A 72,089-nucleotide genomic window follows, 5' to 3' on the forward strand; every position below is an offset into this window, starting at 1 on the left:
TGGAGCAGAAGACTGAGAGGCAGATCAGTGCAGCCTCTGCAATACAGCAGATGCTGGACGGGACCATTTTGATGAAGAGTGATCTGAGCCAGAAGTCAAAGAATTAGATTTACTAATTGCTCTACGTTCTGACCCTCACCTATGGTCATGAGCTTTGGATAGTGCCTAAAAGAATGAGATTGTGGATATAAGTGTCTGACATGAGTTTCCTCCTCAGGTTGGCTCTCAGTCTTCGAGATGGAGTGAGGAGCTCTGACGTCTGAGGGAACTCGGAGATGCTCTTTTGCATAAAAAGGAGCAAGCTGAGGCGGAGGTTGTTTGCGCATCTGGGGAGCACGCAGAGCACATTAGAGGGATCATCCAACCTGGGAACGCCTTGGTATCCCCAAGTATGAGCTGAAAAATGCTGCTGGGGAAGATGATCGCACATCGGGGCTGACTTGTTAAACCTGCTGCCACCCGATCCTGTATGAGCGACACAAAATGGATTGATTGACAGATGGATGTTTTTCATTAGTTTTGTTTCTGATATTAGACTTAATTTTCATCACGGTGGACACACCAAAGCCTGGTGTTCCTAGACCCAAATTCACTGTGTCAATATATGTGTCGGGGTAGGCTTCATAGGGAATCGTTCGCAGTCGTTCCATCCTACTGGGCGTAGTCCTCCGGTTCGTTAATTTTAACCAATGAGCATGCGTCGAAATGGACCGATACTCTGCCACCGCTGCCACCTAGGGGCCCTAGGCCGTGTGCACCAAAGCGTTTTTCCCTGCGCACAACGGATTTTCTAAATTGTTTTTCATTGGAGCGCTGAACATTTATTTTGCACTGCTGAACTTTCAGCATTTATTTCTGGTCACCGAGAATTGGAAAATATTTAACCTTGGGTAAAATGCTGCGCTTGTCACTTTTTACCCAGCCATCCAATCACAGTGAAGGAGGGGCGGGACAAACACACTTAACCACCGACACTGGTCGATGATTAGTCCGCACTTTGAGTGGCTGAGTGTAGAGCAGCATATCTTCAGAGGAAAACAGAAACTGCACACACACACACACACACACACACACACACACACACACACACACACACACACACACACACACACACACACACACACACACACACACACACACACACACACACACACCCCTCCAACTCCCATTACACAACTGGACTATTTCATTTCTAAACCAGTTCATGCATATGTATTTGTGGTCATAATTTGCCTGAACTCTCTTTAGTCCAGAAAAGGTCAAGTACCTAATGGTAGCACCTATCCCTGCAGCCAACCATTCAGCGCTACAGTGGCAATAAAAAAGTTTGTCTATAGTTACTATCAGTGCTTCTGATGTAACCGAGGTGACACGCAACAATTAACCATCACAGGAACCCAAAGAAGTCAAATCAGAATCAGATTTATTGCAGAGTTTTTACATATAAGGAATATCATGTGGTTTCATACTGATTAAAAAGATGCAGTATGAGGTAAGAGAAAACATATACAAACTCAGAGAAAAATAAATAGAAATTAGATTACATTACATCACATTACATTCGATTAAATTTTATTTGATTTATCACACAGTGGGGAAATTCGGTCGTCACAGCAGCAAAGAAAACCAAAAAGTGCGCACAATCTGAAAATATTTGCAAATATAAGATAGATAAAAAAGTTATTATTTTAGAATAAAAACAGACACAGACTATACACAAAAAAAAACATAAATGGGATAAATGGAAAAAAGTGTCCGGTGCTTTGAAAAGAAATGAGATGAACAGTGCAACGATATTATAGGGTGGTGTTGAAAAGTCTGACAGCCGTCGGAACAAACGACCTGCGGTAGTGCTCTTTCCTACACTGATAACTCCTCTGATGGCTGTTTCCACTGTCAGTGGAAAATACCTCGTACTCACAATCACCCAATAACCAGGCAGATCACTGAGGTTTTCATAGATGTCTTCTCAATAATGTAAAACAAACCCTTTGCAGAAAATCTTCATGTGTGGTTACTCCCCATTACAGGTCTCACTTTCTGTACAGCCTGCGAGTTAATAGGAATAAAATGAAAGCCCTGACATGATGGTTTATCATTGTTCACTGTGGGATGTTATAACATGCAGCATAATTTGCTCTCTAATAATGTTAAATAATGAAACTGATGAGGACAATTGTATCAGGCAAGTGTCCCTGCTGCTCACATTAGTGATTATTTAAGGCTTCAATGGCAAAACTTTTTAAAGTCCATCAGTGATGGTGTCATCATTATAACATTTTAAAACCACCACTGATGGCTCTATTTTTCATAAATGTTCTCCCATAATGCCCCCTATGTCCAAATGACAAACTGCCTTTACTTTAACAGATACATAATGCCAGCAATGCTACATCACCCTACCACACAAAAATAATTTTGTTCCATATTGGGTGAACAGGGTGAACACAATTAGTCTCTTTTAATGATTGCATGTTTGTCTGTGACTCAGCATATATTTATCTTATGCTATGAAATGTTTATATCATTGTTTAAGAAGTGTAAAAATGCCACAGATTTGCCTTATATTTGTATTTCCCTGTTGTATTTCCTGTTTTATTTTGAAGACATTTTCTGTGGAAATGTTTCCATATGTAATTTACTTCCTCCATTTGTGTTCATTTCCCACCTGTTTTCCTACTCACTTGTGCATTACTGGCCAGTCGGCCCGTCTTGTACTAATAGCCCAGCCTTCCTCTTCTCCAGTTAGCCCGTAACCTGCAGAATAAAGTGAGGAAAGTTCGCCTTTTTACTTAAACTTCTGCCGCTGATGTTGGACAATTGAGTTCTGTTTAATATGAAAACATAGAGGATTACAGTCTCTCGAGATCAAAAGAGGTCGGAAAAAAAGTAAAACTATACAAGTACAAAGCACAGTGACCACCGAGTCCCTGTGACAGAGTGCAAAGTGTGGCAAAGTCTGTGTAGGGAAGAGGTCAAACAGGACATTAACCCAGGAGACCAGTGTTTGAGTCTGTGAGAAAGCAAAAGTCAACATGGAAGTAACAAAAGTAAAACCATTTTGAAATGTATTTAACTTGTACGCAAAATAACTTATCTGACATACATATTACTCACGAAAAAGTGGGCCTCTTTCTTTCATCCGAACCCTGATCTTAATTAACAAACTAACAAAGTCGTTGTGGCGCCTAAAACTACGATTCTATCAGCTTTTGACAAAACAGCAGTATTAGACGTCACGGGACGAGAACAGCTTGGTTCAGAGGTGGTTTGGATGCAAGTTATATCTGATAATACTAAATCTTATAACTTTTGACAAAGTCAGAGCAGTTTTATGTGACCCCCACCCCCACCCCCACTAAATTGCAGGAAACTGCAAAAATTGGAAATCTAAGGAAGATTGTGTATGTGTGGTTTCTTTCTGTATTTTATCTTTAATGCAAGGAAATTGCAAAAATTTTGCAAAATTACAAGCTCACACAAGTGTTACAGAGATGGTGGAATTTGCATCAGTTTCTGTGATCACGCCCGCAGATTCCTGGAGAAAGTGTAATTTTAAGTTTTCTTTTCTTTTAATATAATTTTGTATGTTATTTGATTCACTATGTTTAATTTTATACATAATACAAAAAAAACCTGACAGACTGTTCAGTGCTTCTTCAGTTTAATGAGATTTTTAGGGCAGCAAAAAGACTCATTTTCACAGTGTAATGAAGAGAGATGCTCATGATTTTAGACATGCAACTAAACCAATGACAGAAATGCATGGCTTTCTTATTAAATGTCAGAAACATGCAGATTGTAAGAAGAAAACCTCTTTATTGATTGTATTGATAATAATTACTTCATTTGGGAGTTTTCTCAATTTGTTTGTGGTGCTGGCAGCTGTGATTGAAAGTGTGCATTAGATTATAGAGACATGGCGTGCATCTTTGGTTATACCATTAATTATTCATGACAGTTTGGCAGAGCTGCAAAGCTATAACTACATTGTGAAGCAAGTCGAGTCTCCTCAGCTTTTTGCTTTATAGTCAAGTCTTCAGGCATTCAAATCTCAAGCAAGATGAGTCACAAAGCAGACAAGTTCAAGTCAAACTGCAAGTCCTCATTTTTGTGACACAAGTCTGAATCTACAGCTCAGAAACATTTTCAATAATGCATTCTGGTTTCAGCAAATATTCATTCTTTTGAAACTCATTTAATTAATTATTGTGTTTACATCTTAGACGTGGTGGTCAAAAGACTTTTGTAATGTATGTAACATCCTATTTATATATAGAGTATATGACTACTTTTATTTGATTGATAACTTTGTTGGGAAATCTGCCCAAATAAATGTGGTGAATCAAAGCACATATACAAATAACTGAATCAATTAAGTAATTTGGGTTAAACAGCATCAAGATTGGCACATAAAGAGGAGACACTGGACCAGGCATGATATCATAATGTAAAGTATCCTATAGGACAGGATATATATTATTAAACCCATTAGTAAAGTCTTCAGGCTCCAACACTTTGACATTAAAGGGAAAGGCAGGTGAGAGCAGGTATGTCTGCATCCATACAAGAAAACTCAGTCTATAACAATGTTCACTGTGACTAAGAACCCCTGTTAGACTGTTTGGGTTATCAAGACAGCCACTGTTATCACAGAGACAGCACCAAGGTTAGCTCTCCTCTCACTGTCACCCCAGGGAATTCATAACTGGCTTCAAAATCCAGAACACAGTGACAATATCCTTCATACGTGGACTGTCTCTTTTATCTGTGGTGGGACTGCGCTGCCAGGTGTGAAGGGGGCCATAATCGCACATGATTGTGTAGTTAACTTAAAAAAAAGAAAAACAGATGGTTAAGGAAATGAGGTTAAGAGAAGGTGCATCTCTGGCATAATCAAGTAGGCAGCTTCCCACAGACGCAGCACCAGAGGCAAGATTATAAAAACCTCTGCTTCCATCCCCTCTCCTCTGGGGCACTTTCCCCTCTTTCAAAGCCACGCGTTGCACAGAGAAAAATAGAGAAAAACAAAATGAGCTGAGGGATGGATAGATGGTACACAGGGTGAGGTTATTAATTCAAAGCTTTGTTGAAGCCGGCTCCCTCAGGACCACCCGGCTGCTTTTCAGAATGTCACAAAAACGTGCTACAGTCGTGCAGATATATTAAGTCGTTGAAGGACTAATGCAAAACAGCTCTGAGGATATAGGCCCCCAGAAGTGTACTTATTCACAAATCTGATACGGGATTAAAAGGTCGAGCGCCGCTGGGCCGGTTGGGGTTGTCAAATGGGCAACCTCCATTATACAGATAGCATCAGGGGCTGGTCATCAATCCAGCACTGTGTTGGAAAAGTTCCCCATGGGCGTACATGTGTTCCTCTTGCAAGATACTATTCAGCTTCCGCCCCAAGTGTGTGTGTGTGTGTGTGTGTGTGTGTGTGTGTGTGTGTGTGTGTGTGTGTGTGTGTGTGTGTGTGTGTGTGTGTGTGTGTGTGTGTGTGTGTGTGTGTGTGTGTGTGTGTGTGAGTGTGTGTGTGTGTCATTAGTCCTGTGTTTAGAAACGAGGAATGAACGATCTTTACCTGTTAATTAAAATGACCTCACTGCTTACAAGCATGGCCTTGTGTGACTGTTAGAACAGGAAATGAACAAGTATAATAGGGTGTGCATATTTGAATGTCCAGTGTACTTATGTTAAACCTGCAACACCATGTATTTTTTTGTATGTTTTTTGTCCGATTGGGACCAGCAGAAACAAGCTGTTTTGTCTTGACATTAAATTGATATGCTGAACCTGTAAGTTGTGTACAGGAGGTTTATAGAGCCTTTTCTCAGAAAACAGCTACCCTCTGAAACAATGAGAGCTTCAACCACAACAGTTGTGCAGCAGACAACAGATGGATCATGTAACCATGCCAGGCCTACTGTGTGTCATTTCTCTCTATTTTAATATAAATCATTTCATTTTTTTCAAATATCAATCTAGCCTCATGGTTGGGACTCAGTGGATTTCAAAATTCTTCCAAAAGTCTCTGATCCATTGAGCCCATGGTTCTTCATTTAGTTCTTACAGTTGTGGAGCTGTTGCAGACATTAAAGAGTTACATTGTTTCCACCACAGTTTTTCAGTCGAATTGATAGGTCAATCAAATTAGATCTCACTTTATTTATTGAATTATATAATTTTTATTTGCAGAATTAAGGTAAATTAGTTGAAGCAAGTTCAGCCCAGACTGTTGCAACGCAGAAGATAAAAGTACAATTCATAAATATGCAAGCACATACTGAATGAGGGTACAACTTTTCAAACATGTATTTTTGATGAACAGAGAAGTTTTTAGGGGTTTAATCAATTAAGAATGTTCTATCTCAAACTCTACCTGAATATATGCATTAAAAAAGTACATAAAGATGATTAAAATATGAGTATTGACAAAGTATTAGATATGTCATGCATTAAAACAAAAATCAAGTAATGAGGTCGATAATGCCTCTGGTTAAAAGCTTCTTTTTTTTTTTATTGAAAAATGCACCTGTTACCGAATACACAGTTTACCCATGTGGGCTTAAGTATAAATAATTTGAAATGTTTCAAATGAACGAGCGAGGTTAGACCTAATTAAAATTTTAAACTAGAAGAATGCACTCATGAAGATTATGCTTTATCTTTGTGGTATTCCATTGTGGGTATAAATAAAGCTTTTTTCCATTCCTCACGAAGAAAGGCCTCCACTTCCTCCTCTTATATAAGAGTGGGTGTTGGGGCTGTCTGCTTGACCATGAATGGGCCTTTTTGTTCACCAGTCACTCTGTGGCATTGATTTAACACATGCCTGCGGCTGCAAAAGTGACTGAGAACGAATCAATGATATTTTCTTAAATGGGATTTATTGAATGGATGAGCTGACAGCCATAACATGCGGCACTGTTCAAATCATTATTTCCCTTTAAGGTTATTTCTCCCTGCAACAAAAGGGCTGTCCTTTTTTCTCCCTCGCTTCATAGCTAATCCAAGGGCACTTGGTTTTCATTTAGCATAATTATTTTGAACACAGTTGCACGGGTGGGGGAAAGGAGAAAAAAAAAGTCATTGTTTTGGTCTTCCACCGGAGAGTCCCAAACCCCTTCCCATCTGGCTCTCACAGTAATTGAAGCATTTTCAGTTTGACCCCGAGCTTGTTAAGCACCAATCTGATAACCTTCAGGAGGAAGCTGGGCCGGCTCTATGTGACTGTTCACAGGGCTAAACAGATTTTCATCTCTAAAATGGATACTTCAGGACTGAAGCTGTTGATATTTTCTGTTGATAACATTCTTGCAAAATGAGCATTTTATATGGATTTTTTTCATTTTATTTAAGAATACATTTCAGGTTTTCGCATAATAGTTTCCTGCGTGTACAGTGAGCCGCATGCAGTTCATTCAGTATACACAGCTTTTTAACCACCTACATGATGTATTTAAAAAAAAAATCTCAAAATAACATGTCTGAACAATAAATGAAGAAATAGACGGATATTCATAAAAACTGTTTGAATTCAAAACGCCACTGACTTTTCCAATAAAAAAAATGTTGTCCTAGACAATAGAAATTTTCTCAACAAAATGTTGTGAACATCATTGCATATGTCTGGATATAAATGGTTAATTTATTGCATTTTTATACATTCATTTGTCCCGCAAAGCCCAAGATCTTTGGAAGTCAAACGACTCCATCTGAGCCCCTGAAACCTTCATGGATGAGACACTTGGGATCATTTTGAAATGCAAAAATTGTACTTGTGCTCATCACCAGTCCAGAGTGACATTTGCGGCTGCTGAGAGCAAACAGCGACTGCCGGTGTCTTTGCTCAAATTGCCCTCCGATGCCAACTTAAACAAAATCAGTCTGCTGCGATGAATTTCAGTGTGGCAGCTTCTGTTGGATGCTGTCGCTGACGGCAATCTAGAGAGCCACGAGTGCGTTTCTATGCATGAAAGTGTATTCCTCACTTGGACAGAGATTTGCTGGACACCTTTTTTTAGCATAGCGTTAATAAGCTGAAAAGACAACTGAAACCCCGCAGGGCTGAGAAGGCGGACGACCACGGGGGGAGTATTTCTGTCGCCTAACGCTATGTGTTAGCGAACACAGTGGGTGGTGACTCACAGCAACGCTGAACACGTGGTTTTCTCAACAAAGTGTGTTGTTTGTTGGCTGTTAATGTAACTGTATCAAACTAGTAGTTCCATGTTGTTAAACCTGCTTTCCCGTCTTTGCCCTCTGCAAACAATATCCTCTGGCTGCTTATCAGCTTTTTTGTTTTTGTTTTTGAGCCGGTGCGACAAGGGGAGAGACTTGGTAAAAAGGAACTGAAGGATTTGGGAGTCAGGCATCACAGGCTCACATGCAATGCATCCTGGAACTTGCAGCAAAGCCGGCATGGCACCACGAGCAAGAAGAATAAAAAAAACCTCCTCTTTCTCAGTCGATATAGCACACACTGAGGTATTTATTGCTCGGGTTGACTGTGTTTACCATCAACACTGAGTGGACATACGCAAGCTATGAAAACGATGATGTTGACAAACGTGAAAACAAAACCTGCAGCTTAAATCTGTTGAGTCACTTGTGGGCTAACCCTCAAGAACAGCACTGGGCTGTGCAGTGATTGTATTCACAGTACATGTTTGGTTGATTTCAGCAAATACAACTGCTGCTGCCTTAATGCTGCTAGACGGCGAGTTGGTTTGCGAGCCAGTTACTTGACGAGCTTTCTTGCATATATGACACTTACCTTGGGAAAAATTCTCAAAACTCAATAATGTTGGGCTGTGTGTACCCGGTGAAGCCTTTTGTATTTGTATCAGCCACTGAAAGAACGTCCATTCTATTCAGAGGATCAATAGTGGGTGGTTTGCCCGTGGGATGGGACAACATGGTTTAGTACCTGCACCTCAGGCACCGTGTGCGTATGCATGCAACGATATCAGTATTTGACAAAACGTCAATATTTGATGCCCTGGGCATTATACAAAATGACTTCATTCATACTGCAGACGTCCATGTTCATTTATCCTTAGGTTTATGCAAATATTTGTGAAATAATGATTTCTGTCTCTACTGTGGACATAAAAGTGGAGGAGTTTAAGACCAAAAAACCACAGAGCGCAGCAGACAACGCGTAGCACGCTGATGTCTATTACACCTTTGAGTTCCTCAGCGGAGCACCTTGAAGTGCATGTCACGTTCCTTCCTGTCCGTTAAGTTCCCTGTGTTCATTTGTTTTCTTAGTTCATTTCACTTCCTGGTACATTTTGTATACTCACCTCTCCTCTCGTTTCAGGTGTCTTCACTTCCGCTCTGTGATTGGCTGCCCCGCCCTGATTGTTTCCACCTGCGTCCAATTGTATTTGTGCCCTCTTGTGTATGTAACATGTCTTTCCTCCTCCTGTTAGCCAGTTCGTCGTGTCCCTTTGCCTGTTTGGACTGATTGCATGTTTTTGTATTTTCGGACTGATTACCCGACACTGACTGTGGAACTCCTTTTTGTACCACTTCCTTACGGGCCTCTGTAAAGACTGTCTTGATCTGATCTCGTGTCTCTGAGTCGTGCTTACAGAGTCCAGTCTCCGTGACAGAACAGGGTTTTTTGTGCACGTGTGTGTTGGCAAACGTGACAACTGACACACGTAACTCAAGCATTTCCCCAATTCTTCATTTCACAGCAGGACGACGTCCTCCTGCTGGTGGAGACAAATAAAACTCAAAACAACTTGGTAATGCTCACATATGCTGTACTGTAATGAAGACCAAAAAATGCACACAACGTTTAGGGATCGGAACAAGTAAGCTGTTTTGCTCTTAACCTGTATAATGGTGTTTGATTTGTTGAGCTGAAATGATGAGTCATGCTTACATTTTCAAGGACAAATGAAACGTGGACACAAGCAGAGATCCAGACCGGTGAGCTCCGCTGTATGGACACTTTTTAAACCCAGAGACGACATGTCACGCAGCACGAGGATTCAAGGTAAATATAGCTCTGTTTGTGCCCTTTTGTTTCATTCATTAACAGCATATCGAGTTAAGTGAAGATTGAGAAATAAATCCCCACCACTGGCAGTCACTCATCCTGACAGACGGATGACCTTTTTTTTCTTATGAAGGATGGATTTGGCAGAAGACAGTAGGTTTCATATAGAGTCCAGGATGTGCCCTTTCAGTTCAGTCATCCAAACACGTTGTGCTCTCCACATTAACTGTGAATTAGAGCTTCCCCAATGCTGCAAGACCCAGTGCATTTTTTTTTATCTTTATAATTTTCATTTAGCATATCAAAACAGGCAGATTCAGAGGCAGGAAGAGAGGAGCGGTGGCTAGCTTCCTTGCACCATATTAAACCCTGGTAGACCTCTTGTACTTCATTCAATAACACATACTGCGTGCACCCACAGAAACTGAGAAATCACTTGCTGGTCCATGCCCTCGGGATACTGACAGGATGTTGGTACACTTTATTTTTTCTTCCTTTAACAACACTGAATAAGACCAAAAAAAAGACTGTTCTTCCTGTACACTCTGTACAGAAATGACCATTTCTATCATCATTATATTAATCACTCTAAAAGTAGTCAACCCGCACTAACTCAATTATTTCCGGATCGTTATTATTTACTGTCCTCGCAAACAAGAGACAGAAAAAGCAGTTACAGCGAGTTTCAGAATCATTGTTCGACTCAAGTGTTTTCCCAGTGTTTGCATTCACTCTGTGAATGTTTGCGACACACACACTTTTTTTCTTGGATTTTCAGTCCATGAGTTATGACTCATGTATGAGGCACTCTTTCTGTTCAGCCATGTTGGTTTTCATAACTTTTCTTTAACCAGAATACCCCAGTTTGTAAAAGCATTTTTTTTTAGAGGAAAATGTTATTTTCATAGTAAAAATTAAAAAAAAAAAAAACGTATGTTTGCAAAAACACAAAAGTACCTTTATAGTATTAGTAGCTGGTTAATGAATGGAGAATTCTAGCTGTTATAGTAATATGTGATAGCTGGCACTCTAGGCTCAATGCTTTTTTGTCAGGTGTTTTTTGTTAAGAATAATTTTCTCGTAGTAGAGCTGCGCAGGTAATTCATGCCATCTTTGGTTGGCTGCAGTACTGAAGAGAAAATGAATATGATCTCAAAATACATTTTCAACAAAAAGGGGTTGTTAGCAAAAAAAAAAACAGCATCAACTCTCAGCAGACAACTGCGCCTCAATGTCCACTCTGCAGATGGGGCACTTCTTATTGGTGAGGAGCCACTGATCCACACACAGCTGATGGAAGCTTAGTTTTGGGCAAAGACTGGAAACAGGGAAAAACAGTTAGTCTGGTTCTGTCAAACATGGTACAAAGAACTTGTTTTGCCCTGCCAAGACCAGCATGTACAGTAACTCCAGTGAAACGACAACATGTCATTTTTACTTTGAATAAACCATGTTAATAAGTGAACTTGAAAGTTGCTGGAAGGTGGGTTTTGTTACCTTCAGGCAGAGCCAGGATAGCTGTTTTTGCCTCTGTTTATAGTCTTTGTGCTAAGCTAAACCAGCTAGCTTCTGGTGGTATCTTCTGGATAGACATGACGGTGGAATCAATCTTCTCATCCAATCTAACTCTAGCCAGAAAGCAGGAACAAATACAAATATTACTCTAAATCAGATGCATATGTTAGTATGTGGAGTCCAATAACAAAACTCTCTGGGGAATATCCACACATTCTTCTCTTTAACCCTTAAAAGCATACCTCATGTTGTTAGTAACCTGCAGCTATATCACATCATGGCTAATTAATTAATTTAATTCAATTAAACTGTCACTCCTTGGAGAGGCAAAACCCATGGCAAGTAGAGTCCTTGAAGCACTTACTGCACCACTTACTGCTTTGAGCACATGGTGATAATGGAAGGTGTCTCACATTAGTGTATCAGCATTTGTATTAATTTAGATATATTAGGAGAAGAATGTATATATATAAAAAAAAAAAAAGTTGGAAAGAAATTCTACCTGAAACTATATATATATTATATAAAAAAAAAAACGTTTGGAAAGCAAAATTTCCATCACGACTTAAACTACTAACATGGCAAACTACATTTATGTGTCAAAGTCATTCTACACATCTGAGTTAGCACCCTGTTTAAAAACACAGTCCTTCTTGAAACATTGATGCTGAAAGTTTTGAGACAATAAATCAGGGTGTAATTACATTGTTATTACAAGTACGGTTGTACACCCTGTTGAAATTATAACAACATACTTGTATTATTGTGACATTTCTGTAGTTATTAAGACAAGCCAACATATTTCTTGTTACAAACTTATTCTCCATGTTTTTTCCTTAGATAACGTTTGCTGACTTCACACCTCTTCTATCCTTTGTCATTTTTATTATTTTTTAAACATGCTAATGAGTTTTATTGAGGAGTAAACAAAACATTTGTTGTAGACAATGATGTAGTTAAAATGGACTAAAATACATTGTAAAATGTATGGACATATTGGTTATTTATTTATGTATTTAAATGTATTCCTTTTAAACCTTCTGTTAGTGTAACTGTCGATTTTTATCTATCAAATTGTATGCCACATGTTAGGTTTTTATCAATAAATGTTCTGAAAGTGCCAAAACCTGAATAACCGCTGGTATTGCAGCCCAGTATTAGTAACAAGATTGAAAAACTGGTGACATTTAGTTTTCTCACGGCTGCAGTAGCGCGTCACTCAGAATTTCCTGTCATACAAACGGTGCTTCTAGTACATCGCCGATGACTCACATTGTGACATTCTTCAAACAGGTTCAAATATAGTTCATGTCAGCCTTTTGGGCATATAACACAAGTCATTTCCGCTTCTTTTGTTTCTGTCACTTTCTACTCCTCGTTACGTGATTGGAAAAAAAAAAAAACACTGAAATCTGCAATGAACATAATTATTTTAAATGAGGATATAACTTTAAAATGTGTGTCCTGTATTTTCCAATCACTGAAATGGTAGAATTATTGCAGGTGCAGCGCAATCACGAATACTCCCGAGAAAGATTCATTCAGCAGAGGCTGTTATTAAATAAAATATTCTTGATATTTTATCTTTCAGTTCAATCATTTCGCATTAATTTGCTGCAGAGGAAAATGATTCAATTTGCTACCAAGTGTGTTAAAAATAGTGTTCAGCTGGTACACTTCAAACGGATTAATTCCAATAATCATAACCTCAACGGCCTTTTAGTCAGTCATTCAGCATAAAGCAGGTCAGCTGAACATGGAAATGTCAAATTTGTATACAGGCAAGCATACAAGTCAACTTGCATTAGGAATAATGTCTCAGATATTAATCTCAAATAAATTTACTTTGGTTTGGATACAGCAATTCTTCCAAGGAAATTCATATTTGCTCTAATTAGTACCAAATCAAATAGTTTGTTTCTGGAAACTTTCCATGTGATTATTTGGAATTTACAGGACTAATATCAATAATTTATTAAAAGTATTCACCAGCCACTGACTTCCTTAACCCTCGTGTTGTCCTCAGGTCAAAATGACCCACAGCTGTGTTCAACCAAGTTCTATTTTATTTCTATATTTCTATATTTTTTGGGATCATTGGTCATCATTCTTTAAAGAAACCCTCACAGCCTCCAATGATCCCAAAACATATGAAAGAGTTTGATGTGTATGAGAGCTATACTTTTGTATTTATTCATTATTCACATTCACTGACTCTTTCACAGCTTGTAACCTCCATTGCTATTCATGCAGGTGTACAGTGCAGCCATTGTAACCTGTCACTTCTTACTTTTACCCTCCTGATAACTTCATGCCAGCGTTGTCAATTTCATGTTTTGTTTTTGTTTTTCTTCATGAGAATCATTGTTGCTATTCTGATTTAATCAGAGCTCATGGAGCCCCAGAAAGGCCATAAAGAGAAAACGGTATGTATACATCAAGGCTACATTCTCCGACACTGAAGGCTTGCAATTATTTTGCATAGACATAGACATTCACATGTGTGGATTCTCTCGCTCCCACAAAAGAAGTGTATACAGACAGCCAGTGTGCTGAAGTACTTACCCTCTGAAAGGACGTCTTCCCCCGGCTGCAGGACTGTGCATGCATTCAGCGATATCAGCCTTGATTTCACCCAAGTCAATTTTAAATCTGGCAACATGTGGAATGTGTCATTCACCAAAGTATTGTATGTTTTATTAATGAGGTTTTGCAAAGCAACTCATGGCTGATCTATTAAAACAGATGTTTTTATTCTTCATTACGTGGAATCAAACTTAATAATATTAATTGCACTGAACTTCAAAATGTTTAATTAAAACCACAGCAATCATATATTTCCATCCTATAACTTGATAATTCTATAATGTACTGGGCGGTCACTTACTTGGTTGTGATATGTTACTGTTAACATGCTGTAATCCAACCTTTTGTAAGGAATGTGTTTATTCATATACATATTTGATACTGTGAAATCATTGGAACACAACTCAAATAAGTCCAGGCTACTATTTGAGTCCATAGTAAAGTCCCTTATGTATTATTGATATTGTTTGGGTGTATGGCAGTTTGCAGCCATGTTAAAATGATGAGCTAATGTTTGTTTATATCCAGAAGGAAATAAATGATTAATTCTAAACCTGCACACCTGGACGTCCTTTTTGTGTGTCCATACTTGACAAAAAGTCCATTAAACTGAATGCAGGATTGTTGACCCTCTTTTCCATTTGCATCCCCCCTCCTTAAAGGATCAATACTAATAATCATAACAATGTACTGCAGTGTACTTATGTAGCCCTTTACATAATGCCATTAAATTACTTTCCCTACAAGGCTGGACATGCAGTCTGACAAAATGTGTGACCCCTCTTATATCATAAATGCTCCATTGCATGTTTTATTTTGTAGATGCTTCATGTCACACCAAATAACCTTGATAAATTAATATAAGTTTATTCTTTTCTTGCAAAAGTTATGGGGATATAAAAATTATTTCAGACTTCCACAATTCATATTGATGTCCCACCATCACGCGTTTTATTTTGGGTGTCCTTCATATCCTGCCTAATAACCTGTGAACGTGGAGAAGCTTCCTCAAGTCGCCCTGCTACTCACCTCCGTGTTAATCCATCCTGAACTACACCTGTTCTGCTCCCTCTCAGATCCAACTAATGTCCAGGCTCACTTCTGTTCCCCTCCATTTCTCCCCTCCCCGTCTTCATCTTGTCTTTCATCTCTCTAACCTCTCCTGCAACACCCTCATTCTCTGTATTAAGATCAATGTGTTTCGGCTGAGAGCGAGCATCCGCCCGGCCGCTCCGCTTAACCTTCTGCAGACGCTCTGAGAGCTCACACACACAGACACAGTCCAACAAACCTGCAGGCACGTCCAGATATAGACACACACACACACACACACACACACACACACACACACACACACACACACACACACACACACACACACACACACACACACACACACACACACACACACACACACGCACATGCACACGCACATGCACACGCACAAGAGTGTAGCATCACGAGTGTACTTTCTGACACGCTGACAGTGTGTGTGCTCAAAGATTTAATCTCTCACACACACAAACACACACTGAATCACAGAGGCAGGCAGAAAGGTTACATTGATCTTAGTCATGGGTGAGATTGCAAAAGCCTTCATCCCTCATCTCTATCTCTCTATGCCTCATTCTCCCTCTCTCCTCTGCATGCCTGTACCTCGCTCGCCCTTTCTGTATTTTGTCTCCTTCCTTTCCCTCCCACCACAGTCCGTTACTCCTCCATCACCTTCTCTCCCTCCGTCGCCATCCTCGCATTCATTCTTTCATTTTCTGTCTCTTCCTCCTTCACCCTCCCCCCCGTCTCTGAGTGCTGGTAATATTTGCTATAAATCATGACCACCCCGACACACAAGCAGAAAGATGAGGCGAGACACAAACATCCTGCGACCGCCAGCCGTACGTTACGGCGGCTCGTGTACTGTATGTCATTAAACGTGCGTCAACTATGCAGCGCCTATTTTCACTTATTCTGATTAGTGTGCGGTAAAGATGTGAATAATTTAGCTCTGCAGCAAAATAGCTGCATTTGTCATTGTATGTGCACACACTCACACACACACACTCTCTCACACACACACACACACACACACACACACACACACACACACACACACACACACACACACACACACACACACACACTCACACACACACACACACACACACACACACACACACACACACACACACACACACACACACACACACACACACAAGGCAAACACACCGAGATAATCATCCCATCTTCTGGAACAACACTGGAGTTCCTTGTTTAATAACTTGCCACTATTCAACCAGGCCACTGACTTGGAAGCAGACAGATATTTGTGATGAGATTCGCAGCTATAGAACGTGAACAGTGTTCAGATTGTTTCAACACTTAAAAAGGCAGAATGTTTGTTTTTTTTCAAAGTATTTCAGGCTGGCATTTAGCGAGGCACACAACGAGCACTGGTTAAAGTCAAACCAGGGTGAATAAAGAGGAGGTTATACTATGATTTATTGGACTTCATTGATTTGCAAGGCAATCATACAGTTATGTTGGTTTGAATAATTGTTCCAATTTCCTCTCTTTATCCTCACACAGCTGACCTCATTTGTTCCTTTGAATTCCTAAAAATACAGTCGTGGAAGAAACCTCTGGATCGTTTACTGCTCTGTTCTGTATTTAAAAGACAACATAATACTTGTGTTTAATTAAAGGGTCACTGTGAGATTGGCAGAACATAGAGTCATAAATTCAGACTCCAAATTATTTTTTATAAATTCTTGCTGTCTCTGCGCTGAGACATCCTACTACATGACCAATCATATTTCCCATCTATCACCATCTTCATTATGTCATAAAGAAGAAGGAGTCCGGGAAAAACGCACAAAACAAGAATTAAACAAACAAGGGTGTCCAAAGCTGTATGAGTCACTGACCTCGGGGAAAATGACTGGTGTCCATGGGTCGCACCAACAAGACAGTATGACAGTACTATCCTTTGGCCTATAATTAACTTTGCCATGTTATGCATGAAAAAGCTCTCTCTCCTCCTATTGCTTGTGTCACGGATGTCTTCAGGTGCCCATGTGCAGTGTTGGTCGTCTCTGTCTAAGATAATATTAAATGGGATATATTTGTTGATTTTCATGCCCCAAGTCAATTTCAGTCCCGACACCCTACGTCTTTCAGAATCACACCATGTTTTGGTTTACGTTGCTCTGTCTGACGTGTTAAAAGGATCAGATGATCAGAGAGGTTGTCAACTAGCTAGCAGTTTTTTCAGGTTATTTAAACTACTAAATCAAACTAAATGTCAGGATCTCTGTCTGTTTTCCCCCTCTCTTTCCCCCCGATCGCTTTTGTTTTCTGTCATTCCCAGTGTTTGTTTTTGTGTCTGTGTCTGGAAGGTGTGGATTCCTCCACTGCCCATCTCCCACTACCACTCGTCTGATCAGCTGGCACAGCTGCATCCAATTCCAGTCATCACCACCTGGCAGTGTATCAACCTCGGTCCTGCACTCCACCTTCATCAGTCCATTACGAACCCATCAGGTACAACACTGTTGTTTTTGAGTAGTACGTTTTTCTGTAGTTACTTTTCCTGTTCTGATCTCTGCCTGTTTTCTGCCTGCTGTAGGTTACCAGTGTGCCACAGCAGTCTGACTTCTGTTCAAGAGAGGTCCCTCACCTGTTGCCCAGCGTTGATCCACAGAGATCATCTGAGAGAGAATACCAGCCTGCATTGATCCACGGAGTTCACCGGATTATACTCCCCTGTAACTCCAACTTCGGACAAACTGTGCTCCCTGCCCACTCCAGGTGGAGTGACCACCGGAGGATTTTTGGACTCTGTGGACTTCTTAGCCGCTTGTACCCTTTGATTAAGAACTCTGAACACAACCAGTAACGACTCACACAACCACTACAACCAGTTTTCATTTAAATAACTTCGTTTCAAACAACTTCCTGCTATGCGTCTGCTTCTGGATCTTCCATGAACACTCACGCAACACAAATGTTTTCTTGCCATATTGATCTTCTTTTTAGCATCCCACTGTGATCACAGATCTCTGTAATTATACTCAACAATTAGCAGTTAAGAAAACAGTGAACCATGCTGTATTTAACTGAACATTTCCAATGTAAATTTTGCTCAAAAGTGACTACTGCGGCTAAAATTATATTATTGGATAGAACCTTTTCACAGTTGATATTGTGATCAATACTGTAAACTGTTGAGTTCACAAGTTGTTTGCTGACGTGTACATAAATGGCAAAGGCAATGGAAGTTATTTTTTAATTGGATGTTAAACTGATATATTGTAATTTTAGTCATGTAGAGATTGTCTTCATAACGTAGATAATAGACTACGTCTGAAGAAAATGTTGATCTTCCCAACAGCCTCATCTTTTCCCTCTGTGATTTGGCATTTCCTGCATTACGTTACCTGCCTGTTAGCTTGGTATTTTGTTAGCCTCTGTAGCTTCTAGACGGCATCCATGTTACCATTGCCTAGCAACAGTGTTTTTACATCTTAACTATTTGAACACCAAGCATACGGTGCAAGAGACTTCCCATGTTGTAACCACGAGTTCACCAGTTCCATTTAAATATGTGTTCTTCCAACTATTACAAGTAAAAATGTCTGCCATGAAAAAGTAATTGTGAAAGCATAGTTACTATTTTCATATTGTTAGGTATTTAACTTAGTAACAATATAAAAACAAATATTTTAATATGATTATGCAGTGTGTTTCCTATGTAAAATTATACTCTCAAAGTCACTACTTATAAAGCTGTCAATCAATGTTTTAGATTATAAAGGTTGTTTTTTTGTTGTTGCTTTTGTTGCAGCAATACTGCTATAAAGTAAACCCCTCATTAGGCCAGTTTTTCCCTTTTTACACTGAAAGCCAGCATAATGATGCCCTGGTGTGTGATTTTAGATAGCGTGTCGCCGCTCTGGAATCAGAGACGTGACATGATGTGACACAACAGCGGCGTCGTCCATTCACACGTCATGCCGGACAACACCAGCTCTCCACATCTGAGCTGGTATTTAGCCAATTTGACTCTGACTACCTCCGCTGCTGGCTTAGTGGCAGAACAACAATGTCCCCCAATTAAGTATTTATACTTTGTATTTAGACCAGCTAATCCTAACCCTTGTTTTATGATTTAAAAGGAGTCAAAATGTAAATTCAGAGGTCACACAATATTTAGAGCTGTTGGAAACAATACTAGAGAGAGATCTTCTCAGGCTCTCTCCATGCACTTAGTTTCCTGTTGAAAAAAGTATTTTTCCTCCTTTTTCTCTTTACGCTGTATGTTACATAATGAAACACAAATATTTGCTAAACTGTTAAATGTGCAGGATCCTCACAATCAGTGAAAAAGTGAACAAACAAAATAACAGAGTTGGATCACTTTCTTGGAGCTGAAACACAAAGTAAAACAAGGTAAAGTAAGTCCCTCAGAATTCCCTGCAGCACTGTGCTGCCTATTGTGGAACTTGCCTCCTCAGTAGAAATTTCCCCAGGGTCTTCTCTGGTATAATAATATTAATAAACCTTTGTTGTTTTCTTTGCAGAAATAATCTTCATATATTTGAAATGGTACTGAGCTGTATACCTTGTTTTAATTCATTAATTCATGAAAGACCATGATCAATTGACCTCATGTCTACCTTAATTGTGTCTCCACAGACATACCCATTAATGCATATTTGAGGAGCAATAATTAGCATGTATAACAGCAATAATTCTGAAAAAGCCCTTCAGTTTTAGTGTGGGAAAACGAACTGATGTCAGTGGCAGATGCTACAGGTGTGAGGCATGTAACAACTATTAACCAGCAGCGTAAGAGGTGTTTCTGTCCTACCATACATTAAAGGGGAGTTCACACCACAGCCAATCTGAACCCATCAGATCATTGGCCATTGCCCCAGGAATAACCTCCAAGGCAATATGAAGGATTTCTTAATTCATAGCTTCTCCCCATTCCGTGACCTTAATGTCTGTTCCAATCACATCACATTACAGAAGCTCTCACAGTTATAGTCACCAGAACGCATCCAGCAGTGCTTCAGTCTATGACACGATTCCTTCAGTCAGGGAAGGAAATACACACACACACACACACACACACACACACACACACACACACACACACACACACACACACACACACACACACACACACACACACACACACAAGTTTGTCTTGCTGTAATTGTGAGGACCTTGTGTTGATTACTTTCCCTCAGGCTAACCTTAACCCTCACCTCTTTCTGTATGCCACATTACATATAAAGTCATAAGTCAGAAATGCCCGGCTGCTGAGTTGTTTTTATGGCCTCCTGTGGTTGAGTTTGGGGAAATAGCCCAGGGAGAAACACGGAAGCCTTTGAGATTTGTCATTTGTTAAAGTTACACCTGAAGGTTTGAAATCAATGGCACAGACTGTTTTTGAATTGTAACCTTGAAATACTGTTATGGTATGTGGTGGCAATTTATATGAGTGCAATGTTTTATGTCAGTGGATTTTACTTTAGTTTCACAGGGAAAACATTTTTTTTTCTTAAAGTGCAATGTAACATGAGGTTTAAAATGTAGCCCGTTAGCATCAAAACAACTTCCCAATGGTAGTAATGAGCTGCAACACGCAGGACACTGATTCTAGTTGGAATAATTAATTAATAAAGAGTTCAGCTTTGGTCAAAAACAGGCACATAGCTGTTTAGGTTTGAAGCCTAAGGAGAGACCCGAACTCAGCTGAAGGGCAGTTTCTTGAAGCTGGCCAATCACACAAACAATGGTAGTTGAATTTTACTTCTGCTTCTTGTTCTTTACTCAAAATATCAACTTCTCAAATACATTTATTATTAAAGCCAAATCTAATATGAAATACGTGAGTAGAAAACAACAACAATTTATTAAACAATGCAATGTAGCTAAAGACTGGACGGTTATTTGTGGATTTGCATGAACCATCTGATGTCAATCTGATGGGGAAGTAAAGGCGATGTTGCAAGTTATTAAGAGACTTGCAGGACCATCACAGACTTCAGACATCAAACAGCATTTAAATAACATCAATTATAATATGTCACCTTTAAGTATATCGTTAAATCAAAATACACGAGGCATCCAAATAGGCATTATGAATAATATGATAATTTGATCATCTGTAGTTCCAGACAACAAACCCCTCTGTTGATGTGGTCTGTGTTATTACTGGAGAAAATGTCTTAAGATGTTAGATTAGTTAAGTCCAGTCTATGTGAAACATAACGCCACTTCAATATGTTATACTACATATCATATCATTCATACTTAGCTGTCTTTACGAATCAAGGCTGCAAATGAATCAGCTGTTTCCCTTTTGAAGTTTGTGTTCGCTGAGAATCACTTGATTGAGCTACTCGAGAACATGTGGAGAGCCCTGGTGTTGCTCGAACACTTCATCCAAGTGTGGCAACTAAAACTGATTTTCATTACCGATTAATCTGTTGACTTTTTTCCCCGTTTTACTGATTTGTGGTCTGGTCTTTAAAAACAGAAAATTACACTTCTTAATCAAACTTCCAAGAGATGCCAACGAATATAGAGTCGGCAAATCGTTGATGTTACTGCTGGCGGGGTTTTTCTTCTTTGTCTTGGTTTAGTTTGAGGAAACTATGACATGCAGCGTTACTGCCACCATCTGTTCAGTCTGGGATATGGCAATAAAGGTTTCTAAAAAGTAAAGCTACAACACCAAGCTGGTTACTTTTTTTTGTGGAAAAGCTCAGTTTCTGGCAGAGAAAATATAATTTTAGTTTGAATTTTTGACCAAAACTGAGAGAAAAAGCAACATTCGCGGAATTTTTGCAAGACTGAAATTTGCTAGCTTTGTGCGTTCATGGTTGTAATAATTCAGGCAACAATGATTTAAAGCCCAGATCCATTTCATACTGAGCTGCATGAAGGGGACTATGCAGCTAGGCTATGACATTACCACATACACAAACACGTAGAGAGCAAAAAAATAGAAACATTAACAGAAAAATCCTTCAAACCATTGCACAGACACAAATACAGACACACACCTTGTTAACCTCCATATATCACCGCAGTCTGACAAAATCCCGAGCTTATTATGCCTCCTGTTTACACTTCCTGTCTTTGGCTGCAGGGGATTGTGGGTGTTGTATTGAAATATTGACTTGTAATATTCCCACAGGTCCAGCATGGACCAACTGCTTGTCAAAAGTATTAAATGTCACACACTTCAGCAGCCCACACAGGCGCACAAACACACAACACACACGGCTCTGCATTGTCAAAGACGCTCGCTGTTAACAGTTAGACACATGGACAGGAATAGAACTGCATGCAGGTGTACTCATTCAGCTGAACAGCCACACATATACTAATACCCCCAACTCCCCCACACCTGAAATAAATAGCATGACCCGCCAGGGCCTCTCGGGATCTTTGCTACATTTCAGAATCACTAAACTGTACTCACCCTGCCTCTATGGTGTGTGTGTGTGTGTGTGTGTGTGTGTGTGTGTGTGTGTGTGTGTGTGTGTGTGTGTGTGTGTGTGTGTGTGTGTGTGTGTGTGTGTGTGTGTGTGTGTGTGTGTGTGTGTGTGATGCTAGTGTGTGCGCGTATGTGCACTTGTGAATAAACATGAACCTTGCCATGAGCATTTTTTTTCCAAGAGGCCTCAACTCTTCCCTCCTTGGAAAGAAAGGCTCTTAAACAGCCCTATCTGATAACTGGCTAGTGAGCTACACACACACACACACACACACACACACACACACACACACACACGCACACACACACACACACACACACACACACACACACACACACACACACACACACACACACACACACACACACACACACACACACACACACACACACACACACACACACACACACACACACACACACACAACACTCTCATTCTCAGAGTGCTGGCATGTCAACAGACTGCAGCAGCTGGACTGGACAGCAGACAGCACATTCCCTGCAAATGAAAGGCAGCTAATTAGGAAGGAAATTAAATGGCGAGATTCAATGATAGAATCCAAATAGAGTTCAGCTGAGCGGAACAGAAAGGAAAATAGAAATAGTAAAAGTGTGCGTGAGGTAGTTCTCCTCCATCCTCTTTGTTCCCTCTACTCTTGAGCCTCTACTTAATGTTGGTGCAAAAATTCTGAGCACTTTAAAATACATAAAACTACCTGAAAGATTTCTGGTTATTAAGGGGAAATGAGATGGAAAGGTCCTTCGATGGACTGAAGAACCAAGTTTGGATGAGATGTGTGTGGCATACATAGAATAAGAGACTCCTTTCTCTCTTTTTTCTCACACTTCTTCCCATCTTGTCATCATAACCCTTCATCCTCCTCAAATTCCTCATCATCACCATGCTTACTGGGTGATGGAGTTGTTTCCAGACAGAGCACAACCACCCAATCTGAGAGTAAATGGGCTCAAAACAAATTCCGCGTCTGGATGTAAACTATCTCTGCAGATTAATTCTGTCCCATCTACAGCAGAGGGTGGAGGCTGCAGGCTGATGAAATAGCTGTGATGCAGTGGAAGATAGGTGAAAGAGAAACGAAGGGATCTTAGGGAAGAAGAAGGGACGCAATTGGAGTTTAACGTCTGGCATGTAAATTGCAGGTGAATATGAAATTCAGAAACAGTCTGAGACCCCTTGCAATTTAATTCTTTTGAGCATTTGTTTTTTATTTAAAACAACATTTAGCATTACAAATACTATTATCAACTGACCAATATAATTGGAAAGTTGAAAAATGTATATCAATTTCAGAATATCTTTTTGTCTTTCACCCTCTAGCTGTAATTACAGCAGCACACAACTTGTTCAGATTTCACGAGTTTGCCTGATAATGCTAAGATAACACAGGTTATCAGGTCTAAGCAATGTTCCAATAAGCTTCTTGTCATACCAGGAAAGTTTGACTTTTTTAGTCTTTAAGTACCTCAAAAACATTCAGTGGTGTTGAGGTGAGATGACTGTGGAGGAGAATCTATGAGTCAGCACTCTTTGGTCTTCATTGATCTTCAAGTACACAAAACAGTCCTGTTTCCTTAAATACACTCTTCTGTCACTATCAGGAATCTCAAACTTGGAATTATAAATAAACGGGACGTTTGTTTCCATCATTCACATTGAAATGCTGGAATGTCTCAGTCCACCCCAATCTACTAAGAAGTGGTTTAGAGATGCTACCTGTCCTCTGAGATCTCATCAGCCTTCTTTTGACAGGACTTTTGCTGATTGGAGTCTTGCGTTCTTTAATAAGCAAATCCGGTATGATGAAGTTACTGTTTTATCTCTCAGTGAACAAAGCTTGATGGAAGGATCTGTCCTATTTTCTCGTGATGGTGTGATCACTTTTGGTCCGCCAGATTGTACTTTGAATACAACTGATCCAGTTTCCACCGTGTGTTTTAGAGTGACAGGTACTGCCCCCCTTAGAAACTTGCAGTGAAGAGTTTTTTTAAGGCAATAATAAGACAGATGAAGGACCTCTGACCTCCAAAATAAAAGGTGTGGCTGGAGTTTGGTAGTGTTGAGGCAGTATAAATTGTTCTGTGATTTCCATGGCCACTAAATGAAATGATTTCAGTCAAATTTGTTTGTCAAACAGATTCATTGGTTTTGATACATGGCAGCTATTTGGAGTGGTAGGCTGACTTAAAAGCAATATGAAATAATACAATAATGGAAGACACTGGTTTTCAGTCTGTTAAGTGCATCATAAAAAACAACTTTTTTCTTTAACCTTGGGAACACCATTTGGAAAAAAAAAATATATCAGCATAAGATCCCATGAGTACCTGTTGTGGAGCTTTTTGATCATTTCACATGATTATCATCAGATTGTCGCAGATGTAAACACACAATGAAAAACCCGAACAGTTGTGTTGAGAGTGCTCTTTCAACTGTTCTCAAAGTCAAGAGTAAACTATGACATTCAGTATTTAAGCCAACAGAGAGGTGACGAAGTCCTTGAAATGCTCAGAAAATACGAAAATATTAGCAACTGCAATTCTATGATAAGTGAACAACACCATCATCTGCTATTGCGTATTATGCAAGATGGTTGAAAGTTCCAGAACAGTTGCTAAATAGACACTATATTAGAATGTATTCATTTAAATTAAATTGTATTCAATTTAATGAATTAATGCATTTTTATTTAATTTATTCATTTATACTATTTATCCTCCTCCAGTTGCCATCTGTGCTTCCATTTAGCTGGTATCACAATTACACACAGTATTACATTACTTAATATATAAATATTTATTGCTGCACCTTTAATAATTGACAAAATCATAGGGTATGAGGTTTTATAATCGTTCAGCTCATTTGTTTGTTATTTTGGATTATTTGGATTTGACAAAAAATGTCATGTTTAAATTGCAAATGCATACATGCCAGTGGTAACGCAGGTGCTGATGTCAATCAAGCAATGTGACTTGGAATACCCGTTCCATGGACCCCATTGCTAGCTGGAAGGATGGAGTGAAGGACATAATGTATGGTGGTGGGGGGGGGGGGTATATAAGCATGGATTGGGTTTTGCAAATAGCAATAAAGTCGTTAAGACAGAAAATGTAATCATAGAAGTTGCAGGGAAAAGACAAATAATCAATATGAGGCAGCTGAACAAGCTACTGAATGTATCAGTTGGTGAATGATAGCAGCTCACTGCTTCCAGAGGGTTTGTGTGTTACATTGAGAGGAACAAACTGAGGAGAAAAAAACTACCTCCATCTTGTGCTGAGCCACTATGGAGAAAGACGCAGTGTACTGAAACAGGAAACAATCCAAACCGAGCTATGCACTGGCATTCATTCATTCATTTATTGTACATACATCCTACAACGACAAAATAGCTATTGACTGCTGTGGTCTTATGAAGTGAAGCGGGCCTGTGCTGTAGACTGAAGGTGTATGTAGGGGGATTGGTTTAGTGCTTTACTGGGCTTTCATGCAACAGGCTTTCATTGTTTTATTGTGCTGTTATGGTTATTGTGAGTTGTAAAACGTGTTTTTACTGTAAACCTTGTCTGTAGATTGCATCTGAGAAGCTTACGAGACGATAAAGTTTGAACAGGAGGGAAATCAAAGCTCCTGCTCTACTTTTCTTCCTTCTTACTTTGTTCCCTGTTGTCCCTCCTCCCATTTTTCTTCAATCTCAAAGCACATTATCTTTATTGTACTTGCAAATAATACATGTCAGTCACGGTAATAATTATATTAAAGCTATTATTGTAAATGGGTTTAGAAGTGATATGAAAATCACCGTTTTTTTTTCCTCTTTAGACTTAGAATTGAGTTACAGTTAAAACAGTGGAATTTAAAGAGCAATTGTTCATTAATTCAGACACATCCTTTCCCTGTTCATCTTTCTTTCTTTCTTTCTTTCTTTCTTTCTTTCTTTCTTTCTTTCTTTCTTTCTTTCTTTTTCTTTCATCACATCCTTATTTCCCTTTACTGCTTAGTTTATTTTTATTTTTCGAATTCCTTTAACTTCATCATTTTTCTTTTTTTCTTTCTCAATGTTGTAATTTTCATTTTGCTTAAATAGGATCATGAATTAAACAAATGTCTCTCTTTCTCCTGACTGCCACTTCTTATTTTTCTATTTTTACGTTCTCTCTGTTTCCCCGTCCTGTCCTCCATCACTGCAATTTATCTCAAATGTTTGTTTTCTTTCTGCACTGCTCTTATTTGATTCTGGATATTTAACCCATTAATCTCAGAAATTGCTTTGTTTAGATTGGAATGCCATTCATCATTATTTAGAGCTAAAGCTAAGCCACTTAGTGCAGTCTTTGGGACGTTTTTAGGGGGAAAAGTAACTGGACTTTGTTTGCCTTGTTAACATGGACTCCACACATTTTTACGACATGGCAAGAAATCTGTAGATGACAGGGAATGATGGATGTGGAGTTCGTACCATTTTTTAGTGCTGTCCTTAGTTGGCTCCAGGAAATATATTTTATTGTTTAGTTAAGACTGAAGGAGCCAATTCAGGTTTTTTTGTACTCTGATACAGAATCCAATACCACGAATACCCAGGCTATCTGTTGATATGTACAGTACATTCATCTGATACTGCGCTTCTATTTTAATACCAGATTTCAAATCTGAATACACTGCTGCAGGGAACTCACAGAGATATTTTTTTATGGAAGGTAACATGAATCTCTGGATATGGTGGCACTGAAAACTGAATCAGTCTGTGGCAGGAGAAGCTCTCAGATCTTTCACTTAACTAAAACTAACGAGAATAGAAGTATAAATAAGCATGATAAGTAGCATCATTGAAAAAATTACCTCAGCTTGACAAGTATTTGTTGCATTAAATGGTCCTTTTCAAAATAATGTGACTAGCTTGGAATTATTGATACATTGATGTATAACTAGTTACTAAAGCTTTAATAAAGATAGACTGTGGTGTAAAGTGCACTATTTACCTCGTGAAATGTATTTAAATAAAAGCATAAAGTAGCATAAAATGTAATGATGTATGTACCTTAAAATTGTATCGTACAGCCCAGCACAGTACAACACTAATGTTCTTTCCACCTCTGGAATCAATGCAACTGCTAGCAATGTGGATTAATCATGTCACGGCCAATCGATAACCCATCCACTCCAAGATGTTTGTTTTAGAGCATTCACAGCCTTAAGGTTCATATTTGACCTTGGAACAAATATTTTAATACAAAATAAAAGTCTCAGCACCAGGTCGACTTATTGAAATGTTGTGATGTCATCAGCAGAAAAGGTTTGTTACATCTACAAGCATTCATCAGCATTCATTATTAGTAAGTGGCAAATCTGTACCGGGTAACACTACACTAGCTACCAGCAGTATCTGAACAGACAAAAGTCACATGACTGCATTACTTTCAGAGCTCTAACTTCCACTGGGCAACTCACAGTGAAGGCGATAGAGCTTGTAAGAAGTACATATCTATTTGATTTGTATGTACATCTACGGATGTTTATCTGGGCTAGTCACTAAAAAGAGTCACACTGATTCACAATACTGGCAAATACCCGAGAGCCTCTGACCCTGAGAGGCCCCGAAGCCTTTAGATTTACTGTTGAGCGAGTAGTTTATAATAATTACATGTATTACATGTGGGAATATGCACCACAAAAGCACAAATGATAAGGGGCTTAAAGCAGGTCCCGCTTTCTCTTGAAGCCTGGCCGGCCTCCAACAAACAGTTGTTGTTTTACCTTTATTTGTTCTATTCATGTGAAGATTACATTATGAATATTCAGAGTTTTATATATATATATATATATATATATGTGTGTGTGGGGGGGGAGCAGGGTCTTGGGAAGAAGGCTTCAATCAGCTTAAATTTGTTTCATTTTAACCCCAATTTTTTTTAAATCTAATATATTAAATTGTCAAATATGTTTCATTAGATTAAAATCTAACTGTTTGATTTTGGTGTAAACACAGTCAGCAGCCCCTTGACAACAAGACTCAGTGAAGATCTGCACTAATTTTGGTGTGATTTAAAGTGAAGCATCTCCATTAGAGGACATTAATTCTAAATGACTAAACAGGCCTCAGGGTGGGCTCTCTTAATTTGTAGTCCCTTTTTTCTCTCTGTCTTTCTTTTCTTTTTTGGTGTCTTACCCTCACTTGCCCTTTCTTTTTGTCCCTCCCCATCAGTCTCTCTCTCCCCCACCTCTTGGCTACACTAAAGTCCCGGTAATCACTTTTACTATAACCATAAAATTGTGGAAAAAGTCCCTTTGACTGAAAATGACCAGATCAAGAAACCTGGTGTTCAGCAGCAACTGTAACGCACACACACTTAAATGCACACAAACACACCTACGTGTCCAATCACACTATAGTGCACACACACATTCTTACACACACATGAATAGGATTCCCTCTTAGCAGAACCAAGTCCGATCGGCCCATTGAACCAAGTCTATTGATTCTTTTCTCTGTCTTTTCTCTTCCTCCTCCTCTTCAGTCCTAGCCTCCAACATCCTGCTTTATCTATATTTTTCTCACCTCTGTACATGTTAACCAGTTTATTCTCTCTCCCACCGTCTCTCTCCCTCTCTGTGTAATTGATTCCCCTCTCCCTACATCCTCCCATCACAGGAAGTGTCTGCTGGTTGAGCTCCTTTGACCTTGAAGTGAACCCGAGATTTGGACCAGAGGACCAAAATCCCTACAGCAGCTATGCTCCTCTGTCCAGCTCAAAGTCCAAGTAAACCATGTGTTACATCATCAAGATAAAGACAAACCTGTGGAAATGTCCCATGAAGATAGAGTCTCACAGCATACACCATGATTAAGGTTAGTGTTTAAACAATAACAAACAAAGACATTTTCACAAACTTGTCATGAACAAAGGTTAGCTATAGGCGCGAGTACAGTAAGGGATGTTGTTATGGAGTCTACTTCCTTCACTCTCAATATAATTTACTTGACTCTATGTTGATGTGTATGCAGAGAGGAAGGTGCACATTCCTCTTGCTTAATCGATCAACATTTATATGACCTAGGAACTTGTGATATTTGAGAAATGTTTGCTCTCTCGCATTCAGGTTTTCTGTGGGATGATTCTAACTCCTTGACCTCTGACCCTTCAAGGAATGTAAATCTATTTGTTGTCGTTAGTCATTTCCAGTGACATTTTTACTTGTAGTAGATATGTTTGATCGTGCCTCTTTAGTCTGTGAATTGAACTAATCTTCTTGTAAAAAGTGCAGCTGAAGCAGCATTGGTTGATGACAGATGGATTCCAGCTGCGTCTAAGTGGCAATAATTCCAGAGAAGGCTGTCAAGCAAGTACACTCAGTGAGAGTACTGCCAAGACGAAAATGGATGAAGCATTGTTGGGCCTCATTTCTGTTGCATCAAATACATTTTTTTCTGTATCTCATTGTTATAAGACTGTTATTTACTCTCAAATTTACAGTTTTGGCCTGGTGACACCACCAACGAAACCTTTTGTACTTGAAAATTATCCTGAATATGTTGGTCTGCAATTTTACAGCCTTTTATCTTTTAGCAGTCTCCAAGTGCTTTACAGTTTGCCTGCCATTCACCCAAATCACACATATTTACACACCAGTGGCGGCACAGCTACCATGCAAGTTGCTCGCCTGCCATCGGGAGCAACTTGGGGTTCAGCGTCTTGCCAACAGACACTTGAGCATGTGGACAAGAGGAGGGGATCGAGCCGCCAACCTTATGATCAATGGGCAACCCGCTCCACCATCGGAGCTACAGCCACCACAGTGTGACTCATCCATAGAGCCAAAGGTTCTGTTTCTGAATTTGGGAATATTTTTTCAGGTGGAAATTTTGAAACAGGCGGACTGCTGGTTACACTTAAAATGTAATACTTGTCATTTGGTCTTGCCTTCTGTGCTAATTGCTGAGATCTGTGACAATGTCGTCATTGCTAAAAACATATCAAACATGGCATGCAAGCAGTCAGACAAACAAAGAGAATTTAAAACAAACCTTCTCTTACACAAGTTATCTTACACTGAAGAGGAAACAAAGGTGTAACTTTTGACTGTTTTTGTTAACATCATCATCATCACAGTTTACTGAATGATTTGAACTTTTCTCCACCATAATTACAGTCATTGTTCACAGTTTTCTAAGTCATTTTTTACTCTGATCTTGCATTCAGGGTTAGTTTTATTTCTCTTTAACATTGGCACCATGTCCCAAGATCCTTTTGTTTTGTTTGCATTATTAAATAACAATACAAATGAGGGATACAACTCGCTAAAAATACACAAGTTATTTTAGGGTTTGGATTTACAGATACCATTAGTTTTGGAATATTTTTGCAGATCAGATTCATAACAGAGGTAACCAATTTGCAAATTTGCTTTTGACATTCATGTCTTTTAGAGAAATGGGGGAGAAATGTACTTGTAGGACTTAACTAACCTTAACCAAATTAATTCACTGCACGAGTAAACCAGTGTTTTGTCAAGTTTGAGGTGTTAAAATAACATATATTCTACCATCCTAGCCGTCTATTGATTCCCACGTATTATTTCACTGCATCAAAAGTAAATGTAAACATAAGGTTTATTGTCAGTGATCGTCCAACTCAAGTAATTTTGAAATTACTGGCAGTCCTGACTGAGAAGAAAAACTGTCTGGATTGCTGAAAAAGTCTGTACAGAATTTGAGCTATGATGATGTATATGTGGTATTGTTTTAGGGTGATTAAAGTGTGGTTAAAATTAGACTGATGGAAAAACAAAAAAATCAATGTTATTCTGCCCATTTTCCACAGCGTATGTATGTGTTCAATTACTGTGCAATGTGGTGATAATGAAACATACTCTCACGCTGCCGATGTTGTCAGATTACAACGTGCTAGACAACCTCTTACACCCAATACCCAAGCATTTTAGTTCAAAGCGGTATCACTGTGTTGGATGAAATCCAACCCCGAAACAGATACAACCAGGTTCAACATCTCTGATATCCAATACTGTAGACTGATAGGGGAAAGTACGAGAACCTTGATCAGAGTAAAGCAGCATGTAACAGCTAGAATGACTTGAAACCAAATGAGTCTCCTGCTGAAACCTTTTCATGTCTAAAAGAGGAGCAGTGTTATTTGATCACTGACTGTTTTCCTAAAATATCTGTTTTTAACAACCAGTGTGCCATAATAGATCATCTAGTCCATTGGAATTTGACTGTCACATACTGTGAAGAGCTTTCAAAGTCAAATTAAAAAATAATTTATTTTCCTGCAGGATCCTGCCAGACTACAATCAACGAATACGCCTCAGGCAAACAGAAGTGAGACTGCAGAGGAACAGAATCTGACTGACTGCTTCAAACCCCTCTGACATTCAGCTCCTTACATAGACAAGCTAAACCTTGCTTATCACTCTGGAAATCAGATGCTTCAGTCAGGGTCACATACACAACATCATCGCCTGAAGATACCACGAACACAGAGCAGCTGATAGATCCCACTGCCAAGTACGACTCTAATATACCTCTCTGGCATCCCGGAGGTGAGCGAGTGTATTATTCTGTGCTGCAAAAGTGATCACTGCCAACAATACAACAAATTATAATCAGGCACAACACCAATATAGTCATTTTAAAAACTGTATGTGGTGCATTTCCACTGCAGGTACTGTTCTCTGGGAAACTGACCTTTTAAGGAACTGTGCTCCCATTCCTGCATTTCCACAATAGAAACAAAATCAAGCCATGTGTATATGTGCTAATATACCTATTAGCATTATGCAGTAAATGTGCACATTAATTACCAAAAATATTCCATGCATTATTTGTATTCCCAGTGATTGCTTTGACATTGAATAGCAAATACAGTTTTGAGAGATAGTTTTTGCTCTGTGGTGATTCTTCTGAGGGTATACTGACTTTCGACTTGTAACTGGCAGCACTGACCGTCAGTGATTGGTCAAGTGTTTTACTTATTGTTTGCAGCTGACAATCAGGATAGAGGTGCAAGAGATTTTACAACCAATGGACCATCAAATAAGTCCAGTTCTCGATTTCCAGTTTTCGATGAACATGGCATCATTCAGAGTGTTTGACACTGTTAAGCTTTTGATATGGCAGTGAACTAATTTGTTGAAACTTCCTGGGGCTTCAGCCCTGCAGTGAAACACAAAGTGCTGCAGAAACTTTCACTCCTTGAAATGTTATTGGAACTTTCAAAGGAAAAGCACCTATTGTGAATAGAGGGCTGCACTTATAAGTAAGAAGTATCCATTTAATTCATGCAATTTCTTATGTTTTTTTTAAAGAATTAATTATTAATAGCTTATTAAAAATACTGATAAAAGCTAAACAAAAGTGGAGTTTGATTGCTGTCATTACTATAAGGAAATGTTGGAATGGGTAATTATTTTAGTTTCTCATACAAGAAGCATCAAAAAGTAACAAAAAAAAACAAAAGAACATTTCAAAATACTTAAGTCAGCTTTGTCTATGAAAATCCCCTTTGAGCATCTTTAAGGTGACATCTTTGCTCATATTTTGGAGCAAAAGTCCTGAAACTATTTACAGTGGAAATCAATAAATGCTCACATTTGAGATTCTGGCACCAGAAAATGTTGACATTTTTGTTACACGAATCATTAAATAACAATTATACTAAAGAGAAAAATTGGGCTGAATCTTCATGTCAAATACACCCTGGTCTTTAAGCTGCAACAATTTTTTAACATTGCCCACTAGGGGGGAGCATGTAAACACAACACAGACAAAGTATCACAATTATTTGCATTTATGTACACAACTAATACCAAACAATTGCCTATTTACACATTCAAAGGACATATACCAATACTAGCCTTTGTGTTGAGTCAATTAGCCAGCTATGTGGCTCTTTAGCAGCTAAATGCTCCGCTATTTTCAACAGCTAGTTGCTAACTTTGTCTAAGCGGATAGTCTAAAGTAGGTTTGACCATTTTTTTTTCATTTAACAAATCTGGCCGTTCTCTCTGCGAGAAAAGTTGATAAAAACATAGTTTGCGGGCCGAAGACCAAAACAATGAGCCTAAATAAGCTAAAGTAAAGACAAGGGAAACTGCAAGGCTGGTGAAAGATCTGTGAATTTGTCTCTACAATCAACATCTTTCACATTACATATAATCATTTGATCCATTGTTGCTTGGAGCAGCTTTAATCTATCAATGTGACATTTTTAAAATCTACTGGCTCGAGATCATCAGTAACCATTAACAGAGATTAAACCAGACAGCAGTTAACTGGGCACACATGCAAAACTGTAAATCAATCATTCAATCAAGCACAATCATGGCAACATTAATATTTAAGCAGGCGCAGTAATGACATGTAAATGGAATAATTACATTTTGATTACATGTAACCACCTCAGTGAGTCCGCCGGGCGTCCAGAGCAGCATGCCTCTCTCTGCTTGGTTAACAGTGAAACCTCTGCTCTCTGCTACATAACAGGAGGAGCGCGACACACACTGCATTTCCCTCTCTGAATTACAGAAGCAGACTTCAGTTATGCTAACATTACACATATCAATGTGCATGAGTGTGTGTTGAAGACACTTAAACGGAGCAGCATTACTGCTGTCATCTCTCTTTAATCGTAAATCTTGCACAGTCATGTCACACTGCTTGCTGGAGTACTCATGTCTGATAGCACTGTATAAATGGCTGATCGTATCACATAAGTGTGACGCGTTCATTTCATACACACACAGGATGGTGGTGTATTGAAAGGGTCACAGAGGTCCTTCCTCTGAATAGGAAATTGTTTGAGGCTGATCAGGTTAATCTAGTTTTACTCAAGTGTTAATCGAAGGTTGGGTCACTTGTAATCTATTGCAGCTGCTCTCTGAGAACAGGGTTACATGTGTCACTGATAAGGAGAGAGCAAGACCAAAGCAAATATTTAGGATGCCGCCAGGAAATATTTGCTTAAAAATCCCATTTCCCAACTTCTGTGCATTACAGGATTTATGAACCCTGCTGCCTTCAGGTTCTGCACACGCTCAGCGCACACAGTTGACCTACCACGGCCCCTCCGCTAATACGATTAAGCACAACTTCATTTATGTATGAAGATGAGCGTGGGTCAAAGGCTGAACCTGGCCAAACATGCATTTTTCAGATGTGATCTGACTAAAGTTGACCGGTACTGTCAAATTTGAGAGCTAAACCCAAACTCGGTTTGAAGGCTGTATTAATGCCGTACTTAAAGGCTAAAATAAATAGTTCATGAGGTTGAACTAAAAGCCATTCTACTGCGCAATGTTTCATCTTCATTTTATTGATAAATTGAAAACACCAAAACCATAACCTGACCTGAGCCCCAAAGCTTTGTCCCTAAACTGACCCCTTTTTCTGGTTTTTACTAAAAGAAAACCCTAAAAGCTTGAAAGCATCTTGTTTGTTGGAGCATTTTGCTGTGTACCCTCTCATATTACACGTTTTTGCAGTTTTGTTGGTATCTTAAAATGGTTCACACTGTTTGAATCATGAGGCTTTGTGCTTTCAAAAAGAAATGTTTTGTGCCTTTTGATTCCAAATAGCCTGATGCCTGATCTTTTTATTAGGGACGTTGAGCGTGTAAGTGGGTTGAGCAACAAATGGTCCAGACATTTTGTTTGGACAAGTTGGGGGAAGGTAGCAGAAATCGTATAAAAAGTTTGTCCAATGCGAGCACAATATGAACTACAACAACAGAGCTCTTAAAGCCAGATTTTGACATAGGGCCCTTTTTTTTCAAGAGGGGCTGTACGATTTGGTAACAAAGAAGGAACAGCTTCAGCTGATGTTATATTTTTGTGGGAAGAATTCTCAGTTAAACTGCAACTAAATGAACTAGCAAACAACACGTCAGGATCCCGGAACAGTTACTTCTATTGCGCAGATGGTAAACCAGCCTTCCCTAAAAACTGTCGAGAAAGTCCCATTTAAAAAGAAGACAAGAACAAAAGTAAACAAAGATTTAGGGCTATGGTTTGAATCCAAAACTGAAAACGCACAGGCGCCACAACACATCTTGTGTCGCGTGTCAACGGTTGCACCAATAGTATGCTCCACGCAACAATATGTGAAGACCACAAACCGCATAGAAAAAATGACATGATGGCGAATTGTCCTGGTTAACACCCATCTGTCCTCATCTTTAGTGAGACTGCAGCGTAAAGAGATGAGGAAGTCGAGCTGCAACAGGTGTAGAGTTGAAGATGAACTGCTATGGAAACTGCAAAGAACAGAAAAGCTCTTTCTCTTTTGGAAAAATGTTTTTTTTCATGCTCGGCAACACTGAAAATAGGACCGTGCCGTGAAGTGTCGCTGGGCGGTGTATCCACACACGCCTGGCCGCCATGCAAAAATACACAAGCAGTGGCCAGGTGCACCGGCAGCCTGAAGAGTTTTAAAGCAATGCTGGATTACTAACCAAACGACACCCAGAACCCAAGTCCCCACAGTACCTGTGTGGAAATTACTTGACAGTACTTTCATTCATTTCAAATGTGTTTAGCAATATGCATCACAGAAGCACCACAGAAAGTGATGGTATTGATGATGAAGGTATTTGTAGAAGGGCCTAATTTCAAAATCTTGAATGTTTCAGTTGATATTGTGCTCACAGCTTACCTGTTCTTAAGCAGTTGGCTGTTCAATTCAGCATAAAGCACAGACCTTTTAGGTTTGTTTTTGCCCTAACGTCCACAATGATGTTAATCCAACTATGTGTACACACTAAACTAAATGTTTTACTGCTATTTTACTGCTATTTTATTGCTTTCTATTATTCTATTATTATCTTATTGCTTCCTGTATGCTGCTGTAGCGAAAAAAAAAATTCCCCTCAGGGATTAATAAAGTAACTACCAAACCTAACCTAACCTAAAAGACAAGCACAAAACTCAACACTATAAACAGAATACAACCCTATAAGATGGGCTCAAAAGCAAGACTTTGAGACAGAAGAAAACAGACAGATTCAAAGTCTCTAAGAACCACCAGAGAAATGACGCAATATTCTCGGTGCCATCTGTGTGTGTCTGTGTCTCATTTACAGACAAATGAGGCACTTTTAAACAGAACTGCATCTACTACAGCTGTAAGTGCTTTGGAATGATTGCACACTTCTCTTTTACACGTTTCATGGAAACTCTTGGAAACTGAACAGCTAAAATAAATCACCTGCCCACCTTCCACCTCTGCTAAATATGACAGCTCGGTAACATCCTAGTTCAAGGAGCAGGGAGGATGTCGTAACGCTGAATGACACAATTCCACCTGGATAGAAAACACTCTGCAGAGGGGCTCGAATTAAAACACAAATCTCGGAATAAGAAATGGCAGTTTGGGATGACGTGAACATAATTGAGAATGAGTTGTGCGAAAGTTCTAATTGATGGAGTATAGGTACACTCACATCAGTGAGGAAAAGCAAATGGATTGCAGCAGTCTGCAGCTAAATGATTCAAATCATACGTGTGAAAAGCTGCTGTCACAACACAACACAATGCAGAAAAGTCCAAAAACACAGACATATGCATATACGCAGATCCAGAAACAGCTATTATAAATCAACCAAAAGTAATAGTAGCCTATATGCTTCAAAGTCATCTCTGAATCGTTTATCCACACATGGAGCCACACTATAGGAATGCCAATTAAAAGTCCTGTCATATCTCTCAGATAGACCGGGGACAGAGCGAAGGAAGGGGCGAACGAGCTAGAGAGAGAGAGAGAGCGAGAGCGTCACCACAAAATACAGATTTATACATTTGAATCTTATCGAAGAAGAAGAAAAGAGAACACTTTCACAAAGGTACCTACGTTCACTCATAACATATGAATATATGAATGCAGTCACTCACTGGGTCACTCAAAAACACACACACACACACACACACACACACACACACACACACACACACACACACACACACACACACACACACACACACACACACACACACACACACACACACACACACACACACACACAAGTCCCATGGCTGCAAGATAAGAGAGGAGAGTGTTCTGGGGAGAAAGCTTTCTCATTGGTGTGCAAGGCTGCACATGTTCCAACCCTCCCTTATATCCCCTGTGTGTGTGCATGTGTGTGATTGTGTGTGCGTGCAAGCACTCCCTCGCTTTCCTTCACTGCCACTAAAAAGACACAGAGGACCTATTGTGCCCAAGGAAGGAAAATCACTCCATTTTCAGAGAAGGAGAGGAATGAACAGCTCTCCCGACCTCTCTCTCTCTCTCTTTCTTCCCCCATCCCATTCACACAGCAGCTGAAATGGCGAAGCTTGTTAAAAAGGAAGCCCGCATGACAGCATTCACAGCTTTGCTTACCACAGCATCTCCCCTGCTCATCGTGTGCCTTTGCACCAGAAAGCACGGATGAAAGCAAATCGAAACGGCGTCTATAAAAAAGTTACAGCACTGAGGGGCCACAAGTGAATGCATAAGGAGAAAAACGAAGAAGCGAACAGGTAGAGAAAATACTAGGATTTGGACTAAATTAGGTGTTTCATGCAGCAGCAACAGCAAAACAATATTAAAGAGGACACTTTTTCTTTTTTTTTCAGGTGTTCAGAGCGGCAGCGTTTTTGCTCAAAAACACAATTCTGCTGCAAATGATATTATCCCAAAACTCTGCTTACAGGGTGAAAGTGAGGATCCTGCCTGGTAATACTAGCTTATTGAAACAATCTATCATCTAAGAATTGTGAACCGATGGGGATTCGCTGATGTAAGTGGCCCAGTTCTTTCCAGATGGATATGAATGTACGGCAGTAGACAGTCTGGGACAGCAGGTGTGATGATGAAGAAAAACACCTTCATTATCAGTCATTTCAAGATGAAGGATGATTCTTGGTTCAGATCAATTGTAAACAATAAACAGTTGTTTTCGGTTTGCAGAAAGAGAAAGACCACAATGAATTGCACAAAGGAAGTGGATGGTAACAGCTGGAAACAATTAAAAAAGTTGCTGTTTGATTGATACACATTATACACATTACAAATAAATATTTGTTAAACGGTTGCCTTGTTGCTTGATCGTACAGCTGTTCACATCTCACAGCCCGTTGGACTTTGTTTGCAGCAATATTGTAATGTTTCCAGGTCATAGCCATCAAATTGGTCAGTGCAAACAATGTCATAACAAATTGAAACGATGAGAACTATGGAAATAGTGATAATAAGCACACTTCGTACCACCATACCAATACAGCACCATTTCGCTCACAGGAAGCCACAACAAACCACATTTACTAAAAAATTACTTATTTTTCTGTCAACCAACAACCACATGCCATTTTATTTTAATTATAGGTCCACTCTCTAACTTTCTTTTGGTGTTTTAAACCAAATTTCACTTTTGTCAGATGGATATTTTTCAAAGCGAGCCTGAAAGCTGTAGCAAAATAAGCAAACAATGTTTATTTCGACGACTGTTTTCCAGTTGATATATCCCTTCAATGCAACCAGACTATGTAGTGATCAACACAAAGGCTGAAACCAGCAAACACAACCAGCCTGCATGCAATATGCATGACTCTCCCAATGCCCTTAAGCTTAGTCAGACCTATTTTGTTAGAAAAGATGTCCAGCAAAAACAGAAAAAGTCAAACTGTCTACTTAACCAAAACCTTCAAGAAAGCACAACAGTTTGATAGTCTCATCTCACAGAAGTGAAAACTCGCTAATCTCCTTTGCATAAAACTCTGCAGGTCCCAGCCGTCAGATTGGAACGCAGCCCTGTTGCCAGCAACATTTCAGCACCTTGGACAGCAACACAATAGCCAGCAGAGATCCAGCGGACAGGGCATAAAGAAAAAAAAAAGAACCACATGAGGACAAAAGACAGAGGAGGAGGTGGAGGAGAGTGGCGGGCTGGGGACATACAAAAGGGAGAAGTGGGGGGGAAGAGAAGAATTTGGCCGCTGGGAGGCCATTCACAGAGAATACAAAGAGCCAATGTCAACTTGAGTTGAAGGACAGAAAGCAGAATTAGCATTAGAGCGGGTTGCACAGTTCATCTATGTCACACAGCAGGGAGAGAGAGGAACGGGCCTCTGAATGCACAGCGGATAACGACACAAACACATATGCACAAACTATATTCAAAAGCTGGCTTGCAAAAAAACACTATCATGTAAAATCCGTTCTGTTTTTGCTGCAGACTGCATTGTCTTTTACTGACTATACACAAGAGCAATACAATACTGTCAACTGCCATGATAATGTCACTTCTTCTCACGCAGTGTCCATTAATCAGCATTTTTAATCTAACATCTGGTGTCATTTTGGAATGGCAATACATGAAGAACTGCTGTGTTTCTTAAGAACCGGTTTCTGTGTGCTGCAGACTACCCTCCATTTTCAGCATCGGCTCATTTTATTTTACAGCTTATCCACAAGGGGCTTCACTACTGGTAATTGCTATACTAATGACAATTCTTCACTCCTGCAAGATTACAATACTCAAGAAACTGTTAAAAAAAAATGGCACACTTTTCTATCTACATGCCTCTCTTGGGGCCAGCTTTTCCAGACAATCACTTTCCAACCCTCAGTGATATTCTGACACATCCTCGTTCCTGCTGCAGAAAATATTGACTCGCCACATCAAGTTAGTGTTGTCTGTGCACAACAAGGATGAATGAGGGTTTTCTACAGGGAGAAGTGGGAATGTGGAGAAAACGTTGAAATGCTGTGTCAGATCAGAGGAAGAGGTAAAGAGTGGCTATCATTCAACGGAGGGGAAAAAAACAAAAAACTGTAGTCAATCATTAGAGGGCCCATCACATTTCATTAGAGAGAGAGCAGGGGGAGCTGCAGGCGGCCTCTATTTTCATTTTCTCTGGCTCTCACCACACACACAGCAGTCCACAGCACACGGCAACATCCACAAATAATCAAGACCAGTCTAAACAAAAATGTACCTCAAGCTCAGGATCTTGACAAAGTGCTTCAGTGAAAATTTAATGGCGCATTTTCGCCGCGCTGTATTGCTCCTCTATAGCATACAATATTCTCTATAAGTTGTACATCTCCAAAGACACTTCATAATGAAAGCAAAATAACATGATTCTCCCTGTCAAGAACTAAGATATCATTTCACACTCAGTCTCAAGTTCTTTTTTTTTTTTTTTTCCTTTTTTTCTTTTCAAACGGACAAATAAATCTTCTATTTTACACAAAGGTTTGATTCTTTAAAATACAGCACATTCAAAAACAAAATAAGGAACAGTTCCATTTTGCAGAGAGCATTGTTGATAAAATAGTTGAGTGCAAAGGCACTTTCTGGAGTAGGTATAGTAAGAGTTTGCCGCTTGTTGGGTTTCCAAAAGATTTTTCTTTTATGGTTTTACACTCACCATTTATCTGTGTAGGCTTAGTATGTACAGGAATGTCAATTGGTGGCATTTCCTCCTCTACAGAGAATAATTACTGTATACGTTTCTGTTTGTCACAGGGGGAAAAAAATACAGTTTTATGAAAAGCACAAAGTCCTGCCCATTATATACCTGCCGTCGTCAAAGTCTTTTAGAATTTCATTTTCCAAAAAACGATGAAATAATTTATACCTTCCAGGAGAAAAAATAGAACTGCATAATAATATACTTCTTATATTCCTTTTATACATCTTGAAAAGAAAAAAAAAAAGGAAGAGAGAAAAAAGATCATCAAAGGCTTCGGTTTGCTTCCAGTCCATCATGTAGGATTGAACACAGATAGATAAGATAGATATATAGAGAGGGCGATTATTACAGTAACTGCGTGATTATTATGAATGCTGCACAAAACCTGGGGGGAGGGGGGGCAATGTTGCTTTTTTACAGTTGGCTCATCGCAGTCTGTTTCTCCAGAACCTCCAAGTAGTCTGGCTCTGTTTTTAGCTTCCCAGGCAGCAGAAGTGGGTGCTCATTGTTTTTGAAAGGGTGTTCGGGCCCGAAGTATTTCCTGGGGGTCCCGTACAGCACAGTTTTGTTCAGTCTGTCCTGGTTGGTGACATGCCGCCGGGCCGTTGCGACTTCGTAGGGGGGCACGATGCAAGGTCTCTTAGGCAAAGTGCAAAAGTTGTAATTGAAAGGAGGGATTCCCGAGGCAGTGGGGAGCTCTTTGTTGGGCCTCTCCCCTAAGTTTTGATACAACATCTCAGGAGGCTCTGGGGTGGTCAAACCACACGACGTGGGAGATTTATCCATAAAATCCACTGTGCTGATTGTGTAGGCCCCTGGGCTGCGGGTAAGGATGTCGTCCTTCTTTGCATCCAGGGGCCCAAAGCTGAGCTCCTTTAGGTTGCGGTAATACGCCACCTGTTCGCCATCCTTCTGCATGTAAATGGGGTTTTGGCACATGGAGCCCACGGGTGGGGGGATGTAGTTATAAACGTGGCTTTCAGAGCTTTTGTCTTGGGTTGGTTCAGGTGTGTAGGAGCCGTATTGCACTTGGAAAGAGTTGAGATCTAAGTTGTTGGCGCCCGTGGGGACGTGTTCCACCCCTTTTCGCCGTTTTAGAACAAACACAAAGAGGCCTGCACCAAAGCAGACTGACAGGATGAAAACAACAAGGAGCCCGAGGATCAGGACTGAAAGTGGAACCTCGGGGTGTAACTCCGGGGTGTGGAAACGGGATTCAGTGGGGCTGACTGAGCTAAAAGAAGAAGAAGAAGAGGAAGGGGGGGTGGTGGCTTCCGTACCCGGGCTTATTAACGTTGGGGCTTTTGTAGGAGGGGGATGTTGAGGTGGGGGCACCTCACTGGGTTCGGTGCAGATGGCCTCGTTGCGAAGCGAGCGCAGCAGGCGTCCTGCATGTTTTGAGGGCGAATCGCAGGTGATTTCATTGACCACCACGCTGGTACTGGACAGCTCCATCCAGTTTTTGAGTGCCACGATGTCACAGGTGCAGTCCCACGGGTTCTCCTGCAGGTCGATCTGAATAAATGCTGAAAGCTGGTCGAGAACACCTCGAACCGGAAGGTAGGAGAAGTGATTATTCCTCAGGTTGAGTCGTGTTAGCATGGTGCCTCCAAAGACATTGTCAGGGAGCGATCTCAACAGGTTGTTGTTCAGAAACAGCAGCTGAAGGTTATGCAAAGAATTGAATGTTTGCGGTAAAATGTCCTTGATGATGTTATATTCCAGATACAGATACTGGAGTGATTGCAGGCCAGCGAAAAGAGACTGAGAAAGGGATTCAATGTAATTCCCATTCAGATAGAGCCGTCTGAGGTTTGTTAGATTCTCAAACGCACCTTCCTGAATCACGGCTATCCTGTTATTCCCTAAATGGAGCAGCTCCAGCGAGCTGTACTCAGTCAGATCAGTTCTGTAAATCACTTGTAAGTAGTTCCCAGTCAGGTGGAGCTTCTTTGGGTAGGAGGGCTTGGGGTTAAGCTCACTAATGTTATGCAATTTCCGCTCTTGGCAATTGATGTTCAGTCCACTGTCAGGGTTCTGTGATGTACAAACACACACACTGGGACACAACATGGGCACAGGGGAACGTGTTTGGTAAACCATTATCGGCCCAAATACATGTTTGTCCTTTGAGATGCGAGGGGTGGGCCTGTAGCGCATTTTGGGTGGGCGTGAAGCTTTAGGGGCACGGGTGGGGGTAATAATGCCAGGGTGGTAGGTCGGGGCCAGGGCCCCTTGGAAGTGAGAGTCAGAGGGGGGGTGAACGCGCTCACCAGCATTCCTGCGCGGGCACAGATCCTGCTTTATGAGCTGGGTGATGTCTTTGCCGTGCAGCCTGAACGGCGTCTCGCACACTATGTCCCCCACAAACACAGAGATAGTGTCCAACCAGGATTTGAGGGGGATCAGATCACAGGTGCAGTTCCACGGGTTCTCCTCCAGCTGGATCTCCATGATGCCGCCTATGTGCTCCAGAACACCGGCAAACGGCAGCATCTTGAGCCGGTTGCCACGTAAATCCAAGTGAGTGAGGAGCACAAAGCGGAAAATATTAGGAGGCAAAGACAACAGCAGGTTGTCATTGAGGATCAACACTTTGAGTTTATTCAGCTTACTGAAAGCGCCAGACTCTATGGCACTGATGTAATTATAGTCTGCCTGTAAATACTCCAAACTCTCCAGTCCTGCAAAGGTGTCCTCTTTAATCACTTCTAGGTTGTTGTTGTTCAAGTGGAGCCGCTTCAGGAAGCGGAGCCCGTTAAAAGCGCCGGTTCGGATCTCCTGCAAGCCGTTATTCCCCAGATGCAGTGAGGTGACATTGCCATAATTGACAAACTCATTGGCGCTGAGCCGTGACAGGAAGTTTCCATTGAGAAAAAGCTGGGAGATTTTATTTGGGGGCGCCTGAAACTGACTGACGGTGGTAAATCCTTTATTCTCACAGTTGATGTTCAGTATGTTCTCTCTTTCCTCGCAGCCGCAGCGCGTCTTGCAGATGTCTTTGGAGGCTGAAGTTTTGCGGCTCTCCGTTTCGGACGGTGACAGGCTGGTGACCGTGAGGACGCTCAGAAAGAGGACGCCGCTCAGCATTTTTACAGCCAAAAAAGGTCGCTGAAATATAGATCCAGCATCTAACTTTGCAGCGTGAGCCTTGGATGGACAGGAAAAAAAGCTGAGGGAATGAGTTCTCACTGTAGGGAGAAGGAAAAAGGAGGTAAAGGCGCTCACACAGACATAAACACACACATACGCACACAAGCACACAGGCGCGCAGAAAATAGGCGCACCGCCGCTATTTGGTGTTAAATGGGACCGCGACGCACAGGGGATGCACAGATCTCTCCATTGACCTTCACTTTGAATTCCAAAATTTCCAAAATCCTTCCAAAAAAATAAGTAAAGAGGAACAAAAAAAAAATCAATCCTGGAAAAGAAAAAAAGCGAAACAACCGCACACCCTGCGTGGTGGATGGACTTGGCACATTGTCAGAGGGAGAGGAGAATCGGTGACAGTAAAACCCGCTTACTGCAGCCCCCTTTTTTTTTTTCCTTTTAGAGAACACCGATTTATTCAGTGCTTTCACGCAGATCACCAGCAGCTGCAGCCAAATATTCAGAGGGAGACATGGGCTGCGAAACGCTCCCTCTCTTCCACTCCACACAGAAAAAGCGCATTTTAGTCCAGGCTAGAAGAAATCACTTTTCCAGAAATAGTGCGCAAAGACGCACCATGACGCACAGCCGGCTCTCCTTATCACCTTCTCCAAAGGAAAGGAGCGAGGTAAAAGTAAATTATGGTGGAGAAGAAAAGAGAAAAAGAGGAACACGGTGAGAGAAAGAGCGCGCGAGAGGAGATATATATTCCCGGAACTGAGGCATAACTACAGCAGCCTGTGCCGTTGGTCGTCCTCCTCCTCCGCTCCGCACACTGAGAGCAGTACTGAGCGTCTGCTGCTGCTGCCCGAGTGTGTTTGTGTGCGTGTGAGTGAGTGTATGTGTGTGTGACGGAGAGAGAGAGAGAGAGAGAGAGAGAGAGAGAGAGAGAGAGAGAGAGAGGAGCCCAGGGGCCGTTACGTCACCGACACGGTCAACATTAACACACACACACACACACACACACACACACACACACACACACACACACACACACACACACACACACACACACACACACACACACACACACATATTCACAAGCTCTTGAAATAAAGAAACTACCACGTTGCAAAACCATCCGTTTGTTCCTCAAATCGACTCCAGTTTTATATTAGACACAGCAGCTATAAAACTATTAGGTCAGGATAGGAAACTCTGTTTTCCAAAGTCTGAAAGCAGTTTTCAGATTGAAAGCAGTTATATGGTGTCACTAACAAATGATCAGTTTGAGTATTTTAACTGCATTTCAGTGCATTCCCAATTTTGCATGTACAATAAATAACTATAACTCCATAATAAATCATAGTGCCTGACAGGAACCCAGTTTGCATAAAATGCGCTCGATCAGCATCACAACAGCAAATAACTGTGATGAATCTGCACACCTGCATAGCTGCGACTTATCATTATCAAACAAAAGTAATGACAGAAACATAGTTAGATGAATTGCATTGCTGCCTCTCTGGTGATCAGTTTATGAGAAGCTGTTTTTCCTTTTTTTTTTTTTCTTTTATCTATGACACCACTAGGCGGCAGGAAAGGTCCCTTTTCAATCTGTTAGTGTCTCATTATTTTTCTCAATACCACTATTTCCCTGTTTCTTCCATCTTTATCTGTCACTGACACAGTTACACACCCTCATCATGTCAGCTCATAGACATGTCATTATTATCAGAAAGAATTACACTCAGGAAGCAGACTGAAAAACACGTTTTATATAATGGAACATTTTCCTATTGTATCTGAGCGGACACAAAATACTCATAAATAAATAGAAAACAGTAAAATCGATTCATATTCATCGATGTAAAACATTGCATCTACATGTAAGGATACAGTAAGGATTGACCTGACTAAAACACATGACCAAAGGTGGATGACATTTTGCAGACACATATTTGACAATAGGGTAAATTTAGGAAAGTCCCTGTGTTGTTTCAAAGCTTTCTTTGCTGCAAACTTAAAGTTCCATCTTCTTTGGAATTTAGTTATAAGAAGAGAAGGTCTTCCTCAGATGACCTCAGGGCTGCAGGTGTGGTGTATAATAGCCTGAGTAATTCCCTTATGGAACGTAAAGCAACACCTTGGCATGACTGATATGTGGTTTGTGAGGTGGTACCTTAAGTCAGGTCTATGAAAGTAGAAGTCAGAGTAAAGGAGCCAGGGTAGGAGTGCTATGGGACCTGTGGAGGACTCAGTCGGGAGCCTGGAGGCAGCAGCTGCAGTTGCCTTATTGCAGGCTGACTGACGACTGTCAACAGGCTGTGACAGAAGGCCAGGCGTGGACACACAGGGGTGATGATGATTTTCTCCATGTCAGGGTCTGACAGGGCTGGTCCAGCTCTGGTTATAGTCCCTGAGTTGGAAAAGAAAATACAGCTACTATATTAGCAGTATGATGTTTCACAGGTTTCCTGGAAGGTACTTGGGAGTTAATTCACCTGCAAGACCCACCTGCAAACTAAATGTATCATCCTAATGGTATCAGTGAGGGTAATAATGATAGAGAGTGATGCACATGATGATGACAATGACATCCATTTTTATTTTTTTTCATTGAGAATGATGGCCTCCTCCGATTTCAGCTGTGATTGATGGGGTGAAGGAGTGTTGAAGGGAAAAGCCTGCAGGTTTCCACACAAGACCAGGTGTGTATATATTGTCAGATTGTTACTGCACATCACATTTGTCAAGTCCATCACAGGCCACGGAGGATGACTGAACCTGATGCATGAATGTGTGTGTGTGTGTGTGTGTGTGTGTGTGTGTGTGTGTGTGTGTGTGTGTGTGTGTGTGTGTGTGTGTGTGTGTGTGTGTGTGTGTGTGTGTGTGTGTGTGTGTGTGTGTGTGTGTGTGTGCTGAAGTGAGAAAGACAAAGGCGAGGCTAAAGGAGGATAAACTATACTTATTTTACAAAGCGGACAGAAATCTTTATGAACATATAAATTACAAACCTTAATAAGTACCATTAGGGCCAAGTTACATTAGCATTTGTAAACTGGACAATTCATTCATTACAGTGAAATGACTCCAGTTTAATCAGGAGAGTTTCAAATGAGAGAAAAGCTTAACCCTTTCCACCCTGGAGGTCTCTGTACTGGGACCAGGCCATATACATACCTCATGTCAGTTTTTGAAGGTTACAAAATGTGGCACATTCAATAGAGAGGCCATCTAGTACTACTAGAGTGGATGTAGCACTGCTGTACTTCATTTCTGTTGTTTCAAATTGGCAGTTTTTAATATTTAGAGCAGGTTTAATAACAGTGTCAGTCACCCATTGTTAAAAGGTTGTTATTGACTAATTTACACTTTGTATCAGGCCAAAGAAAAAAATGTCTGTTTTTGCCAGATCTCTCTCTGGCCCAGTGATGTAGAAAAGGTTAACCATTCTCTTTTCTGCAAAGAGCCGGTGGTTGTTCTCAGTTGTTGAACTGTTACTGACTAATATTTTAAATGTTTGTTTTATGTGTAAATTTCCAGAAATAGTCTGGGGTGTATTTAATTGAATTAAAAAGATGAGGAGTCTTTGGTGATTAGACAGCATTGTGACATCATCACCCCAGCAACGTTTTCCAGCTGCCCCTGGAATATCTCTAAGCGTTTCCAGGCCACACGGTATATATAATCCCTCCAGCGTGTTCTGGGTCTACTACGGGGTCTTCCTGTTGAATGTGGCCAGAAAACCTCCAATTGGAGGTGCCCAGCGGGCATCCTAATCAGGTGCGCGAACCACCTCCTCTGGCTCCTTTTGACCTGAAAGAGTAGCGGCTCGACTCCAAACTCCTTTGGAATGTCGGATCTCCTTACCTTATCTTTAAGGTTTAGCTTGGCAACGCAGCGGAGGCAACTCAGTTCAGCCACTTGTATCCGCCATCTCATTATTTAGGTCACTACCCAAAGCTCATGACCATAGTTGAGGTTTGGAACATAGATCGACTGGTCAATGGAAATGTTTGCTTTTCGGCTCAGCTTCCTCTCCACCAAACAGTCCATTACAACACCTCTTTTACTGCTGACACTGCAACAATCTGCCTCCTAATCTCAATAACCCTTAGAATATCAAACTCCTTCATTTTGGGCAGAAAATCCATCCCAAACTGAAGGGAGCAGCTCATTATTTTCTGACCATGTCCTCAGGTGCTGACTCTAATCCTGGCTGCAGGACATCCTGAAGGTCATGGTCTGATGAAGCCACATCATCTGCAAATAGCAGGAAAGCACTTCTGAGACCCTCAAATTGGACATTCCCCTCACCCTGGCAGCACCTTGAAATCCTGTCCATAAAAATCACAAACAGGATTGGTGACATATGACAACCATGGCAGAAACAGGTTTTGAGTTTCTGTTGAGAATATGGGCACAACTTTCACTGTGTTTGTTTAGGTACCGAATGGCTTGCAGCAATAATCCCAGGACCCCATATTCCTGTCAGTATCCCTCAAAACAGGGCCAACAACAGGTCCAGAGGGACCTTGTTGAAGGCCTTCTCCAAGTCCGCAAAGCACATGTACCTTAAGTAACGTTGCATTATCAAATCAAAGTGCTGCTCTTGACACATTTGAACACATAATGCTAGTGGACAGACTGGAGAACTAGGTGGACCTCCAGAGCACAGACCTAGAGAGTATTAAGATACCTATTTAGGACAGGAACCTGCTTGTATCTGAGTGGACCGAAAAAAAAACAACCCTCCTGACTATCTTATATAAATGTATCATGCCATGAGCAACAGAGCCAACTAGCCTGCAATCATTGCATGTTCCAGACTCTTAAGTTCGCTATGTTTCTGCTGTGTTAGCTCTTAGCACACCAGCTACAGTTCTTTGCCAAACAACCCTGGAAGTAGAGTGTGTTGATAAACTTGCACACTTTGTGGTGTTACCGGGCCATTAGAGTAGTGTATTGTATATGTTTCATGGTTATAAAACAACAAAAACAAAACACCATTCCATTTTATAATTGTATGCTTGTATTGTGTAGACTTCTTCATATTGGTAGCTGTTTGTCTCAGAATAAGCACCAACAGGTTTCCAATACCTTTTGTAAACACTATCAGTGTATACAATAGAGTCATTTTTGTGTGTGCAGGATTCAGTGGGGTAAGTGGAGATGGAGGTGACACAGATAAAGGTGTGGGGTGAAGCTGGGTTAATGATGAGATGAGAGCTGAGGATAGAGAAACTGTTTGATATGGTGCAGAAACAGATAGGGAGGGGGAGGCGGGTGGGGAGGGGTATTTTTTAAAAGGAGATTGAAGGCTTTATTGGTTTTGACTACACTGAGTGTAGTTGCTGCACTGACTATCACAGAAGATCAGCTGTAATGAATGTGTCAATAGATGATGCAGAATATTGGTATTACATGGCATGTTCTTTCAAAATTAAAATTCAATATATCTGAATAAAAACATGACATAAGTCGAAGGAATAAATGTAACGTAGGAAGTCATCATGCAAGCTAAACATACTAAAGTAGGACAGGAAAATAAAGAAACAGCATCTTCTGAAAAAGGAATTAGTAATTCAAGTTATGAACAGTTATCTAATCTGTGGGCGGCTAGTGCTTGGTAGTCATTGTGACGGCCCCTGCCTCAGCCAGGCCTGATGCGTGTTTCCCTCTGTGTGTTTCCTTGCAGGTACCTGGTGGGCGGAGTTTAATCAATACAACTGGGAACACCTGGCCAGTCTCCCAAGAGTATATAAGGACCTAATCTGTCATTGTTCTCTCTCTCTCTCTCTCTCTCTCTCTCAGCACTCTGTCTGATCCACCTCATCGCTTCACACAGCTCACGCCCGGAGCACCATGATAACATTTTTGTTTTTTTGTTAACGTAGATTTACACCGCACTACACATTCCACTCACCAAAATGGTACGTTGGCACGCTAAACAGTTAAAGACAATTCTACAAAGGTTTCAAAAACTGTATACAACTTGTATACCTACTCCAGGCAGAAACAAAATTCTCTGAGTAATTTTCCAATGGCCCGAGTTCATCCCTGCCTAAACCCTGAGGTGTTTTTTCTTTGTGATCAAACTGTAAATAAATTAATAGGTTATTAAGTCCTTCAAATTCCATGTCAAAATATATAATTTGTCTGGCCCCTATAGAACGGCACATGAAAACCATTTATAGTGACACCCCAATCAGCACCATTTATCTGGGCCTTCAAAGACTGTTATCACAGTTCAAAGGTAAATGTTTTACCTTTTTGTATTATGCACCAATGCTTCAGATAAGCGTTTGGTTAGCTTTGGAAAAACTTCTTGGTTTGTAACCTAAAGAGTGGGGCCAATTATCATCACGCTGATTGTTGGTTGGAAATAGGAAACATACGGCAGTCTACCATTTCTGTTCACCCAATCTAACTGTTATCAGACGATTGATTAGGCAGTTATCATCACCCATCTGCCCCAAACATGTGTGCTTGTCGGGGCTTACTGAATCAACTTGGCAAACTGCCCCTACGAGTAGGCTACTATATTTTCAACCTCTAGTGGCTTTAGTTATTTTAACAGGAGAAAAGGAGGAAGGAGGACATTGTTGGTTTCTTTTAAATATGATGATATTGGCCCCTCACCTTAAGTCTTTCCAAGTAGTTTTGGAATGAAGGTTTTGAAGGTGCAGTATGCCTGTCGCTGGTACTGTTCAACTGCCATACATATTCTTGAAAATAGCCCCTTGCACCTACCAGTAGGTTTACTAGGTGCCTACTAGCCCATACATTTATGACAGATGTGATGACAACTGCCTGTTCAGATAATAGTCCAACCAGGTGGTCTGAAGATCTGTAATGACAACTTCTTCATTGGCCTGGTAGAGGGCGCTGTTCCTTGAGCGTACATAAATATAAAGATTTTGGGGCACTTAATGAAGCGACTATTTTTTTTTCTTGGAAGAAAAGCTTCAGATTTTACTGTTTCTATTCCTTAGAGGAGTTATCAGTTTTAACAGATGCAAATGCAAAGTAAGCTAACATAAGCATGCTTGGTAATTGGTAATATAAGACTGAACAAAATCTTCCATGGATTTTCCAGCAATAAAAATTAGAGTGTCAGTTACTGAGCATCTTCGGTGGTGCTTTGCTCAAAGGCACCTATTCCCAGACATGTATTCTGGGTTTTGATTTTTTGCAATTCACCTTGGGAGTGCTGTAAAATGCAAATACATTTATATCAAACTCCCACTCACCCACTGGTTCGCCTATTGACAAATCCAGTAATTGTCTGCCTAAGCTGAAGTTTATTCTGGGCTCCCACATGACGAGAAAGCTAATATGTTGTAATGACACTGAGTGCCGGGACGACAGAATCAAATTTCATTTCATTTAGATCCCAGGCTATAAACAGTGTAGGAACCCTTGTGTTGAGTGATAATTCAACTCAATAGGAAGTGCAGTGTCTTCTGGCTTTTATAATAATGTACTTATGTAAGGACAGTCAATAAATCAGCTGTCTATCCAATGTGTCTTTAAACTTTAGGTGAACTTAAGCTGAAATCATTATTATCTCAAAATATTTAAAACGAGCACAGCAGCACTGTGAGGCACAGAGCAAACACTGCGTGATTTGAACGTGAATGAACACAGGGATAAAATGCAAAGATTTGCAGTGTTTTTTTACATAGAAAGATAAAATCTCAGAATTAGGGGCAAAAGAAATAAAGAGCATATATACAGTATATGTGGACCATACTGATGCTTATTAGCCTAACGATCAAAACCATTATGAATTCTGTTCATTTGTCTGGTTGAAAATGATTGATTTGATTCGTTAGCCTGTTCAATCAAAAACTGAATCCTTGGCTATCTCTTTCGAATCAGTTGTCAATCTTTTCAGCTTTTTATGTCAAGAAAAGAGGGTTAGAACTGATCTTTTTGTACTCCTTTTAGAGGACCAATTTGCCAATTTTAACCTTATCTACATATATTAGAATTAGCGATATAGTGTGAAAAACAGTTTTTGTTATTGTTCTGTCCAGGTCCAGGCGCCGTCATTTGACATGCACAGTGATGTAGAACTACAGGCTAATCAAGCTGTGTGGGTAGCTAGGGGGCATGCTGCTCATAATAATAATGCTTTAAATAAAACCTTGTTCTCTTCACTTGTACTGCAACTCCTTACATTTCTAACTTTGGAAAGATGATCCCAAAATATGTGCAGAGAATGGTATGGACTAAGGATACATTTTCCAGTGTGTCGGTAGGCTTGAAACAGACCTTTTTTTAAACCTCTGAACAAATAAAAAAAAAAAATTATGGAGACGTGTATACAATTTTCAAGACAGCCCTGGTGTCTGCTGGCCAGTTCTGGATAACAGCCAGGCCGGTGCTGACGGTGAACAAGGCCTTGTTGGCCAGCCAACATCACTAATGCTCCTGTGACTGGAATGGAAGCAAATTTCAGCAGGCATGTTCCAACACCAGAGACACCAGCAGAGTGGAGGCTGTTAGTAGAAGATTAATGCACATGGTTTTGGAAGAACATGTTTAACTATAACTCTTCCTGAAATGTAACGACCTTAAAAACTTTTTTTGCCATGCATATCTGCATGTTTCTAGCTTGCAATAGACAAAAAACAAAAAAAACAAAGAGTAGAATTTTGCACCATACGTGTTCAGGGACCACAAAGACTAGCCCATGATGATGACTGGCTAAGAAGCCGATTTAGATTCCCCTGAGCCATGCCCTTGGATATATGTGTGCTCAGTTGTGAAGCCATCAGCCTTCTTAAATGCCGGTGGCAGTGTTTGGATGTCTCAAGTGGTGAACCTTTATATCAAAAAGGTCATTATCATGGCGTGTGCCATTTAGCACAACATGGGATAAAGGGTTTGCCTTCTTCTCCTTCCTGGCCTCCCTTCCCGAGCCTGAATACCTTGACTAAAAGCCCCCTTTTAACCGAAAGGCCATTAACTTGGAGCAAGAAACAGTGAGGACTTAATGCAGTGTTTGTAAAATGACAGAAATGTAAAGGTTACTTAAAAAAAAAAAAAGTTATTCTATGATGTTTTTTGGCCACTCTGAAGGGCGAATAGTTTAGCAATCAGTGGGGGTGGCTAACTGTGATGACGTTGAAGTTGTTCCAATAATGGGGGCGGGGGTGGAGTTTTGATGCACAACAGTGGTGGACAATGCTGACTGGTTAAGGCTGCTCCAGCAGTTCCAAATTAGTCCAATGTCTGTGCCCATTAAGCTGCAATGACTGGAGACCATCCTCAATGGAGCGGGGCTACACCCATATGTTTACAGTAATTTTGGGCTGGGGTTAGGGGATAGGTTAACTATAATAATACATCAATATGTAACCTGCCACTGCTGAACAAAGAATGACTGCAGAGTCTCCCAGACTTTGAGCCTCTAACAATTATTGTAAAAGATTATTCAGTGAGAAACATCTGAAATGGTTGATCTCATATGAACCAATAATCATAGAGAAAATGAATAGCGGGACTACTGGAAGGAAACATATTTTAGTTTTATTCAAATTTGACTGTGTAAGATCATTTTAGTCTCTCAAAAATCACAGTCTGCAAGAGCTTCACAAATCTGTAAAAATACAAGGAGAGAGAAAGACTCAGTGGGCATAGTGCTCATAGTATGTACAGATAGAGAACTGCATTCAGATATAAAACTGTATATAAGCAGACATTCACTGCTGTGTCTGTTAGATCCAACTAATGGCATCCCCGTATGTACACAGGAAGCTTTAATCCCCACACTGAGCAGACTGAGAATGTAATCCTTCAGTCATTGTAGATGGGTGGCTGTGCTTATTGGCTTTTCAATGTCAATTAATCAATCTGTGAGAATGTGACATCATGTGTTGATGCATCAGCGTCTCCATCAACCCACGGGCAGCAAACACAAGGTCAAATGTGTGATTTAGTTCTTGTGCCATGTCACGTTGAACTGAAGTGGCACCACAAGTGAGGGAGTGATTATTCACGGTAGGTGAGACATGGCTGGTAATAAATTATCCTTGGTCCTGCCTGCCTTCATATGTGATCTTGAAAGAGAAGGATATTTGATTAATGAACAGTTAGTGGAGTGAATGTAATGTGAACACACTCACACAATGCTTCTGACATAAAACATATTTTTTAGTTGATTTAAGTTGAGACAGCATCTGCATGAGGACTGACTTCTATTCAAATATGCACTTCTGAATCATTTTTTTGTAATCTTTGTTGCGTTTGAGAGCTGTAGTCCCAACTTTCCAGTAACTTGTATTTGTAACTTGGAGATTTCAACAATCCGCTGTTGTCAGACTTGTTTCATCACCTGCAGCACTCTTATAGCAATTGGCCACCTATTGCCATATGTTTGTGAAGTGCAGTTTTTAAGCCTTGAGTCTAGCATTTTGGTCACCTCCATCTTATTTTTTTTGGAGCCAGAAGTAGCGATACTAAGATGAGCTGTGGATCAAGGGGTGGATCTGAATGAGAATCCAGGGACACTATACCCATCCTTCTAGACCGGCAACCTGACTGCACCCCAGGCATGTCAATCAAACAAGACACACCCAAAAACATGCCTCTCTTTTAGAAGCCCGGTATCAGTTATGGAGTGATTATCAGAAGGATCACCAGAACTCTAATCGGAAGAAGTGAATGTAGTAAATGACACCAAAAATGACTTGGGGATCAAATTTAATGGGTTTGTCTTTCATGAGGGAAATGGGCACATTTTGAATGGAAGTCGACTGGCGCCAGACTGGTATATCTCACAGATAGTGTACTTTAAGGTACTTCCACATTGGCTTTACTTTTCATACTGAAACCTTGTGATTTCAGAGATGATCCAACCCAGTCACTTGACTTTAATGATTTAGCACTTGCCAAAGTATTTTCCTGTCTTTTGCACATTTCCCCCACGTCCAACACATTGGTTGAAAGCTGTTAACTTTAGGTCTAATACCTGTGTATTCCAGACCTTGACATACCCTAGTAATAAAATAATCAATTACTGGCTTCATCTGTGAGCAGCGTTTTGGCTCATTGGTATTTATGACCAGCTTCTGCTCTGCAAACACACTCATCATTTTAGTTAGGTTTAGGGAAAACAAAAATCTATATTTCATGTCAAAGTTACGCACTTGTATGACCAATCTATTGGCCTCTTTGAACCCGCTTCAAACCGTCCAAATGCAGCTGCTCACCTTCTAACTGGACATAACAAGAGCTCACACATTACTCAGATTTTATCCTCACTTCAGTGGCTCCCAATAAAGTTAAGCTTTCATTTTAAAATACTGTTGCTAACATTTAGAGCTCTCTATGGTCAAACTCCCCAGTACATTGACTTAGACTTAGGTCTGCTGATCAAAAATAACTTGCTGTCCCTCGAACCCGTTTTAAAACCCGAGGGGACTGAGCTTTTCAAACTCTTGAACAGAAGTTGTGCAACACTCTCCCCCCCGTCACTACAATCTCGACCCTGTTCGACTTTTTTAAACGAGTTAATTTTTTGTTTATTCAGACAGGCTTTTGGTTAGCCTGTCTATATAGCTACTTGTATTTATTACCTTTTACTGGCTTATCTCTTCACTCGTGTCCTTATTTGTTTGTTGTTATTGTGATTTTAACTGTTTGTTTCATGCTGTGTTATTAATCTAAATCACTTTGTGATTTTATACCTGTGGAATTTGCTATACAAATAGACTTTACTTACTCATTTACTTACCTAGGTTCCTCTTTAAAGGCCTCTCACACCACTTTGGTAGTATATGAAGTAGAAAAGACCATTCTATCCTGTCAAATGCCTTTTCTGCACAGAGTGAGATTGCAACAGCTGGGTGTCGGAGAGATTCAGAAAATGAGATTACATGAAAAAGTACCCTCATATTATCAGCAGCACGGCATCCAGCAATAAAACCCACTTGATCTAATTGAAATGATGGAGAACTCTCAAAATGCATAATCGTTATTTAATGATCTAGTGGCAAATGGACAGTTTGAAAATTATCTTTATTGAGTGGTAATAATATCCTTTTATAATAAGGGCAGACTTGGAAACAGGAATTATTGGAAACATGTATTGAACTCTACACTGTAACCATCCCGTCATGGTGCTTTACCAGTGGTGGGACCTTTGATATTCGTCTTAACTTCAATTTCCTGGACATCTGTCTCCAAGTAAGCCTTTTTTTTTTTTAAGTTAGCCAGCGAGCCTAAAGAGGTTTACTCATTAATGATACTGGTTGAAGGCTTGGGAGTAAATTCCGGGGAAAGTGAAGTCAGTGCTTCTGTTGAGGTGAGAATAGGTTTCCTAATTCCTTAAAAATAACCAAACCAAATGCATCCCTAACCCAAACCAGTCATCTCCCGTGATAATAAACCTGACCCCAGCCGGTTTATTGATCAAGACCAAGCTAATACCATTACCCTTTACAAAGATATTTTTAGATTATATCACAATGTCACATATTTGATCTGTTTTATTCCCAAAATGTTGCGCAATAGGAAAATGTATCTAACTCTCATTTAGCAGTTAGATATGCACCCACCCCAGGGTGAGTTAATGTGTTATTATAAAGACATCCAAAAGACAATAATCCAGGAAAAGTAAAATGTCTTAGATCTCCTCTCTCTCTCTCTAAAATAGTTGTCAGATTCCAGCTACTTACAAACTGACTGTAAGAGAGAAGAAGATGGTATCCATGGAGAGGATAAGTGAGGGTGTTAATTAAATTAAAGTTGCCTGCTCCAGAGATACCAACACATATTCAATATATGCATATGCTAATTCAGTTTAAAGTAATCTTGTTATGTATTTCCACCCTTTGCCAAATACAGATTAATTTGTTTAACTACTGGATATGACATGACAGTGCAAAATAAGATGGCAACACATTTTCAGGCAAATTAAAAGTTCAGTAAATCTCATTCTTGAACCTTCACAGCACACTTTGGATATTCCCATTGCTGTCTGAACAACAAACATGTCAGGTTTTTATCAAATTCATAAACTTAGTTTGTTTTTACATGCATATTTTTAAGATACACCAAGGGTAAAATTGAAAAGCACAAAGTGGAGGACCTAGACACTGTTTCAATCTTTTTGGACGCATTCTTGCCAACCACACAAAATGGAAATTATATGGAAATAGAGATGACAAATAGTGAAGGCTGCTGCATGTTTCACCTGCACTGACTACACCACTGAAATACATGATTGGAGGAAGGAAACATTATTCTCTAACAGAAAAAGGACTTAGTAATTTGTTAATTTGTCTTGTGGTTATAATATGAAGAGAAATGGCCAGCAAACCTTAATTTAACCATGATTTAGTCACAATGAAAACCTGTCACACATTATAATAGGAGTTATGACCATTACAATCCAGTATTTACTTGCAATCACCAATAAATCAATCATTTCTAAGGTGTTGCTGGCTTCATTTGAAAGATTCATGTACAGTATAGTGTCCGCCCCTGTCCTGACTTCTTTTGCTCAGTGGTGTGAAAAACAACTAATTAAAAAGATGTCACTGTCCCTGTTGATCTGATGTAATCTACCGAAGGAAGTGCTGACTGGTTCATATGATACCGAAGTAGTAAGTTAGCTACACAAGTAGTGTATAAGTTCCTTTGAAACTTCAGTTGTGAGAATAAAAGCTTCGACAGTAATTGGGCTCTCTTTGCTGTACCGTGGTGTGAAGATGTTGTTTTGTTTGTTCATTCAACGGCTCAGAGCAAAAGAGCTTGACTACTGGCCCAATATAAATATGAGATGGTGACATCCAAAGAGAGTGACACATTTGCTCACCAGTTGAAAATGTACATAAAATCGTACTCATGGATGCAAACTCAGTGTTAGTTTTCACTTTAAACAGAATGTATCAAAATCTTTAAGGCAATTTTCCATAGGATTTTTTTTAAAACACATTGACAATAGGCTCTGGAGATGATTAGCTTTTCTTTCAGAGCCACACAAAATATTTCAGCCCAAATGTAGCTTTGCAATAGTTGCTTGGAGTCCAATCATGAAATCAGACTGTTCCACCTTATTAACACGCTTCACAACTGAGACAGCCTTCTCAGGCTCTACCAGGGGTTTTACTCTCAGGGACTGTCTGGGTCATGCTTGCTTAGATTGTTCATGAACATCACTGGCCATGGCTACCAACACATTTATGTCATTCAGAAATAATGGTTGTATCTGACAGTGTCCTGCCTGAACTGGCACATTCATGCTGGGAAGACGGCCTCTCCCATGTGACCATGTAAAAACAATGACGATTACTCTGTTTCAATCGGGCCTGCACTGATACATCTGGTGCCCTGATATTCTGGTAGATATACCTTTTTGGACAAATATCAGGATATCAGTGTGTCACCCAATACATACGGAAAAAAAAAAAGACAGTACAGCAATGCCAAATCAGGTTTGGAAACAGTGTGACTATTACATATATTTTACTGTTGAAATATCTCGTTAGTTCTCACAACTGTTGCTCAACAATTATTTGAGTCAAAATCTTAAAAAATCCTTAGAATCCCAAACATATATTTATCATTATATCAGACACAAATATTCAATATAGGTAGGACTATTATTTCAACATCTCCATACTGTTGGGTGGAGCTCTAGGAGCATTTTGGTCCTCCTGTGTCTGTGCTTGATGCAAGAGGTTACCATCACTTTAACCTACATCACTCAGCCTTTGATTCTTTGATGCTAGTCAAGTTTTTTTCTGCATCTAAAATGTTGGACAAGTTCCGAGATGGAGCTGTGATAAACTAGCACAAACCCCAAATTTGTAAAATTATTTTATTAAATAAAACACGTAGCACAGCCAGACCTTACTTGAGTAGACTCTAACTGAGCAGCAGTATGTTGACAATCATACATTTAGTATCCAATTGAACAATAGATCAACAGCTGTAAAACTAATTATAAAAAAATATATTTTCCATTGGCTACTTAGTCATAAAAGTTTAACGACCATAACTCGTTTACACTTGGATCCACATGGGCTTTGGCCACATAGACTGCTATTTACTGCTATTTTACTGCTATTTTATTGCTTTTCTATTATTCTATTATTATCTTATTGCTTCTGTATGCTGCTGTAGCGAAAACATTTCCCCTCGGGGATTAATAAAGTAACTACCTAACCTAACCTAACCTAGACACACAAACTTGAAGGCAGTACCCTCCCTGACCCAATTAGACTAAGTATAATCGTGTATAAAATATATTTGGACCCAGGCGTGTTACGGTTGGTTATAGCTTCCTCAGAAGTTTGTTGCTCTGTGAAGACCTCTGGAATAAACGGCTTTGAGGAATCGATGATATATGCTATGCTTTAGCTATTCATTGAATGTCTTACACAAGTTTGTGCTTTGTAAGAAAATAGCCCCTGTACCTAGCTTCTTGCATGACAAATGGTATACTGTACCTCTGAAGCATGAACTTTACCCACCAATGTGTTGTTAAGAAATTTTAGTAACGCTTAGAAAGATGAGAGTGCTGTGAATTGCTCGGACGTAAGGTCTCCACGGTTCGGAGTTAGGGAGGAGAGGAGAAAGGAGTGAGAAAAATATACTTCAGAACCCACGGAAAGATTCCTCAGATTGTAAATTAGTCATAAAATGTAATCACATGGTTCTATGAGCTCTAATACTTAAATGCACAATGCATAGTAGATGATTTTTAACTGTGTTCTTATGTCTCACTGCACTGTTTCCTTTTTATTATACTTTCAAAGTGCATCGTTATTGTGGTAATTTCCCAAAGTGCTGCGAACATTAGCTTTAGTTATTCTGCTTTGATTGTAAAAGATTGATTCTCCAATACAAATTTTTTTCTTCAGGTTTTCAGACTGACTTAAATGCAATTCCCTTTAAGTTTCTGAGGCTTTGGTCTTCCACTGAGATCTTGCTGAGCCCCCCCCGCCTCGTCTAACACTGCAGGTTAAATACCAACGGCCAAATAAATCTGTCTCATCCATCAAATATTGACTTCTTGGCTCCCATTAAAGGGTGAGTCCTGCATTTTAAGAAGGCTGCCCTATTGATCAGCGAGCAAAGTCTCTTTCAGGCGATGCGGAGAAGTCTATTTTGCTGTAGTATTATTGTTCGTGAGAAACTGGCAGCAGCCTCCTGTTTGACATTTTTAACCAGAGTGGGACTTGGTATAAACAATCAATAAATATACAATGTTCCAAACAGGTTCTTATTTTTACCCCCTTAGCATTAGAAATTCAGTGTGCTGGTCTGCATACAATTCAGGAAGAGAAACATTTTTATCTCCTTTGACTCGCATTGCTGAAGCTGTCTTCAAACATGAACAAAAAAAAGATGGATAGCAGGAAGCAAGATATTCTGTATTTTTCATATTATCAACAAATACAATGAAAAGTCTGTCCATGTGGTAGAAAGCTCCAGGCCCTGTGGTTCCTTCTGAAGATATATATTCTTTGAAAAGCTTACAACTATCTGTGTGAGTCAGTGGGTACAACAGCTCCCTCACATCTCAAAGGTCCTGAGTTCAAACCCACTCTCCAATCAGCATTCCAGTTGAGGCATACTTGTTGCCTAAAGGCTTTAAAAAGCTCATGTTTAGTCTACTTGGTCTGAAACCTTTGTTTCATGTCAGTACCCTTCCCTTCTCCCCTCATTTCCTGACTGCTCTTTATTGTCACTGTCTAATAAAGGCAAAAATGCTCCCCGGCTGCAGATGATTACACATTTGTTGCTCTAGTGAATATTTCCAACAGCTGAATAGTGTATGTGTGACTGAGTCAAAAATAAACAACAATGTGTTTTTCCCTGTCATTGAAGAAGCACGTCACCCAGTGTAATAAAGAACTGTGTCTTCTACATTGTATTGAATACAGCAATTTGTTATTGAACACAAAGACCAGGGTTGATCTCCTGTGGTCCTTGTGGTAATAGTGTTTTTGTAGCCACTTAAATATTTGGTTAAAAACACAAGTAGATGTGATCTTAATCTCCATAATATGATGTACCAGATAGTCTATAGCGTAGTCAAGAGTGCAGCCAGATCAATTCAAACTGTGGTTGAAACTAGAAAAGTGTTTCAACTTTGTGTAGTGTAGACACTTGGAATACTTATTTAAAGAAAGTACCTTGTTGCTTGCGCATCGATCTAGTGTGGAAGGTCAGCCTCTGAACTTTTTGATTTGCACTCGAATCTAGTCACATAGGCAAGCTCTCCTTTTTACGGCTGTCTAATAATTTTCTCGACAGTTTTTTCAAACTGTCTTTTTGAGCTCATCATCTGAGACAGCTGGGATTCTTAGATGTATGCTAGATTTTCTCTGTGCATCACTTCTGCAGTGACGACATCGCTACATGCTATGAACTCGTTTTCAGTCAATACTAATTCATTTCCTCCTTGGCAGCAAAAACGTGTTGCCTTTGGGAACTTCTGTTGGTTACACTGGGCTAACCAAACTTTAGCGCTGACTGACTTTGAGAGACTCACTGTAAACAGACTGAAAATATTTGCTACATCTGTGAAAATATAATTGTTTAGTCCTCAAATGTGATACAATCCCTATTTTTTTCAAACCTAACCGGCAAAAATACATTGATCGATCATGTTTTCCCAACAACATAATCTTACACTCCTTGCCTGCTATTTTCAGCACCCCTGACATAATTTCAGATTTAGTAATATTGTTCTTGCCAAAATGTATACAGTATTTTATTTAATTGAATGACAAACTCAACAATGTCAAAGCCATAAATGATTTACATGTAACATTGTCTGTTAAAAAAGTTTAAAGGTGGTAAAACCGCCTCTTTCCTCTTGAAGTATAAAAACCTACAACATAGACATCAGAGTTTTGCTGTTCTTAAGTTTCATACAGCATTCCCTTATTTTGTAGCAATCACAATTTCCCGCCAAGAAGCTAAAACTAACCCGATGACACAATCACCAAATTGGCCTCTTCTGGAAACAAAATGGCTGAACACATCAGCTGGGATGGTCCACCTCCAAGATCCATCACCCAAATGATCCTCACAGAAAGCCATTAAAAGCCATTGCTGCCGAACAGCTCTCCACCTCCAACATGGCTTCCTGGAGTGTGCAACAGTAAAAGAAAGCCCCATACAAGCAAAACACATTTAAACCCAAAAGTTCAGTGACACCGCTCTCTCAGGGTAAACACAACCTGCAGCATCCGTAGCCTCTGCTGGGCTTCCCATCACATTCACTGTCAAGCCTCTCTTGAGCTGCTTCGCTGTAATAACTCTCACATCCCATGGCAATCTGTGTGAAATAGGGCTTGACAGCAATGTGTGTGTGTTACAGAGAGGGAACGCTTCAATACTAACCCTGCAGAGAGATTGGGAGGGAGGGGGTCGGGACTTTAGCTTTTATGAACCTCTGAAAATGTTTTAACGACTAATTTTATGTCTGAGCTCGTGCAGATCCTTCGTACACACTCATGCTACTTCTCAATAGAAAGTGTATTGTGGGCTCCAGTGATCCACCACCAGTGGTGGTGATAAATTGTGAGATTCACGTACACACACACGCATATACACAGACACAAAGACACACAGATGCTAGCTAGTATATATCTTCAGTGATAGTAGCAGTGAAGTTCAGGGGTGGTGGTAACTCAGCTGATGTATAGTAGCTTTGGCTACGATGTGTGTGTGTGTGTGTGTGTGTGTGTGTGTGTGTGTGTGTGTGTGTGTGTGTGTGTGTGTGTGTGTGTGTGTGTGTGTGTGTGTGTGTGTGTGTGTGTGTGTGTGTGTGTGTGTGTGTGTGTGTTACTGTCATCCATTTCTCCAGCTGTAACTTGTAGGATCTTTCAGATTGCTCCACAGCCAGTGTGATGAATTGTGACTGCCACACGTGTGTGTGTGTGTGTGTGTGTGTGTGTGTGTGTGTGTGTGTGTGTGTGTGTGTGTGTGTGTGTGTGTGTGTGTGTGTGTGTGTGTGTGTGTGTGTGTGTGTGTGTGTGTGTGTGTGTGTGTGTGTGTGTGTGTGTGTGTGTGTGTGTGTGTGTGTGTGTGTGTGTGTGTGTGTGTGTGTCAGCTTTATAACTTGTGGGGTCTTGGGGATACTTCCACAGCGAGTTGATGTATAGTCTGACCAATAGGAAAAGTGCTGAGGTTCACAGTGTGTGTGTATGTGTGTGTATGTGTGTGTGTATGTGTGTGTGTATGTGTGGGTTTGAGAAAGCAATATCCCACAGTAGGCAGCAGGCAACATGAATGATGGACAGAAAGCCTTGCTTACATCAATCTGATTTACTTACACAGTCACATGCTGTGTATTGCATCTCTTACTTCCCGCTCATTCTCCTGCTGCAGTCTTGTCCTCCTCTGAGCGCTCACACACGTGGGAGAAGCAGCTCCTGCTCCACTGCTGTGGCCTCTATTCTCTTAGCTATCGAGGTGAATGTGATACGATGACGGAGCAACACTCCCTCGGCTTCTTTTTCTCTCTGTCTCGGGTTCTGTGACTAAACAGGCCATGAGGACAGGAGCACCGAGAACACAAAGTCCTTAAAGTACAATGGGGAACACGGTAGACTGAAAATACAGAGACGAGCCTGTATTATGTGAGGGGATATATCTATTATTTTCGAATATCAGTCTGTGTAACCCAGCTAATTGTTTGATTCAGAAAATAAATCCATAGAGGCGATATCTAGGAAATATGTCTTACTTTCAGAGAGTGAAATGACACGACCAGTATCACTCATGTCTGTGCTGATGTACAGAGCAAGTGTGAATGCATAAAGTTTAGAAGTGAGTGTAAAGAGCCAGTTTAGCATACACAACCAAATGGATAAGAATGACAATTTGTTGATTTATTATCATGTTTGTGTAAATGTTGACTCGACAAACAACCATTTATTCATCTGTTTAGCACTTCTGTGCAGCCTCTGCACTTATATCATAAATAGAAAGTATATTTTAGAATATAGATGTAGTAGTTCATACGCGCTAATTTGCATTGTTGTGACACAGTAAATTGTTAGGTCCAAACCACTTTTATTAGGTAAGGTTAATATATAAATTTCAATGCACAGTGGTGCAGTGGTTTGCACTGTCACCTCATAGCGAGGCGTTTATGGGTTCGATCCCGGCCTGGGCCCTCTCTGTGTGGAGTTTGCATGTTCTCCCTGTGCCTGTGTGGGTTTTCTCTGGGTAGTCCAGCTTCTTCCCACCATCCAAAATACATGCATGTCATGTTAATTGGTGATTCTACAAATTGCCCTTAGGTGTGATTGAGAGCATGAATGTTTTTTGTTTCTGTGTTGGCCCTGTGATGCACTGGCGGCCTGTCCAGGGTGAACCCTGCCGTCGCTCAAAGTAAGCTGGGAAAGGCTCCAGCCCCCCCGTGACCCTGTTCAGGATAAAGCGGGTATAGATAATGGATGGATGGAAATTGACTGTATTTGTTTTTACTAGATACGATGTGGTAATTGGTAAGCTTTATAAGTGTTGGAATATTTTTTTTTTTGGGCTAGCTGTTTTCCCCCAATTTGAATTTGAAATATGACGTAATAGTTTGGCAATTGAGAAATGATGTCCTATACATGACCATAGGATATGATATGTTCACAGTGAGGCTTTAAATAAGCTAAGAAACAAATAGATAATGTTGTGTCTCAGGATCAGCTCATTCTAAACTGATGGAGACTTCAGCACAACAACGGGGCCAGTAGCAGATGACCTTGAGCCACTGATTTGCAAATGTTGTTGTGTTTCTGAATTTTCCAAACATAAAACAAATTGAAATGACTAGAAAACGAGGAAAAAGCAGATCTCCTCATCTCCTCTCAGGGCAGCCTAAAGCACTGTATCCTGAGGGATGAGCCACCCAAATCCCACAATGTCAGAAACTCTTAGCGCCTGGCCAACACTTGAGGGCTGTAATGCAATAAAGCTTCCAGCTTTGAACTGATCACGCAGATTCTAAAAGCTTGGTTGACTTGTGTTGACACAAGCTAAGCACAACAACATCTTTCTACACTATAACTCCAAAGGCACATTGGCCTGAGAATATACAATTAATTATTTTGACACAAATATATACACAAAGCTGTGGAGTAAATCTTATGGACAGAATCTTGTAATTATTTCCCCCCAACATTTGCAGCCAACATGTTAGTAGTTCCTAAGTTAAGTGAATAATTGCAGGTATCTTATATAAAGATGAATGTTTGTCTGATACTGTAGAGAGATTATTGTTGCCCCCAAATGAAATGTGTGTGTTTAGTGTACCATTGCAGGACATTGCAGCACTGCAATTTGCACCTAAGAATGCAATACAATCCAGACTATTGCTGAGAAGGAAATAAGAACCTTGTGTGCACAGTCACTGACATATGCATTACATGGTAAAACATGGAGAACAAAAAAAAAGTGTGGCATAAATAATATAATGCCAGGTTCTCAAACACTCACATGAACAGTTTTATACATACAGTACTTTGCAAATATTTTAGGCACCATATGTTTAGACTCTCCAATATCAGGAGGCATGATCAGTTCAAAATTCATGTCAGAAACAACTACTTTCAGCGACTATGAATCCTAAAACAAATGTAATGGCCCCACAAACCCCTGATCCCAACATCATGGAGTCAGTCTGGGAATACGTACAGAGGCAGAAGAAATCACAACCGCTGAAATGAAATCCAAAGAAGAGGGCAAATTTTACAAGCGGCGTAGACATGCACACACATAAACTCATGAGAGATGAACTCATCTAAATGAGTAGACAATTTAGACACTTTCTGAAAAGCAAAGAAGCATATTTAATTCAATTACCCATAGACACCCAGCATCAATAAAGCACAGTCAATTGCTTTGTCTGGTGTTTTCTTTCCTCACACTTTACCATCAAAGCTGAATAAAGTACCACTTCAGAACTGCAGAAACAAGGTAAAACAGTCTCATTACCTTTGTTTTTCTTTTTATAGTGTTGTATGGACTAATTACTAACTGTATATGCTACACTATGTGCGCAATTGGAGTATGCATCAAACTCATTAATTATAGCATTTGGCATCATCTGAGAAAATCTCCGTAAAAGTACACGAAATGTCCATTTTCAGACACAAGTTCAATCTACTTCAATCAGTCGCCAAAGACACTGGCGATCCACCGAGCTGTTCAGCTCCAGACTGAGGCAGGCTCTTCAAGTGTTGACAAAATATGGCAAAGACAAAGCTGCTACAACTATAGATAATCCTTTCACGTCATTTGTAATGTTTCAAGAACAAGTTGTTACATACAACAGCCTGTGGCCAGATTTTCAATAAAGCCAACATGCAAAGGTAATTGCTCTAATAGATTCAGTCACAGCCTGGACTCAACATATGCGCCTGCAATGAAATAAACTACAATCTGCACATTGATACCTCGAGTACTGCATATAGGAAAAGGTCCAGGAAAAGGTCAAGAATGACCATCGCCTGTCTTATTCTACTAAATCATCTCTTGTGTGCTGGGCTACTGAGGAATTAGCAGGTGACCTTTTTGGGATTAAACATTCTTTCATTCATCACACTCAACTTTGTGATTAAGTAAAGCCTACAATTCATCAAGCACAATTTCATTTCAATTCCATTATTTTTTTATCTATATAGTGCCAAACCACAACAAAATTAATCTCAGGGCATCTAACATTGTATGATCCTTACAGCAGAACTTCAGATTGCAGATCCAAAACTTGCAACAGTTGGAAGGAAAAACTGTCCTTTATCAGGAAGAAGTCCTACAACGTAACCAGGCTCAGAGGTGGGTGGCCATCTGCTTCGTTTGGTTGGGGTGAGAGGAGAGCAAGGAGAGAAAAAAACAGCATAAAGAGACCAACAATAAACACTGGATAGGTTGTTGGGGCCCGTAACCCCAGATCAGAACCGCGCAGCTCCGCTGATAGAGATACCTCCATAAAAAGCACAAACCACGGGAGAGAGAAAACATAAAGGTAATGACATGAAATGGTGGCATATGACTGGGTGGACAGTGAAAGAGAGGAGAGGTGGTCAGTGTATCATGGAAGGTCACCAAGCAGCCTCGGCCTATGGCAGCATAACTAAGGCATGATTCAAGGTCATGTGTTCAAGCCCTAACTACTGTATAAGCCTCTCGAACTTGGGATTTGGTTCTACAGGAGAGGAAACTGAAAGCTAAAAGCTCTACCTCTACTTTTGAAAACTCTGAGGCACATGTAAGATTGCAGTCATACAGTGAAGCCCTCTGTTGGGATAATATGGTAGTATGGGGTCTTTAAGATACAATGGAGCTCGGTCATTAGGGGCTCTGTATGTCAGAAGGCCAATGGAAATAAGGAAATATGGAAAACATCATATATTTTGCTAAATCCCGCAAGTATGCTTGCTGAAGCATTTTTGGATCAACTGGAAGCTTTTCAGAGAGTATTTGGGACTTCTTGGTCATAAGGACTTGCAGTAGTCAAGCCTAACAAATGCACAAACTTGTTCAACCTCACTCTGACACAGGATGTTCAAAATGATGAAAATATTGTGCCGGTGAAAGAACTCAGTCCAAGATATTAGCTTTACATGTGAGTTAAAGGATACATCCCGTTTAAAGTTAAGTCCGAGGTTCCTCACGGTAATGGTGGAGGCCATGGCAACGCCATCCAGACTAACTATATGGATTGATAGAGAGTTATGTGAACAAAGTAAAAGTAGAGTTTATGAAGACAAGCATATTATTTATGCATCTGATAAATCAGAAGCAACTTAGAACCAAATGGTTTTTTTTAATTTTTTTATAGCTATCGCATTTTAAGCTGCTTCTGATTTAGGTTTTGCTTGAACAAGATGTTCTTACATTACATTATGACTGCCCGTGCCTAATTGGCTGTCCTTTGCATGCACTGACTGCCAACATATAGATTCTACATGACTTCTGACGGTGTTCATCCATACGTGGAATCATAACAGCAGCAGAATCTTTACGTATTGTAGGTTTTGTGTCTGAGCTTCTTCAGCACATACCCTGACACTTGTTCGAGTTGGTTGGTACTCACAAGCATTGGCCGAGAGCATCGGTTTTAAAGTTTCAGAGATGCTCAGAGCCTTGTTTTACCTGCCCATTTCTTCAACATGCATTAAGTGGACATTTTGGAAATGTCAACAATTATCTGTTTTATCTGTGAGCGGTAATATTGTTTTTAAACTATCAGTGTACACTGCACACTACATGTAAAATATTAACATAAGATGCCATTAGTTATTGTTAACTATTACTATGGTGTAGAGCATTGTTCTGGAATATTTGAATGAATTTGTTGACATAGCTGACCACTCCTAGTGATGCATTAATAGATGTGTATGTATACTTGAAATAATTATCTCTGCTTGTAGTGTGACCACGCCATCACTCTAAACTCCTTTATTCCTGTAGAGATTATTATAATCACCTTCATGGCAGGAAGGTGCTGCAGAAATGGTACACCATTTCTTGTTCTGTGGTTTTCTGTGGCTGGCTTGTTTACATGTTCTCTGGACAGACACATTTGTACAAACAAACTAAAACACTATGGGCCTGATTTACTAAGATTTCAAATAAAGTGTATGGAATTGCATGTTTATTCCAAAAGTTTGCACGTTCATTTTGCACCCGTTTTGCGGGTTATTTACAAAGAGTAATTGCGTATTTGAAATCAGATGCAAATTGCTCTTTTTGAATTAGATGTTTGCATTTTTTAAAGTGATTCCAGCCATGAAAAAACTGCAACCGCAAAAGGAAAAGGAAATATGTTCCCGTTGAAATTAATAAATATAAATATAACAAGAACAAAACTCTATATGGGAAGATTATCGGCGAGAAAGTTTCTACCGTGGGAAAAACAAAAAGACGAATAAAATGACTTAATAATAAAACGTTGGCAAATAAAGCAGGAGGGAAGGTGGATGAGATCCTCCAACAAACATTTAGCAGCAGGTCCAGATCTTTCTGTGATGAACAGTTGACTTGGTTTCATTCAGTGCCTCGAAAGTGAAAGTGAACCTTGTGAATTCTGCGGGACACAGCATTCAGGACCTTGGACAATTCACCTGATGAATAAATGCCTTCCAGTCGTACTAAAATACACAACAATCACTTCTCCTATTTCTACTTTCAGGTTTAGAAAATATCATTGCGGATGCTAAAATTATGTATTTGCATTTCTGCTCTCAGTATTTTGCACGTTCAAGCAGAAACGCCCAATATTACATATGCATGCAGGCAAACACGCAAAATGGACAACGTGTGTTAAACTGCACATCATTAGTAGATCAGCTTGGCCATTTTTTTGCAGGAGTTTGTACGTGATTTTACTCATGCAAACCTTTAGTAAATCAGACCCTTGTTGTGCAAAATTGCATTTGAAAATGTAGCCAGGAGACTTGGTCCCTTTTCCTTCATATTCATTCTCTTTGTGATGCATTCACTTGTACTGGCCCTGTTTCCTGAAAAGGCACATACAGGATGAAAAAAAAAAAAGTTAAAAAAAAATAGCTGCGTTTTCAGCAGTTGCTGATGTTTTATCTTGTTCTGTTAAGTGTGGGAAGTACTAATACAACCCTTTATGTAAACCTAGTGGTGTTTATACATTGCAACAGCCTGAACTTCCCTGAAGTAACCCCATCTATGTTTCTGCAGTTTTTCAAACTCAGCATAAAAAAAGGAAAGCATTGCAGCTTTTTCTTGGTTTTTTTTTCATTCATGCGCAAGCTGATGAAGCTCTCCAAGTTAAAGTAACCTTGAACTGATTATAATAAACATGAAAATCAAAAATCACGAGTGTTTCTGTGGGGCTGGTTTCGTTTTTATTACTGTGTGCCTTTCAGAAAATTTTAATACAGTTTTACCCAAATAACCTAAGTTGAACAAGAGGTCAGACTTGTAAAAATCCCAAATTCCAATGATGTACTTTCTATTTCATAGCATTAGCAAATGCAGATGCAGCTCTTCAGAGTAAAATGTTTGAGAGTTCCCTGCCTGCTGATTTTGTAGAGAGCAGGAAGTGAATAAATTATTTATTAGTCTGTAAATACTTTGCTGTTTATTGAGTTTCGAGCAATTATATAAAAATGAGAAAATTAAACATTTTCTTAATCTCCTTGGGAGATTGTAGTTTCATCTGACAGGAGTGACTTTTTATGTTTTGACATCAATAATACGCATATTTTATGGAAATGGCAGTCAGAAGGATACATGTTTATGCACTTTTCCAACTTCAGGGAGTTATCAACCTTTTACAAAAAGGCTATGAGTCCGGATAATGGATTTATCACAGCAGCAGTAACATAAGGCAGAGAATTCCATAAATATAGACCAGAAAAAATGTTTGGGAAAAAAAAAGAGGTAAAGAACATGCGGGGGAAGTACAGGCAGAAGTCAAACAAGGAGAGTTACTGAAAAAGTATACTGGGGTGCTGAGGGTTCGTCTGATCTGGTTCTCTCAGGAGAAACAACTTTATAATGATGATAATAGATAAAAGTCTTACATGAAAGAGTCTAACAACTCCCAAACAGTAACAACTTTGAAGTGGCTTTGCACACTTTATATTTGTGCTTCAAATCAATTCAGAGGAAAATATCGCACGGTTTTGTTCATTTGATCATTGAACATAAGACGCAAAATAGTCAATAACAAATGTTTTTGGTCACTAAAACTAAAAGAGAAGTAAGCTAGCCACTGAACACAAGAACAATGACAACGTGTTCCATTTTCATTAATAAATAAAGACTGCACAGTCATGACAGAAGAACAGACAAATGCACTCCCTGTTTAATGTTTAATTACAGACTCACAGGTTTCTGTGGAATCACAGTCCAGCTACGGATCTCCTGAACAGTTTCCTCCACTATAATACCCATTTTGATTAAGACTAAACAGATCATACTTTTAATGTCACATTGGACATTCCATAATTACCAGTTAAGTAATTATAAATGTCAACATCCATGCTTAAACCACAAGAGGAAAAGTCAAACTTTTCTGAAGGCTGACAGGGAAAAAAAACCTGAACATGTTGCAAAAGCAAGCAAACTGGATATCTTTAACCAGCACAGTGTTTTAAGCCCACTTGTTCAACCCTGCAGTAAGACAACCAGCACTGTTACATTATTACACTTTGTTAAAATTACTCTCCTGTATACGAAACATTAATGATGCTTTTAGCAACTCTTTCTTTGAAGACATGTAGATTAATGCAGCTGCCATCTTGAGTTGTTCAATGACATTGATGCTCCCAAGTGGTAAAAATAGGAAACTTTCCTACCATTATCTTTGCTCCCTAATGACTTACAGTACTGGGCTTTGCTTGAAATCACCACCTTGTTCACTCATCCATTGCTGCCCTTATAAGGAACACTGAACAGTGAGCAGTGAACTAAGAATACAGACACATTATAATCATCATAATTTTCACATCTTTAAAAATGCATTGCTTTGCATTGTAGGAAAGTTATCAGAGAGTACATGCCATGAACTCTACTTAATTAATTTCATTATGGAACTTTGAGGGCACTATAAAGTATTTAGATTTACCCCAATGCACTTATGAATTCCAGAAATAGTCCAAAAGCTAATAAAACTAAAGCAATCAAATGACCAAGGTAATGACTGGCAAATGTGTTGATCTCCACTCTAAAGAGCGACAGCAACCTGTCAGGTCAGGGAGATATAATGAACAAGAGTTTACACTTAATCACAATGGAACCACCACTTAGAAGACTTTCTGTCTTTTCAGTTTTATTATTTTAGCACTGCAATGCAAAAATATTACATTTTCCTTATGCATTTAATAAAGTGCACTGTCACTGCTTACGTGTCTTCCAGT

At 40.0% G+C, this 72,089-nt stretch overlaps 1 protein-coding gene across 1 annotated transcript; it reads right to left on the reverse strand.

The window, feature by feature from the left end:
* Positions 1-40,651: 40,651 nt before the first annotated feature.
* slitrk2 (SLIT and NTRK-like family, member 2) lies at positions 40,652-45,070 on the reverse strand. Its single transcript, XM_069707700.1, has one exon. It carries the CDS (start codon positions 44,206-44,208, stop codon positions 41,533-41,535), a length of 2,676 nt encoding a protein of 891 aa, XP_069563801.1. The 5' UTR covers positions 44,209-45,070; the 3' UTR covers positions 40,652-41,532.
* Positions 45,071-72,089: the final 27,019 nt, after the last annotated feature.

This window comes from Brachyistius frenatus, unplaced genomic scaffold, assembly GCF_029030835.1.
Source record: "Brachyistius frenatus isolate BFR_SWC_R1_liver_20210118 unplaced genomic scaffold, ASM2903083v1 Contig_71, whole genome shotgun sequence".
In the NCBI taxonomy this organism is placed as follows: domain Eukaryota; kingdom Metazoa; phylum Chordata; class Actinopteri; family Embiotocidae; genus Brachyistius; species Brachyistius frenatus.

Bases quoted from the DNA above. Each gene is read 5' to 3' on its own strand.
- slitrk2 (XM_069707700.1), bottom strand. From the start codon at position 44,208: ATGCTGAGCGGCGTCCTCTTTCTGAGCGTCCTCACGGTCACCAGCCTG.